Below are 72,089 nucleotides of genomic sequence, written 5' to 3'. Positions count from 1 at the left end.
TGGAGACCGCTGTTGGAAGCGAAAGAATACTCGCTGGTCAAGTAACAAAAATGGCGCTTTGCGAAACGAACAGTCTCGATTGACGAGTTAAATGAGAAATGTACAATTTATAACGAAAGATTTTCGAGAGAATAACAAACGGCAAAGAAGTGATATTAACTCCATAAAAGACCATCTGTCATTATTTTGCTTTGTTGAATGTGGAACTTACGTAAAAAGGACGTCAACAGTTTGTGTACGGGCTTGACATTTACGCTAAAGGGAGACAATTTAAGGGGAGGTAACTCTTGTATAACAATAGTTCCGTCAACGTGTTACTGCAGTGAAATATCAAGTGTTAGGTTCACTGCAATGAAAATATCACTTTACACTTCAGAAAAACCAGTCTTTCACACTGAAGTCTATAATAAAACCAGATGAGATTGATCTTTCTTCAGCTATGCTTATTAAATATTCGTTACTGAAGCAAAGTAACTCAATCTACATCATAAATTAATTATTAAAGACTGAAAGCAAAAGTTTTAAAACTTTAAAATGTTATAGAATAAGTTACACAACATCAGTTTATTTTGTTTTTAAAACACATACAAGAAATGGATGGCCTTAAACGAAATTTACCAATACGGTGCACTGCCCTACTTATCACCACACACGCACAGTATGAACAAAATATGTATTCAAGGAACTCTGGAATATGTGGCAGAACGAAACACTGACTTGTCACTCGTAACCCGTCTCCTGTATCCTGTCACTTGTACCTAACAGAGGCGACACCCAACTCATCCTTCCTCCCTCGTCGTCCGTCTTCTCTTCCGGGCTCCTCTCCTCGCTTGTATTGTCTGTTTCACTAGGCAGCAAGGGCATTGTTTCACAGACCACGTCACAGACGTCGGGGAGAGAGGCCGCATCTCCACTTCTTTGTTGAAGCTGACGTACCCAGTGATGGGGAACATTTTCATACAGAACATCTTCTTCATCACTGTCAATGGATGAAATGTCCATATTGACCCTAAAATCAAAATCAGCTGTACAGTACAATATTTTGCATTTAACTCACTCACTCACTCACTCACTCACTCACTCACTCACTCACTCGCTCGCCCACTCGCTCGCTCGCTCACCCACCCACCCTTCCATCCACTCACTCACTCACTCACTCACTCACTCACTCACTCACTCACTAACCCACTCACTCACCCGCCCATCCACCAACCCACCCACTCACCCACCCACCCACCCACAGACCCACCCACTCACTCACTCACTCACTCACTCACTCACTCACTCACTCACTCACTCACTCACTCACTCACTCACTCACTCACTCACTCACCTGTGCTTATTATTAAGCCGGTTCCAGCATGTCTCACACTGGATGTGTACTGGCTCGATGGGGCGAGTCAAGGTCTGTTCACATTGCAAGGCATCCAGGAGAATGCTGTGTATGAATATATACTGCTCCTGAAAATACATCACACAAACTCAAACTTTCGAAATTTAAACGTGTCTCTTGAATAAACATACAAAGTGGAAGTGTTGTACTTCAGGAATACAACAAGCATATTGATACCGAACCGATATTAATAGTGTCAGGACAACGTTAAACACATGGTCAACATTTGATAATGTCGTCAATGACAGCAATTTAACCAAAGTCCTTGTCAGTATTAACATTGGAACATTTTTATCCCGTTTGTTTTCTTTTAGAAGTAACGTAATAATATTATTGACTTTATAACGATTGTGGAGACTAAACAGTTATGCTGAATTTCTGCACACTAGGGTCAACATATTTTGAGGAAGAAAAATAGGAAGAAAGACACCGTCTACCGTTGACCTGACCTTGTAGAGGGGCGTCACAGCAATGTTTGCTGCATGCATAACCATTGGTCAACTTCTACCTCTGGTTGTACCAACAGTGTCACAGACGAGAAATCTTGTGTAACGTATGTGGTCAAAAGATTCCCGTGATTTTATTCTTAAGGTGTGATGTGGTTTTTCTTAACGTGAACAAAAACGTGAAACACTCCTGATACCTCTTCCTTGTTTCACAAAGAACATTGCATGCCAATAAAATATCTCGAAGGATTTGTATTCCGAATAACCTCCCTTGATTAGGGATTAATGCTGTTTGTTTGTTGTTTAACGCCGCACTCAGCAATATTCCAGCTATACGACGGCGGATCTGCAGATGCAACGCCAGAAAGGCAGACTATGTCATAAGTTAGCTGGACTTTCAGTCAGACATTTTAGTAATCTTTTAGAAATAAACTAACTTTTGTCTGAACCATTTTCATCCTCTCCCTACGGAAGTGTTGCACACAGTTGTAGACACAGACTCGGCCCTCGCTCCTTGCCTGGTCCAGTAAGTAGTCCAACGCTAAGAAAGTCCCAGTCCGTCCAACACCTGCACTGTATAGGGCAAGCAACACAATGCATACTTTGATAGGCATTTAGAAGTTGGACAAGCAACACAATGAATTCTTTGATAGGCATTTAGAAGTCGGACAAGCAACACAATGAATTCTTTGATAGGCATTTAGAAGTCGGACAAGCAACACAATGAATACTTTGATAGGCATTTAGAAGTTGGACAAGCAACACAATGAATTCTTTGATAGGCATTTAGAAGTCGGACAAGCAACACAATGAATTCTTTGATAGGCGTTTAGAAGTTGGGGGAGCATGAATACATGACACTTTTTAATGGAAAGCAACTTATTTTATTCTTTGTGCGACATTTCAGAGCTCATTCTTGCTTCACCTTTCACCTGATGAAGGAACAAGATGTAGCTCTGAAACGTCTTACAAAGAATAAAATAAGTTGCTTTTAATTAAAACGTGTCATATATTCAACACAATCAATTGCTTCAGCAAAAACGAACCTGCATATTCGTCAAATCCATTACTGTGTGAAAAGTGTGGATCGTACATATTGATAACAAACGTCAATGCCATATTTCATTTGATAGAAGAACTATTCCAAATATATTAATTCAAGAACCTTGAATCATTGCAAGTTACCAATTCTGACGACAGATGTGAGCATATGCTGCCGCTACACAAGTTAAGGGCAATGCCATCGTTAACGATTACGTTGTGTTTGTCTACTAATAAGATACATACGTTTTTTTATTGTACGCGAAATAGATATTTGGAATAAGTATCTGTTACCCTCAGTGAACCACTAATGGCCCTGACAGTGGTAGTGCCGTGTCCTTCACTACATTGTGGAAGTGTAATAGTGCTGTAGTGTCACTGGGAACCCCGTGGTCGGGCCACTGGGTGAAGTGGAACTGCTTGATCATTCTTGTCTCTGTACCTTCCTGTAATGACATAAAACAGCAACGTTTCAACCGGTGCGGAGAGCTCACTTGCATTATATTGCTAGGGGCGGGTCCATGGGTTGTAGGTATAATTTGTACTATATGGCTAGTGAGTGGAGGGTGTAGCTATCCCGCCTACTATGGGACCAGGGTGTGGAGGGTGTAGCTATTCCGCCTACTATAGGACCACGGAGTGGAGGGTGTAGCGATCCCGCCTTCTATAGGACCACGGGGTGGAGGGTGTAGCTATCCCACCTACTATAGGACCAGGGGGTGGAGGGTGTTGCTATCCCGCCTAATATAGGACCAGGGGGTGGAGGGTGTAGCTACCCCGCCTACTATAGGACCAGGGGGTGGATGGTGTAGCTATCCCGCCTACTAGAGGACCAATGGGTGGAGGGTGTAGCTATCCCGCCTACTATAGGACCAGGGGGTGGAGGGTGTAGCTTTCCCGCCTACTGTAGGACCAGGGGGTGGAGGGTGTAGCTATCCCGCCTACTATAGGACCAGGGGGTGGAGAGCGTAGATAACCCAACGACTACATCGCCAGGGTGTAGAGTTTGTAGGTAACCCACTTTCTATATGGCCAGTGGATGGTGTAGGTAACCAAACGAGTATATGGCCAGGGATTGGAGGTTGAATCTGCCCGACCTACTATATGGCAGATGGTCAGAATCGGAGGGTGTAGGTCACCTGTCATCCAGATTGCCAGGGATCGGATGGTGGAGGTCAGCTACCTCCCAAAGGCCACGGAGCGGAGGGTGTGGGTCACCTAACTTCCAGATGGCCGGGTGTCCAGGGAGCCCAGAAAATAGGTCATCTACCCTCCATATGTCCAGGAACCTTCCAAAAGGTCACCTACGTTCACACAGGCCATGGGGCGGAGGGTGTAGGTTACCTAACTTCCAGATAGCCAGCGGGTGTTTCAGGTCACCTACATTCCATATGAACAGGAAGCGCTGGGTGTAGGTCACCTAACTTCTAGGTGTCCAGGGAGCGGAGGGTGTGGGTCACCTAACTTCTAGGTGTTCAGGGAGCGGAGGGTGTAGGTCAACTACCTTCTAGCTGTTCAGGGAGCGGAGGGTGTAGGTCACCTACCTTCTAGGTGTTCAGGGAGCGGAGGGTGTGGGTCACCTACATTGTACCTTCTAGCTGTTCAGGGAGCGGAGGGTGTAGGTCAACTAACTTCTAGCTGTTCAGGGAGCGGAGGGTGTAGGTCACCTAACTTCTAGGTGTTCAGGGAGCGGAGGGTGTGGGTCACCTAACTTCTAGGTGTTCAGGGAGCGGAGGGTGTAGGTCACCTAACTTCTAGGTGTTCAGGGAGCGGAAGGTGTAGGTCAACTAACTTCTAGGTGTTCAGGGAGCGGAAGGTGTAGGTCACCTTACTTCTAGGTGTTCAGGGAGCGGAGGGTGTAGGTCAACTAACTTCTAGGTGTTCAAGGAGCGGAGGGTGTAGGTCACCTAACTTCTAGGTGTTTAGGGAGCGGAGGGTGTAGGTCACCTTACTTCTAGGTGTTCAGGGAGCGGAGGGTGTAGGTCACCTAACTTCTAGGTGTTCAGGGAGCGGAGGGTGTAGGTCACCTACCTTCTAGGTGTTCAGGGAGCGGAGGGTGTAGGTCACCTACCTTCTAGCTGTTCAGGGAGCGGAGGGTGTAGGTCACCTACCTTCTAGCTGTTCAGGGAGCGGAGGGTGTAGGTCACCTACCTTCTAGCTGTTCAGGGAGCGGAGGGTGTAGGTCACCTAACTTCTAGGTGTTCAGGGAGCGGAAGGTGTAGGTCACCTTACTTCTAGGTGTTCAGGGAGCGGAGGGTGTAGGTCAACTAACTTCTAGGTGTTCAGGGAGCGGAGGGTGTGGGTCACCTACCTTCTAGCTGTTCAGGGAGCGGAGGGTGTAGGTCACCTAACTTCTAGGTGTTCAAGGAGCGGAGGGTGTAGGTCACTTAACTTCTAGGTGTTCAGGGAGCGGAAGGTGTAGGTCACCTTACTTCTAGGTGTTCAGGGAGCGGAGGGTGTAGGTCACCTTACTTCTAGGTGTTCAGGGAGCGGAGGGTGTAGGTCACCTAACTTCCAGATCGCCATTGAGCGGAGGGTGTAGGTCACCTACATTGTACCTTCTAGGTGTTCACGGGGCGGAGGGTGTAGGTCAACTACCTTCTAGCTGTTCAGGGAGCGGAGGGTGTAGGTCACCTACATTGTACCTTCTAGGTGTTCAGGTAGCGGAGGGTGTAGGTCACCTACCTTCCAGATCGCCATTGAGCGGAGGGTGTAGGTCGCCTAACTTCAAGGTGTTCAGGGAGCGGAGGGTGTAGGTCACCTAACTTCCAGATGGCCAGCGGGTGTTTCAGGTCACCTACCTTCCATATGAACAGGAAGCGCTGGGTGTAGGTCACCTACCTTCCAGATCGCCATTGAGCGGAGGGTGTAGGTCTCGTAGACCTCCTCTTTCGCGCACTGAACACTTATACTGCCGTACATCGTGGACTCAGAGCTGCAGAATGGCCAGTACATGTAGCACTTCAACTGAGAGAATGCATGATATATATATACATAGGGTTATTAATGTAGTAGTACTATTATTTGCTCATAATACTTAATGTGATGATATCATGGTGTGTAAAGATGTTTGTATCGGCAGTCCAAAATATATTTGTACATGAACGTCGTCGATATCATCACTTCATGGTTGGAGACGTCTTGATTATTATTTTTTTGCCAGAAGCTGACATAATGTATTCTGACCTTCCCCGACTCCATGAGGTTAGTAACCATGACAATCTTGGCGGTGTTCAGTTGCCATATCATCCTCCAGAAGTCGTTCTTTGTGTGTTCCAAGGGCCCTGTAGAAAGGTTTTCAAGGCTATCTATAGCAAAAACGTTGCATGTCATTCCATGGCATTTGATTGGTTAACCAAGAGATCTGTCCTGTCCTTATGTTTTAATTCACCAAAAAATAATTAAATCACGGCCACTGGCGGACTTTTGATTCTTGATTGGCTGATAATAGAATGGGCGGGGCTTGTGTTGCATTATTGCGCTAAATGATGTCACCGATTTCGTACTTTTGATTTTTTGTGTTAATGGTGAAATAAGCAGTCTGTCAAGTTATTATTGTTGACGTATTTATTCATATGAATTGACTTTAATAAGTTTTAGCGTTTAGAGTTTGGAGTTTAACACGTTTATACGAGGCCATAAACGCAAGAAATATTGAAATGAATTCGTAACTATATCCATATTAAAGCGAAAATAAAAATTCCCGTAATGATGAGTTCGTTGTTGTGTTCCGATTGACATGAGTATTGGCATAGTCATATTAAACTAAGAAGCCATTTGAATGTCGACTTAGTAGGATAGACACGAGTATCTTTTGGTAGTATTATTTATTATATGCGTGGAGATGAGGAAGAAAGTAGTTTACCAAACCCATGAAAGTCTCCACGTACCTTGGGTTGCAACATAGCGGGTCTGGTCCATGTATCCCTGTAGGGGAGAGAGTCTCCATGAGTAACTGTGTAACTCCCAATACATTATTAAGCGACTTGGTTGAGCTGTGAGCATTATTCCAGAAATATCAGACCGCCTCCGTGGTCTAGTGGTAGAGCGTCCGCCCGGAGAGCGGAAGGTCCGGGGTTCGGTCCCCGACCGCGTCATACCAAAAGATGTTAAAAGATGGTACTTGTTGTTACCCTGTCTGGCGCTCGGCATTAAGGGGCTAAAACAAGGACTTGTCGGCTCGGAGTCAGTACACTGTGTCTGAGTGGGGTATTCATGTTAAAAATGATTTAATCCCTTAATGAGTTATGCCGAGCGCCAGACAGGGTAACAACAAGTACCATCTTTTAACGTTTGTTTGGTATGACGAGTTCGGGGATCGAACCCCGTACCTTCCGCTCTCCGGTCGGACGCTCTACCACTAGACCACGGAGGCGGTCTCACCACTGTAACTGTGTAGTGTAGTGTAGTGATGCCGGTCACAGACGAGTACATCCTTGGAGAAACCCCCGAGCTCGCTGTGATGCTTCCCAACCAAGTAACATTATTAGGACGAGTCTGAGGTTCGAATCCAAATACTCAACTCCAAATACTAGAACTACACTAAATACGAGAACCACAGTAAATACAAGAAACACTCTAAATACAAGAACCACAGTAAAAAAAGAAGCATCACTAGAAATACAAGAACCACAGTAAATACAAGAACCACACTAAATACGAGAACAACACTAAATACAAGAACCACAGTAAATACAAGAAAGACACTAAATACGAGAACCACACTAAATACAAGAACCACAGTAAATACAAGAAACACAGTAAATACAAGAACCACACTAAATACAAGAACTGCACTAAATACGAGAACCACACTAAATACAAGAACCACAGTAAATACAAGAAAACCACTAAATACGAGAACAACACTAAATAAAAGAACCACAGTAAATACTAGAAACACACTAAAAACGAGAACCACTCTAAATACAAGAACCACAGTAAATACAAGAAACACTCAATACGAGAACCACACTAAATACAAGGACCGCACTAAATACGAGAACCACACTAAATACAAGAACCACAGTAAATACAAGAAACACACTAAATACGAGAACAACACTAAATACAAGAACCACAGTAAATACTAGAAACACACTAAATACGAGAACAACACTAAATACAAGAACCACAGTAAATACTAGAAACACACTAAATACGAGAACCACAGGATACAAGAACCACAGTAAATACGAGAAACACACTAAATACGAGAACCACACTAAATACAAGAACCACAGTAAATACAAGAAACACACTAAATACGAGAACAACACTAAATACAAGAACCACAGTAAATACTAGAAACACACTAAATACGAGAACCACACTAAATAAAAGAACCAAAGTAAATACAAGAAAACCACTAAATACGAGAACAACACTAAATAAAAGAACCACAGTAAATACAAGAAACACACTAAAAACGAGAAACACACTAAATACAAGAAACACACTAAATACCAGAACCACACTAAATACTAGAACAACAGTAAATACAAGAACCACAGTAAATACAAGAACCACAGTAATTACAAGAACCACGGTAAATACAAGAACCACACCAAATACGAGAACCAAACTAAATACGAGAACCACAGTAAATACAAGAACCACACTAAATACAAGAACCACAGTAAATACAAGAACCACGGTAATAAAAGAACCACACTAAATACGAGAACCACACTAAATACAAGGACCGCACTAAATACGAGAACCACACTAAATACAAGAACCACAGTAAATACAAGAAACATATTAAATACGAGAACAACACTAAATACAAGAACCACACTGAATACGAGAAACATACTAAATACAGGAACCACAGGATACAAGAACCCCAGTAAATACAAGAACCACACTAAATACAAGAAACACACTAAATACAAGAACCACACTAAATACAAGAAACACAGTAAATACGAGAACCACACTAAATACAAGAACCATAGTAAATACCAGAACCACAGTAAATACAAGAACCACAGTAAATACCAGAACCACGGTTAATACAAGGACCACAGTAAATACCAGAACCACGGTAAATACAAGAACCACAGTAAATACAAGAACCACACTAAATACGAGAACCAAAGTAAATACGAGAACCACACTAAATACAAGAACCACAGTAAATACAAGAAACACCGTATATACGAGAACCACACTAAATACAAGAACCACAGTAAATACAAGAACCACAGTAAATACAAGAACCACGGTAAATACAAGAACCACGGTAAATACAAGAACCACACTAAATACGAGAACCACGGTAAATACAAGAACCACACTAAATACGAGAACCACGGTAAATACAAGAAACACAGTAAATACAAGAACCACAGTAAATACAAGAACCACGGTAAATACAAGAACCACGGTAAATACGAGAACCACAGTAAATACAACAACCACACTAAATACGAGAACCACAGTAAATACAAGAACCATAATAAATACGAGAACCATACTTAATACAAGAACCACACAAAATCTAATAAGAACCAACCTAAATTGTTCATAACTTACATCTATGTAAGAGGCGTTGATGTAGTCGCTGTCATCTTCATTTTCAATCTCAAGGGGCACTCGTGTAGCATCAACTGTAAATACCAAAAATCACATCTTATGCTGTTTTTGTGGCAGGATTGAACTGTTTCTCTGCAATAACAGTAGCAGTTGGTCGGACACACGTGTGAAATAACCAAATGGGACATGCATTTTATCAGATATCTATCCGCCATGTCTGTTTGATGCTACTGTTAAGGAACACGTGACATGGAGAATATTTCGAAAATAGGGTGATAAGGCTGACCAACATCAGAGAAAAGTCCTCCGTGTGAATCTCTATGTTTTAGATAAGATTAAACCTCGAAATTGAATGTGAAATTGAAAACGTCAACGCCAGAGACAACCAGTCTCGATTATCCACCAAAACAGACTCAATTTGGCGCAGAGGTGAGGTGAGGTGAAATGGGGTTTAACGTCGCGTCCAAGATTATTGCACTTATATAGTGACGTGCATGTACGTGTGTGTGTTTGTGTGGCTGCTTGTACTAGTCCGGACTGATGCCGATTTATAGCTCACTGAGATACCATGCCGCAGTTTAACATGAATACCCCACTCAGACACAGTATACTGACTCCGAGCCGACCAGTCCTTGCTTTAGCCCCTTAATGACGAGCGCCAGACAGGGTAACAACAAGTACCATCTTTTAACGTCTTTTGGTATGACGCGGCCGGGGATCGAACCCCTGGCCTTCCGCTCTCCGGGCGGACGCTCTACCACTAGACCACGGAGGCGGTCCGATTTGGCGCAGAAGCCCAAACAGTGAACATTATAATTATGAATCGCTGAAAAAATGGTGATAACACCTTGGCCCACTTGCACAAAGCGATCTTAGCGCTAAGATGATTGTAACTCCCATACTTTAACATAGTCTTAAGATAATCTTAGCGCTAAGATGGCTTTGTGCAAGTGGCCCCTGGTGTTCGCGAAAAGGATCAGCAATTCATAGATATCCATAAACTCCAATTTCGAACATTTACTCAAAGTAGAAGTTCCATAACGAACCGCAAAATTTTACCTATCTAAGATTAATTAAAGTAAGTATAAATTTCTTTTGTAAAATGACTCCAAATAAAGAGTACAGCAGGATATATAATTACATACATGGCAGGATATCTTTGTATCTGTTCTTCCCTTCGTTTTCGTCCAAAGTGGCACAATTTACTGGTTTTATATAAGAAGGCAGTTTCTAAAACAGAAACATAATAGCTTGTATGCGAGTGGTGTTTAAAGCCGCAGAGAGCATGGAGTAACTACTTGGATATTGACAAGGCAAATATGGTCGGGGTTTGAGACACAGAATCTGCCAAGTCACACAACACTCCCCTATCTATATATCAGGGAGTCCATGTGCAGGGATGTACCTTAAGGTCCTGGGTGCCGTTGTACAAACCAACCTTAACGCTACGACTGTCGTAAGTCTGTGTTATGGTATGGAAGTTACGATCACCTTAGCGCTAAGATCGCTTCGCACAACGGCACCCGGGTGTGTGGTTCGAATCTCACATCCATCCTATGTTAAGACCCCTCGCTGATAAACATATTTGCACCAAGGACGTAAGCCTCCAAATTTTAGCAGCGTTAACCACAGACCACCCACTCGCCATATAGCATCACATTATTTATTTATCGTACGGTTGAGTGAGTGTGTGAGTTGGATTTAACGCCGCTTTTAACAATATTCCAGTTATATCACGGCGTGTCAGCTTAACGTGGGAGGAAAGCCCGAAGTGATGCAGGTCTCAGACGTTTACCACTTCGGTGAAACCCACGAGCTGGTGTGGTGCTGACAAACCTAGAAACATAATCAGGGCGAACCGGGATTCGAACCAACAATAATAGGTTTCTGGCGTGCCCAAGGGACGCAAAACTGCGGCAATTAGACGACTGGGCCACCCGTGCCCCCCGTACGTTTGATGATGTATTCAGAGCCTTGAAGTATACCTACTTTAAACTCTCCCTCCATGACCTCCTTCGACGTGTCCCCGTTCAGCTCATCACACATGTCCCCGCCTAGTGTATAGACTGGAAGATGGACATATGATTATTATGTGCGGAATGCACACTTAGGTTGCATGTATACATTCGTTTGCAGAATTTTCGTCTTATCCTAATGTTAAGTCTCGTTATGTGTCTTACATTTCCGGTCACGAAGACACGCAGATTAACATGTATGTAACTTCGAAAACAGTAAAATCCCATAACATGCAGTAAAATCCCAATAACATGACACCTGTCATCTCCCCGGGGCAAGGGCGTTAACTGACTATTAAAGTACAGCTTATACCCTTGCCGAACTAGGCTGGAATTCAGGAGTTACATTTTGGCTGCATTAACGAGTCTATGCATGGTCCAATCAAAATCGCGTAACGAACTAGTCACATGTTTCGTAAACAACATAGATTTCAACATGCAGATTTCGGTCGACTGCAGGATTTGCAAAGCATGAGTACTGTCGACTGGGTGTCGACAGATATTTTGCAAACCTTTTCATGTTTTTAATCAAGGTGCTCGAGTGATCTGATGCACTTCGCGGGGTAAGACCCGTTTTATTACAATATAGATATTGTTTATCGATCAGATCGTCTTAATTGGGCGCCGCCATTTTGTTTGAGGCCAATGCAAGTGATATGAGAGGGGAATCTGATTGGTCAAAAGGAGGGACGTAGAAGGAACTCGTAATAGACACTGGTGGCGCTGCGATCGAGCCTGGAAATTCCAGCCTAGTTCGGCAAGGGTGGAAACTGGACTTGCCTCAGGAGGATGGACACTTGTAACACTGTCCTGTCCAGATATGAGGCCAAGGAAGTCGATGTAGTGGTATACCATGATGAAACTTCACATGAAATAGGCATAGTTCTGAATTACCTTCCACATGCACATACAGGAAACTACGTTTATAACGAACACGCTTATAACGAACTGACGGATATAACGAACTTACCTTTTGTCCCGACTTTTTGCTGTAGTTATGCTGTATATATGCTTGTGACGAACTACGGTTATTACGAACTAAAATTTGTGGTCACTTTGAGTTCGTTATAACCGTAGTTTACTGTATTGTGTTCAATTGGACCTCGAACATGGTGGGAAATTAAATTTTGTACAAATAACTTTATTAAATACATTTTATCCCTTTGTTGACAAGATCCTTTGATTGGGTCAAAATAAGGTATAAGGAACTCTCAAAAGTCATACTAACACCACATCGATTAGTTTAGATCGATTTTCTATTGGCTATATTCTTACCCGAACACGATGTGTAAGTTGGATTAGGAGTTCCTTTTTGGTTCTGCTGTCTTCCTTTGCGTCGCCTTTGTTTGAAAATAAAAGGTACATGGTATTCTTATGCATGTCGTGAAATCCGCAAGATGGGCGTGGATGATAAATAAACAAGACAACGTAAGGCTCGATCCCTTCTTCGTTGCGGGGCGGGTACTGTTGAACGTGACACGCATAGGGCTGACGATAAAAGTTCCATAAATGGTTTCAGGGACCAACATGGAACGACATACCCTTAATAACATGGTCCCCACTTTACGTCGCCTTGACGGTAAACGGTCATTCGTCACCACTCGCCCCTTTCCGTAACCTGCAAGAAGACTCATCCCCCTATCGATGAATGTAATGCGCGAGAATACGACAAACCAATCAGAATGCGCGTATGATTTCAAGTTCTATGTCAAAGAATCCGTCGGAAATAATTTTTGATTTTACATATGTCTTGCATCTAAAAATATACCAATGACCCAGTTAAATGTGTTCAATCATACTGTATAACTCCGCATGTCCAGATGTGCTTTAAATTGCATCTGAAATATATAAAATATATGGGGAAATATATGTGAACCATAACGCAACGAGTTGACAATTGTTTTAGGTATGCCCGTTTACTCTAAGACGGAACCCGGTCGCAAAAATGGCCATGAGAGGGAAACGAGTCGCTATTCGGCTTGTCCCGGAATAACACGAGTTGGTCACGAATGAGTAAACGGAAAAGCATGCAGTGAGGCTTTTATTAATGTTATTCTGCTTATGGGCGTGGTATTCTCTAATTGGAGTATCGGTGTATACACGAATACAATGAACCGCGCACCTTCTGTACACGATGACAACGAGGATGAGGATGGGGATGGCGACAAGTACAACATACGTGGCTTCAGCGCTGGCTCCTGTGTCTGAAACAAACGTGTTCATGATATACCAGTTGAAGGTCATGATCAAGTCACAGAATACATGCACAAATATATCCCGTATATATTGGCCTCTCGCTAACATCTGTGGCTGTCTGCTGGTCATTTAAACAGTGATTCAGTATCTAAATATATTGACTCAAAAGCTTTGGAAGACAATGGCAAAATAAATGTGTGTGTATCTGCGTATGTGTGTGTCTGCGTTTGTGTATGTCTACCTGTGCATGTCTGCGTTTGTCTGTGTATGTGTATCTGAGCTTGTGTGTATGTGCGCGTATGTGTCTCTCTCTCTGTATGTGTGTCTATGTCCGTGTGTATGTGTATGTCTGCGTGTGTATGTGTGTGTCTGCGTCTAATTGTATGTGCGAGTCTGTGTGTCTGCGTCTGTGTATGTATTTCTGTGTGCGTATCTGCGTGTGTGTCTGCGTCTAATTGTATGTGTGAGTCTGCGTCTGTCTATGTATGTGTGTGTGTGTGTGTCTGCGTCTGTGTATATATGTATGTGTATGTCTTCATCTTTGTGTATGGGTGCGTATTTGTGTGTGTGTGTGTGTGTGTGTGTGTGTGTGTGTGTGTGTGCTTGCGTCATGTGTATTTGTGTGTCTGCGTCTGTCTCTGTAGGTGTATTTCTGCATCTGTGTGTATGTGTGTATCTGCGTTTGTGTGTATGTGTGCGTATGTGTGTGTGCGTCTGTGTGAGTATGTGTGTGTCTGCGTCTGCGTATGTGTGTACATGTGTCTGCGTGTTTGTTACATTGTATATGCAAGTAATGCTATTAAATGTAAATCGTTTGGGCAATCGCATTTAGTTTGAACATATTCTTTTGCACATCTTCCGGAGGCCAGGGAGCTAACTGACTATAAAAGTCAAGTTCCTATCCTTGCCGAACTAGGCTTGATTTTCGTGAACTTCGTGACTCGATCGGCTATTACGAGTTCTGTCCCTTCTATGTCCCTCCTATTGACCAATCCGATTCCACATCTCATATCACTTCAAACAAAATGGCGGCTCCCAGTCAAGACGCTCTAATCGATAGTCAAGATCTATATTGTAACTAAACGAGTCCTACCTCGCAAAAAAGCGTCAAATTACTTGAGAACCTTGATTATACACGTAAAAAGATTTGGAAAATATCGATCGTAGCGTCACCAGTGGCTATTACGAGTTATGTCCATTCTATGTCTCTCCTAATGTCAATCAAATTCCACCTCTCGTTTCACATGCATTTGCTTCAAACAAAATGGCGGCGCCCAGTCAAGGCGATCTGATCAGTAATCAAAACCTATATTGTGATCAAACGGGTTTTACTTCGCGAAGTGCATCAAATCTCGTGAGCACTTTGATTAAAAACATGAAAATATTTGGAAAGTATCTGTTTACGACGAGTTGGCGTCACACAAGGATCACTGGGCTGTTGTGTATGTAGCGGCCATAAAATATCCGAGTCCTGTGATGGGATTCGAACCACGGACCTTCTGATCAGAGGTCGGACGCCTTGTCCACATGACCAAAGAGGTTAACCCAATCAGCAAGCTGACAAGGTAAGGATGTCATCTGTGGGACGACTCCACGCCCTGCTACATGTACAACAATGTCATATGAATTAAATTATAAATTTGGGACGCTGGCAGTCTTTCTAATCATCGAACTGCCAGTCAATGTCTTGAGTCTGTTTGCGGCATACCAAAGACATCATTACAGGTATGTCCACAAGAAGGACGAAGGCCAAATGAAACCCTCCAGACCCTCTAGACCCTCTTGACCCTCTAGACCATCTTGACCCTCAAGACCCTCTAGACCCTCCAGACCCTCTAGACCCTCCAGACCCTCTTGACCCTCTAGGCCCTCAAGACCCTCTGGAACTGTACAAAGTGCAAACTAGTTTACACTCTGTTCTGTTGAAAAAAGCAAATTATACACTTAGGGGAACATGAAATATAAATGTAAATACAAAGTATTAAAGAACGAAGATAACATCCTGTGACGGAACGTTTGTGTCTGAAACCACTACCTTCAGTTTACACGTGCCTCACACCGTAGCGCCAAACACATCAGTAGATGTCATTCCTGATTTTGACACTATAAAGGAAGGCCCATTAATCTCTGCGGACCATTATTTCTGTCAATTATTGATTAACTTTGCACTTCCCTGATAGGCGTGGTCGTGTCTGGTGACGTCGAAATGAACCTCAAGCCAATGTCAACCTGAGATCTCAGGTGTCACTATGACTGACCGAACCCCACTCCATATTGTGCAAAGAAGGTACCATCTGTACCATCGGGTCAACATACTGACACCCTATGTTGTCACCTTTGCAAGGCGTTTTCTGGACGAGAACGCCCTCGATCACCGTGCACTGATCGCCAATGCCCACCTCCAGCAGCACAACATCCATAGAATGCCTGGAACATTATAGGGAGACGTGTACGTCAACGTCATAGGCCGCCGACCACGATGGCTTACCTGGGCCAGGCGCTGCAAGAGGAGTGGGACAGACTCCCACAAATCGCTATTGGGAGGCTCATAAGCAGTATGCTCGTCGAGTGAATGGATGTTAGACAAATCGTGGCGGTATTTCGCACTACTGATCCAGAAACGTCAACTTTGAAATTACCCAAATTCTCCCTATCGCGGGCGTTCATAACATCTACTTTCATACATCACTACAGGTTGTAATGTGTTCCCAATTTGTTCATTATTATCATGGAACTGTTACTAAGAAAACTATATATGGTACCATTCTGGAAATTCTAAGTTATTTCTGAGTATTCTCTACCCTTTTGAAGAGTATATTTAAGGAATCTTTGCTAATGGATGGGTATACAAACAGTGAGATGACTACACCAAGCGATCCTCCATGTTTCGTCATAAACAGTAGTTAGTAAAACGAATTGGAGTTGTATGAAACGCGATCCAAACGTTTCTACCATAACTATCATAATACGAACCCACACATTTCCATCAACGTGAACAACTGTATTCACAAGTACCTGCTATGCCACCAACAACTTAAATTATGTCTAACTGACACCCGCCCATAATAGAATGATACATCCCTGTTACGCGACCATAACTGTCACAATACATCCCTGTAACACAACTAAAACTCTCACAATACATCCCTGTAACCCGACTATAACTCTCACAATACATCCCTGTAACCTGACCCCAACTGTCACAATACATACCTGAAACCCGACTATAACTCTCACAATACATCCCTTTAACCCGACTGTGACTGTCATAATACATCCCTGTAACCCGACTGTGACTGTCATAATACATCCCTGTAACCCGACTATTACTCTCACAATACATCCCTGTAACCTGACCCCAACTGTCACAATACATACCTGAAACCCGACTATAACTCTCACAATACATCCCTTTAACCCGACTGTGACTCTCACAATACATCCCTTTAACCCGACTGTGACTGTCATAATACATCCCTGTAACCCGACTGTGACTCTCACAATACATCCCTGTAACCCGACTATTACTCTCACAATACATCCCTGTAACCCGACCGTTACTCTCACAATACATCCCTGTAACCCGAGACCGCCTCCGTGGTCTTGTGGTAGAGCGTCCGCCCGGAGAGCGGAAGGTCCAGGGTTCGATCCCGGGCCGCGTCATACAAAAAGACGTTAAAAGATTGTACTTGTTGTTACCCTGTCTGGCGCTCGGCATTAAGGGTCTAAAACAAGGACTGGTCGGCTCGGAGTCAGTATACTGTGTCTGAGTGGGGTATTCATGTTAAACTGCGGCATGGTATTTCAGTGAGCTAGCACTATAAATCGGCATCAGTCCGGACTAGTACAAGCAGACACACACACACATACACGTGCATGCACGTCGCTATATAAGTGCAATAATCTTGGACGCGACGTTAAACCCCATTTCACCTCACCTCACCTGTAACCCGACTGTGACTGTCACAATACATCCCTGTAACCCGACTATTACTCTCACAATACATCCCTGTAACCCGACTATTACTCTCACAATACATCCCTGTAACCCGACTATTACTCTCACAATACATCCCTGTAACCCGACTATTACTCTCACAATACATCCCTGTAACCCGACTATTACTCTCACAATACATCCCTGTAACCCGACTATTACTCTCACAATACATCCCTGTAACCCGACTATTACTCTCACAATACATCCCTGTAACCCGACTATTACTCTCACAATACATCCCTGTAACCCGACTATTACTCTCACAATACATCCCTGTAACCCGACTATTACTCTCACAATACATCCCTGTAACCCGACTGTGACTGTCACAATACATCCCTGTAACCCGACTATTACTCTCACAATACATCCCTGTAACCCGACTGTGACTGTCACAATACATCCCTGTACCCCGACTATTACTCTCACAATACATCCCTGTAACCCGACTGTGACTGTCACAATACATCCCTGTAACCCGACTATTACTCTCACAATACATCCCTGTAACCCGACTATTACTCTCACAATACATCCCTGTAACCCGACTGTGACTGTCACAATACATCCCTGTAACCCGACTGTGACTGTCACAATACATCCCTGTAACCCGACTATTACTCTCACAATACATCCCTGTAACCCGACTATTACTCTCACAATACATCCCTGTAACCCGACTGTGACTGTCACAATACATCCCTGTACCCCGACTATTACTCTCACAATACATCCCTGTAACCCGACTGTGACTGTCACAATACATCCCTGTAACCCGACTATTACTCCCACAATACATCCCTGTAACCCGACTATTACTCTCACAATACATCCCTGTAACCCGACTGTGACTCTCACAATACATCCCTGTAACCCGACTATTTCTCTCACAATACATCCCTGTAACCCGACTATTACTCTCACAATACATCCCTGTAACCCGACTGTGACTGTCACAATACATCCCTGTAACCCGACTATTACTCTCACAATACATCCCTGTAACCCGACTATTACTCTCACAATACATCCCTGTAACCCGACTGTGACTGTCACAATACATCCCTGTAACCCGACTATTTCTCTCACAATACATCCCTGTAACCCGACTATTACTCTCACAATACATCCCTGTAACCCGACTGTGACTGTCACAATACATCCCTGTACCCCGACTATTACTCTCACAATACATCCCAGTAACCCGACCATAACTGTCACAATACATCCCTGTAACCCGATCATAACTGGCACAATACGTCCCTGTGAAACGAATATAACTTTCACAATACACCCATGTGAACCGACCATAACTGTCACAATACATCCCTGTAACCCGACTGTGACTGTCACAATACATCCCTGTAACCCGACCATAACTGTCACAATACATCCCTGTAACCCGACCCCAACTGTCACAATACATCCCTGTAACCCGACTATTACTCTCACAATACATCCCTGTAACCCGACTGTGACTGTCACAATACATCCCTGTAACCCGACCATAACTGTCACAATACATCCCTGTAACCCGACCATAACTGTCACAATACATCCCTGTAACCCGACTATTACTCTCACAATACATCCCTGTAACCCGACTGTGACTCTCACAATACATCCCTGTAACCCGACTGTGACTCTCACAATACATCCCTGTAACCCGACTGTGACTCTCACAATACATCCCTGTAGCCCGACTGTGACTGTCACAATACATCCCTGTTACCCGACTATTACTCTCACAATACATCCCTGTAACCCGACTATTACTCTCACAATACATCCCTGTAACCCGAGCATAACTGTAACAATACATCCCTGTAACCCGACCATAACTGGCACAATACGTCCCTGTGAAACGAATATAACTGTCACAATACACCCATGTGAACCGACCATAACTGTCACAATACATCCCTGTAACCCGACTATTACTCTCACAATACATCCCAGTAACCCGACCATAACTGTCACAATACATCCCTGTAACCCGATCATCACTTTCACAATACCTCCCTGTGAAACGCCTATAACTGCCACAATACACCCATGTGAACCGACCATAACTGTCACAATACATCCCTGTAACCCGACTTTACCTCTCACAATACATCCCAGTAACCCGACCATAACTGTCACAATACATCCCTGTAACCCGACCATAACTTGCACAATACGTCCCTGTGAAACGCCTATAACTGTCACAATACACCCATGTGAACCGACCATAACTGTCACAATACATCCCTGTAACCCGACTATTACTCTTACAATACATCCCTGTAACCCGACCATAACTTTCACAATACATTCCTGTAACCCGACCACAACTGGCACAATACATCCCTGTGAAACGCCTATAACTGGCACAATACACCCATGTGAACCGGTTATTACTGTCACAATACATCCCTGTAACCCGACTTTATCTCTCACAATACATCCCTGTAACCCGACCATAACTGTCCCAATACATCCCTGTAACACAACTAAAACTCTCACAATACATACCTGAAACCCGACTATAACTGTCACAATACATCCCTGTAACCCGACCATAACGGTCACAATACATCCCTGTAACCCGACTTTACCTCTCACAATACATCCCTGTAACCCGACTTTACCTCTCACAATACATCCCTGTAACCGGCCATAACTGTCACAATACATCCCTGTAACCCGACTGTGACTGTCACAATACATCCCTGTAACCGGCCATAACTGTAACAATACATCCCTGTAACCGGCCATAACTGTCATAATACATCCCTGTAACCGGCCATAACTGTCACAACTCACCCGGCTCTCATCACATTCACACTATGCACCTCTGTCACAATACGTCCCCGTAACGCCCTCCTCAACAACTCCTTGTAACTTGCCAGGTATTAGTCACAATAACACCCTGTACCCACCGACACCCGTCACAAAACGTCCCCGTAACACCCTCCTCAACAACTCCTTGTAACTCGCCAGGTATTAGTCACAATAACACCCTGTACCCACCGACACCCGTCACAATACGTCCCCGTAACACCCTCCTCAACAACTCCTTGTAACTCGCCAGGTATTAGTCACAATAACACCCTGTACCCACCGACACCCGTCACAATACGTCCCCGTAACGCCCTCCTCAACAACTCCTTGTAACTCGCCAGGTATTAGTCACAATAACACCTTGTACCTACCGACACCCGTCAAAATATGTCCCCGTAACGCCCTCCTCAACAACTCCTTGTAACTCGCCAGGTATTAGTCACAATAACACCCTGTACCCACCGACACCCGTCACAAAACGTCCCCTTAACGCCCTCCTCAACAACTCCTTGTAACTCGCCAGGTATTAGTCACAATAACACCTTGTACCTACCGACACCCGTCAAAATATGTCCCCGTAACGCCCTCCTCAACAACTCCTTGTAACTCGCCAGGTATTAGTCACAATAACACCTTGTACCTACCGACACCCGTCAAAATATGTCCCCGTAACGCCCTCCTCAACAACTCCTTGTAACTCGCCAGGTATTAGTCACAATAACACCTTGTACCTACCGACACCCGTCAAAATATGTCCCCGTAACGCCCTCCTCAACAACTCCTTGTAACTCGCCAGGTATTAGTCACAATAACACCTTGTACCTACCGACACCCGTCAAAATATGTCCCCGTAACGCCCTCCTCAACAACTCCTTGTAACTCGCCAGGTATTAGTCACAATAACACCTTGTACCTACCGACACCCGTCAAAATATGTCCCCGTAACGCCCTCCTCAACAACTCCTTGTAACTCGCCAGGTATTAGTCACAATAACACCTTGTACCTACCGACACCCGTCAAAATATGTCCCCGTAACGCCCTCCTCAACAACTCCTTGTAACTCGCCAGGTATTAGTCACAATAACACCTTGTACCTACCGACACCCGTCAAAATATGTCCCCGTAACGCCCTCCTCAACAACTCCTTGTAACTCGCCAGGTATTAGTCACAATAACACCTTGTACCCACCGACACCCGTCACAATGCGCCCCACCCGCCAACCACTCTCGAAGGTAACCCCCAAGTGAACCGCCTGATGCCGTCACACTTGTTGTGAATCTGTAGCTCATTCATCGTTATAGAAACAGCAGTAAGTATACGTATGATGCACAGACGTGTACTACCAACCACAATAAGCTAAAACGGATATCATTCATATTAGCGATTACTACGAAAGCCCGTTAGGACCATATTGGTATTTTGTATTGGTAAGAGACTTTTAAAAGCCGTGGGGCGAGAATAAAGTCGTCATTATGAAAACAAAACTCGTAATTACGAGAATAGAGTCGTCTTTATGAAAACAAAACACGTAATTACGAGAATAAAGTCGTCATTATGAAAACAAAAGTCGTAAATACGATTTTTCTCTCGTAAGGTAACATCACACTTGTCCCCTGTGTAACCTGGCTCACAGCTGCCACACTCCCCCGTGTCTTTATCACATCCATCTCTACAGTTGGGGGGACAGGTAACATCACACTTGTCCCCTGTGTAACCTGGCTCACAGCTGCCACACTCCCCCGTGTCTTTATCACATCCATCTCTACAGTTGGGGGGACAGGTAACATCACACTTGTCCCCCATGTAACCTGGCTCACAGCTGTCACACTCCCCAGTGATCCTATTACATCCATCTGTACAGTTGGAGGAACAAGGTGTTCTACAGTGTGGACCGTAATACCGGGGATTCTGACACGGTCCTGTACAATCATCACCATAACGTTCTAACCCGGAATCCCAACGGATTAGTCCATGTAGACATTATGTTGATATGACCCTCTTCAATCAGTGTCCGTATTCCAAAGTAAAGACAGAGAAACATAAAATAATCCCTATCGTATTTCTAGTATCACAACTGTCACAACCCCCTCTCTTTGTGACACCAGCAAATGCACAACATAACTACTTTCGAAGTGTTTATTCCAATGTGGGATTGAAATGAATAAAATAATATGTGTACAACTTACCTGTCAAGATGCACCCACCGTCATGATTACATCCTTCCCTACAGGTGGTAGGACAGGAGATAATACAGTTCTTCCCATTGTTCCCTGGTTTACAACCCTCACACTTTCCGATCCCCTTATCACATCCATCGCTACAGCTTGAGGGACAGGTGTCATTACAGTTCTTCCCTCTGTAACCCGACACGCAGCTGACACACTCCCTCGTGTCTTTGGTACATCCATCTTTACAGTTGGGGGGACAGGTAACATCACACTTGTCCCCTGTGTTACCTGGTTCACAGCTACCACACTCCCCCGTGTCTTTATCACATTCATCGCTACAGTTGGGGGGACAGGTAACATCACACTTGTCCCCTGTGTAACCTGGCTCACAGCTGCCACACTCCCCCGTGTCTTTATCACATCCATCTCTACAGTTGGGGGGACAGGTAACATCACACTTGTCCCCCATGTAACCTGGCTCACAGCTGTCACACTCCCCAGTGATCCTATTACATCCATCTGTACAGTTGGAGGAACAAGGTGTTCTACAGTGTGGACCGTAATACCGGGGATTCTGACACGGTCCTGTACAATCATCACCATAACGTTCTAACCCGGAATCCCAACGGATTAGTCCATGTAGACATTATGTTGATATGACCCTCTTCAATCAGTGTCCGTATTCCAAAGTAAAGACAGAGAAACATAAAATAATCCCTATCGTATTTCTAGTATCACAACTGTCACAACCCCCTCTCTTTGTGACACCAGCAAATGCACAACATAACTACTTTCGAAGTGTTTATTCCAATGTGGGATTGAAATGAATAAAATAATATGTGTACAACTTACCTGTCAAGATGCACCCACCGTCATGATTACATCCTTCCCTACAGGTGGTAGGACAGGAGATAATACAGTTCTTCCCATTGTTCCCTGGTTTACAACCCTCACACTTTCCGATCCCCTTATCACATCCATCGCTACAGCTTGAGGGACAGGTGTCATTACAGTTCTTCCCTCTGTAACCCGACACGCAGCTGACACACTCCCTCGTGTCTTTGGTACATCCATCTTTACAGTTGGGGGGACAGGTAACATCACACTTGTCCCCTGTGTTACCTGGTTCACAGCTACCACACTCCCCCGTGTCTTTATCACATTCATCGCTACAGTTGGGGGGACAGGTAACATCACACTTGTCCCCTGTGTAACCTGGCTCACAGCTGCCACACTCCCCCGTGATCCTATTACATCCATCTCTACAGTTGGGGGGGCAGGTGTCATTACAGTTCTTTCCTCTGTAACCCGGCTCACAGCTGTCACACTCCCCCGTGCCTTTATCACATCCATCTCTACAGTTGGGGGGACAGGTAACATCACACTTGTCCCCTGTGTAACCTGGCTCACAGCTGCCACACTCCCCCGTGATCCGATTACATTCATCTGTACAGCTCGAGGAACAAGGTTTTGTACAGTTTTGACCGTAATACCGGGGATTCTGACACGGTCCTGTACAACCATCACCATAACGTTCACACTGTGTACAGGCTGTAGGACAGTTCATACCACAGTTATCTCCCTTCTTGCCGGCCACACATCCCTCTGTACACACAACACGGGTGTTGTCCATCTGACAGCGAGAGTTGAGACAGGTGTCTGGACAGTCATGTTCACACTGTTTACCATAGAACCTGGAGTCCCGACACCGACACTCTCCAGATGACGTCACACTGACACAGCGTGGTGAGCACACACCGTCAACACAGGTCACGTTGTTACCGTCACAGTTGCTGCATGGTGTGCTTTCTGGGGATGCTGTGATATAAATTGGTAGAACAATCATAGAAACACACATACATTGTTAAAAATGATATAACACATTTCTTAATACAACAAAATACATGCAAAGTAGTTTGTTATCGCCCTTTGGACAATGCACACTTTCTACACTTATTAAATCTGTTGTTCCTGATATCTTACTAAATGTTAAAGATAAACAGAGCGATTACTCCGGGGAAAAGAAAATATACACTTGAAAATTTGATTAAATCTAAAACTGACAAACGTTACTTGGCTGAACACAGCCACTTGCTGTAACATAATCATTGATGCGATGCAAGCAGTATGGCCTCTGATACCCGTATCAAATACATCACCATCGAATAACCATTTCTTGTTTGTATAATTATTTCCACCCTAAAACCCAGATGAGCGTACACTTGCTTTTGCTGGCCAGCTAATTTCAAGTACAGTAAGGCGGTCGGGTAGCCGAGTGGTTAAAGCGTTCGCTCGTCACGCCGAAGACCCGGGTTCGAATCCCGACATGGGTACAATGTGTGAAGCCCATTTCTGGTGTCCCCCGCCGTGATATTGCTGGAATATTGCTAAAAGCGGCGTAAAACCATATTCACTCACTCACTCAAGTACAGTATATTACGTCATTAAATCTTACTGCATGGGATCCTTGGACCAATCAGGATGATTACAGAGGACAAGGTAGAGAGCCACGTGACCTGCATTCTATCCCCATGGATTATAAACAATACAGGGATGTTCCATGTACAGCCTTGTCTCCACAGCAGCTCATACCCTGTATGCTGGAGAGGGGATGGGTACAGGCGCCAGGTTACCTGCAACAGAGTCACACAGTCAAGTGTATCGGTGCTTTCTTATGGGAAACCTAATACCGATTTGGGCGGTGTTTATAGATTGTCGATGGGTCCATAGCTAAGAAAACGTATCATCTTATCTGCTTGTGTCAAGTCTGTATCATAATAAATAGACTAATAGTTCTCTCAAATCCGCTTAATGTGGGAGGAAAGCCCGAAGTGATGCAGATCTCAGACGTTTACCACTTCGGTGAAACCCACGAGCACGGGTGTGGTGCTGACAAACCTGGAAACATAATCGGGGAGAATCGTGATTCGAACCCACAATCATAGATTTCTGGCGTGTTCAAGGGACGCAACTCTGCATAGCGAATCGCGGGGCCTAAGAGGACTGGGCCACCCGTGCCCCCGCGGTGTGTATGTAGTGTCTTTGAAGGCTGGTCAAAAGTTCAAACAAAACCAACAAATGTGAAAGTGTTTTCGAACCCACATTGTCGCACAGAAGCCTTTGCAAGTCAAGAGGTGTGGGAAGAGGCATTGTCATGAAGTAGTAGAACTCCAGCAATCAGCATCTCTCGTAGATTTTCTTTAATATAATTTCTCAGGCGATGAGGCAAATCAGCATAGTAGGCACCGGTAATCGTCTTTTAACTTTCTAAGTAATCAACAAGGATCACACACTTTGCATCCCAGAATACAGTGGCCATAACCTCCTTCACTGATCTTGAAGACTTTAGTTTCTTTGGGGCCGGAGAAGTAGGATGGTGCTCTTTCATAGATTGACATTTTGACTCGGGATCAAATTGGTAAACCCATGATTCATCGCCCGTTACTAATTCTTTGACAAAATCCTCCTCAATAAGCTCTAAATTGTCTCTCGTAATGTCAGTTCCTTTTGCCTCAAGATCAGAATTTTGAAACTGTGTCACCCAACGAGTAGATATCTTATTCACATGTAAATGTTCATGAATATTAGTTTTCAGTGGATCCATGGTTTAGACCTGTGTCTTCCTCAAGTTCAGCAATGGTAATACGTCTATCTGACAGTATATGTTTACTATCTCCTTGATTGAATCTTTATGGATGGAGTGAGTGAGTGAGTTGGGTTTAACGCCGCTTTTAACAGTATTCCAGTTATATCACGGCGTGTCAGCTTAATGTGGGAGGAAAGCCCGAAGTGATGCAGGTCTCAGACGTTTACCACTTCGGTGAAACCCACGAGCACGGGTCTTTATGGATGGAAGTTGAGGGACGTCCAGACCTGGGGTCATCATCAAGGCTTGTTCTCCCAGCCTTAAACATTACGTTCAACAGTTGGATAGCTAGGACCCTTGTCCTCATACACTTGTGACATGCGGTCATGAATTTCTTAGGTAGTACTATTCTCTAAAGTCAAAAACGTGACTGCTCGGTACTCGTTCTTTTCCATTTCTGCGTCCAACTGGAGCCCTACCACGTTCAACTTGCTGTCACTAATATAGAAACGGCCACAAGAGACCAAATACACTTGCAATGAACTACTCAAACAATGTACTACCTTAACTAGCGCACCTTGGTTATGGCCCATAATAAAGTTTGTTTAACTTTTTGACGAGCCCTCGTATGGGGATCGAACCCTGGCCGGCTTGACGAGCGAACACTCTACCGAGGGGCTACTCAAACAAGGAAGTACCTTTACCATAGCACGTACACGTCATTGCAATGATACAAGTATTAACCACAGCAAAGCATTCAAACATCCCCATGTTAAGCAGGGAACAGAAATGGGTTAGTCATACAAGGAAAATTCAAATATCCTTCCGCCTCATACAAACGCGTGTAGGACATATCATCACAATAGAGCTACCCCGGCTAGGATTTCCGAGCATTATGTAATTAGTTATAAAATGCATATTCTCGTTAAGTGCGAGCAACAAGGCAACATTTAAAATATTTTTAGCGTGAACTATAAAATTTAGATACAACCGTTTATTCATGTTTATCTGAGTTTTGTCCGTCTGCTTTGGGGAACGACGTTATAATATGGATACACTTTCTGAATTTCTATTGTACTCCGCAGTAGTTTTATTCTCATAAAACCAACGACAACCCGTTACCCGCAGTTTTCCTTCAATAAGACTCGCGTCTATGTTTATGAAGTGACCGCCTCCGTGGTCTAGTGGTAGAGCGTCCGCCAGGAGAGCGGAAGGTACGGGGCTCGATCCTCGGCCGTGTCATACCAAAAGACGTTTTAAGATGGTACTTGTTGTCACCATTCCTGGCGTTCGGCATTAAGGGGCTAAAACAAGGACTGTCGGATCGGAGTCAGTATACTGATTTGGTTGATGTATGTCATCGTATCCCAACTGCGTGGATCGATCCTCATGGTGTCAATCACTGGATTGTTTGCTACAAACTCGATTATTTACAGACCGCCGTCATATAGCTGGAATATTGGCGTGTGGCGTTAAACGACAAAGAAACACAACATGAGTCCCATAGAAGGACATGTCAAAAGATATAGCCGAGGCAGAAGGCGACCTCTTAAACACTTAAAGCAACACCCGGCCGCGTTATATCAAAAGGTGTTAAAAGATGTACTTGGCTAAAACAAGGACTGGTCGGCTCGGGGTCAGTATATTGTGTCTGAGTGGGGTATTCATGTTAAACTGCGGCATGGTATCTCATGGCTAGCACTATAAATCGGCATCAGTCCGGACTAGTACAAGCAGCCACAAACACACACACGTGCATGCACGTCGCTATATAAGTGCAATAATCTTGGACATTATGAAGTGTGTCGGCATTGACACTGACTGTCACCACCTTGACAGCATATGTTCAGACGGTGGCATATCTCAAATCGAGAAAAATCATTTGGCTTCTGTTGTTTCATGCTGAAAGCAGAGGCTTTTGACACCGACTTGTCACAAGCACGTGTTTATGTTTGTTTGTTTGTGTTTGCCACACTCATCAATATTCCAGCTATATGACGTCGGTCTGTAATTAATTGAATCTGGAGCAGACAATCCAGCGATTGACATCATGAGCATCGATCCGCGTAATTGGGATACGATGACATGCATCAACCAAGTCAGCGAGCCTGACCACCCGATCCCGTTAGTCGACAAGCATAGTCGCCTTTTACGGCAAGCATGGGTTGCTGAAGACCTTTCACGGGTTTACGAGTATATGAATTGCTAACGTGACAATATAATAAAGCCATGAGCAAATATCCATGTATGAAACAAAGATGGAGCACTACCTTCATCAGCTTCAGCACTAGAGACGTGAACTACGAGTACCTTGTGGCTGCTTCATTTGTAACAGAGCCAGCGTTTCACCTTCCGTGCATACATACCCGAGGACTAGTCATCTTTGTCCAAAATACATTTAGCGGTAATAATAGTTTCCCCTTCTGCATTTGACAGCATTATGATGCGGAAATAGTGACCATGCATTAGCTTGACGAACAGAAGTTTGTGTTGTAAAGGTTTTCACATCTTTTATGTTGCTGAGAGTGCATCCTTTATTGGGCATGAAATGAGCTACTTCCCTGTAACGAAGGTGTCAAAGACTTTAGAAACCGATTACCATTGCAAAGGGATTCAGTGGCAGAAAAGGTTCCCTGTATCTCATGTTTGTAGTGAGAGCCGAAAGCTGAGGATCGGGTTGTCAGAATGTGTGTCCTGGTTGATGGTGGCCCTCGTAGCCCGCGCCTTATGTAGCTACACACAATGTGTGTCCTGGTTGATGGTGTCTCATCGTAACCCGCGCCTTATGTAGCTACACACAATGTGTGTCCTGGTTGACGGTGTCTCATCGTAACCCGCGCCTTATGTAGCTACACACAATGTGTGTCCTGGTTGACGGTGTCATATCGTAACCAGCGCCTTATGTAGCTACACACAATGTGTGTCCTGGTTGACGGTGTCATATCGTAACCCGCGCCTTATGTAGCTTCACACAATGTGTGTCCTGGTTGACGGTGTCATATCGTAACCCGCGCCTTATGTAGCTTCACACAATGTGTGTCCTGGTTGATGTTGTCTCATCGTAACCCGCGCCTTATGTAGCTACACACAATGTGTGTCCTGGTTGACGGTGTCTCATCGTAACCCGCGCCTTATGTAGCTACACACAATGTGTGTCCTGGTTGACGGTGTCTCTTCGGAGCCCGCGCCTTATGTAGCTACATACAATGTGTGTCCTAGCTGACGGTGTCTCATCGTAACCCGCGCCTTATGTAGCTACACACAATGTGTGTCCTGGTTGACGGTGTCTCATCGTAACCCGCGCCTTATGTAGCTACACACAATGTGTGTCCTGGTTGACGGTGTCTCATCGTAACCCGCGCCTTATGTAGCTACACACAATGTGTGTCCTGGTTGACGGTGTCTCATCGTAACCCACGCCTTATGTAGCTACATACAATGTGTGTCCTAGCTGACGGTGTCTCATCGTAACCCGCGCCTTATGTAGCTACACACAATGTGTGTCCTGGTTGACGGTGTCTCATCGTAACCCGCGCCTTATGTAGCTACACACAATGTGTGCTCTGGTTGACGGTGTCTCATCGTAACCCGCGCCTTATGTAGCTACACACAATGTGTGCTCTGGTTGACGGTGTCTCGTCGTAACCCGCGCCTTATGTAGCTACACACAATGTGTGCTCTGGTTGACGGTGTCTCGTCGTAACCCGCGCCTTATGTAGCTACACACAATGTGTGTCCTAGCTGACGGTGTCTCATCGTAACCCACGCCTTATGTAGCTACACACAATGTGTGTCCTAGCTGACGGTGTCTCATCGTAACCCACGCCTTATGTAGCTACACACAATGTGTGTCCTGGTTGACGGTGCCCATCGTAACCCGCGCCTTATGTAGCTACACACAATGTGTGCTCTGGTTGACGGTGCCCATCGTAACCGAAATCTTATGTAGCTACACACAATGTGTGCTCTGGTTGACGGTGTCTCATCGTAACCCGCGCCTTATGTAGCTACACACAATGTGTGTCCTGGTTGAAGGTGTCTCATCTTAGCCTGCGCCTTATGTAGCTACACACAATGTGTGTCCTAGCTGACGGTGCCCATCGTAACCCGCGCCTTATGTAGCTACACACAATGTGTGCTCTGGTTGACGGTGCCCATCGTAACCCGAAACCTTATGTAGCTACACACAATGTGTGCTCTGGTTGACGGTGTTTCATCGTAGCCCGCACCTGATGTAGCTACACACAATGTGTGTCCTGGTTGAAGGTGCCTCATCGTCACTCGCACTCTCTGTAGCTACACACAATGTGTGTCCTAGCTGACGGTGTCTCGTCTGAACCCGCACCTTATATAGCTACACACAATGTGTGTCCTAGTTAACGGTGTCTCGTCTGAACCCGTATCTTATGTAGCTACACACAATGTGTGTCTCATTGTAACCCGCACCCTATGTAGCTACACACAATGTGTGTCTGCTTACGGTCTTGTCAGCTTTCAATGTCGCTGAAGGTTCACTCATTTATTAAGACGTCACAACAGTTGCTTCTCTTTGTGAAAATCAGTCACAATACCGGAAGGTTTCAAAAGTAACCTAAAGGGACCTAAATTTACAATCAAGTTACAGAAAAGGGTATCATCAGTCGGATCTTCTTAATCTTCTTAATAGGATATTATATTATAATAACATTAAAACATAGTCGTTTTTATCATTCCATACACTTTTACTGCCTCATAACTGGTTATTCGTCGTAATTAACATAGTATTACTTCCCTAGAATTGTCAAATAATGATGTGAATATAGATAATAATTAATTATGTGCCGGGTTGTTGAATATGATGGTTCCCTGTTCACATTTGAATACAGTATTTAATCTCTCTCTTTGTTGTTCGCTCATTTGGGCCATATTTCCTTCCCTATCTATTTTCAGATTTTTTATTCGATTTTGACTTTGTAAGCATCCTTCCTTTTTCCGCTTTGCAACAAAACATTTATTATGTCCCTTTCATAAAACCCCCACAAAAAACAACAACAAAAACCAAAAAAAAAGAAGAAAAAAAAGAACTTTGATGCGAGGCATCAACACATCAGCAACAAATTATCATGTCTTTATAAAAGTGACAAACAAATTAAATGTACAATAAAATATTTAAAAGTACTTAAAAGTATATGAACAATACTGATTACAATTAATTCCCTGTTTTACATATAACACCAGGTGTTTGAGAACGATACCTTACATGCCTCACACGCTGAATTTGATACAGCGAGGGAGGGAACGTGTATCCCTGTCGTCGACCCCGTTCGATTCGCTGTGTGGAGGTGAGTCAATTTGGCGTGTCTGAAGTTTAAGATTGTGGGTTCGAATCCCAGATTCGCCCTGATTATGATTCTTGGTTCCTAAAGAGTTTCGCAAAAGTGGTATATACCTGAGGCCTGCATCCCTTCGGAACCCGGGTTCGATTCCCCACATGGGTACAGTGTGTGAAGCCCATTTATGGTGTCCCCCGCCTTGATATTGCTGGAATATTGCTAAAAGCGGCGCTTTGAAGTATTGGGCATTAACCACGGACAAAAAATTCATGAATGTCTGAGGGGAAGAGCCGAAAATAAAAGTCTGAACCAATGGTGAAGAAGCCTTTGGAGCTAGGGGAGTTGGCTGTTTGTCAAATGTTATTCCCATGTATTTGACAAGTACATGAACACCAGGAACAGCAGATAGACACTTGTATGTTTGGGACTTCGTGTAGTACGTATCTCCAATGGAGCCATACTGGGTAGAGGAGAGACAACACTATTCACAAGATCACCAATTTCAAGTTTAACAATGAATCACAAGATTACAAATTTCAAGTTTTATTATGAATTCAACATCACAGTTTTGGAGCCACAGAATTAAGATATTGGACATAATTTATTTTAGGGTCAACTGTCAAAATTAGTACCACAAATTTAATGGTCACATCAGAAATGATAGTTTCAGTGTGAGTTATGTCTTGATCTTTTCGGGGTCCTTTTTATACCATGTTGATGTAATGTTCTGCAAATTCTGCATCAGTGGAGCTTTCTTCAAAGACAACTGCATTTGAATTCTTGCCATTCTCGTCACTATCGCTATCCATATTGAAGCGATTTTCAATAAACAACGAGCTCGCCAAAACAGTCAGCCAAACTAAAACCAACCACGTCGGGCGAGAGAAGCCCGTGCTACAACGAAAATTTAACACAATAACAGGATAAGCCACCAGTAAGATCCTGACTGTAATATAAACCTATTATTGATATACTAATCATATTTCAACCAGAAACGTGGAAATATAACGATATCTGACCCCATACAACAAAAACGGCGAGAGCTACTGACAACACGTGCTCGTCGGACCTCGCCGACAATCTGAAACGGTCTTCCTTCTTCGGGAATGACGTTCTATGTGGAGTGACGTCCCTTGGATTAACATGTCTGGCTTGACAACATGATCTGCTGTCTGAGGTCAACTAAAGACTTGTAAAGTAGAAGGGCCTTAATGTAGTAGGACAGAATGAAAGGGTATGGGTAAAAATACAACTTCAGCGCAAGGTCAAGTCATCTGGTTGTGAATGCCACCGAATCCCACTGTGAATGTCTTTGAATCCCTCTGTAAATGTCATTGATTTTCCCAGTCTGTGAATGTCACTGAATCTCTCTGTATGTGAATGTCATTAAATGTCTGTCTGTGAGTGTCACTAAATCTATCTGCCTGTAAATGTCAGCGAATCCCTCTGTAAATGCCACTGAATCCCTCTGTCTGTTAATGTCACTGAATCCCTTTGTAAATATCAGGGAATCCCTCTGTCTGTGAATGTTCCTGAATCCCTATGTCTGTAAATGTCACTGATTATCCCCCTGTAAATGTCAGGGAATCCCTCTGTCTGTGAATGTTCCTGAATCAATATGTCTGTAAATGCCACTGAATCCCTCTGTAAATGTCATGGAATCCCTCTGTCTGTACCTGCCAATACATCCATGTACCCGTGAAATCATTGAATCTCTGTCTGTTAATGTCACTGAATCCCTCTGAATCCATCTCTGTGTACATGGCATTGACTCCTTATATCTGTAAATTCATTGAATCTCTGTCTGTAGACGTCACTGAATCCCACTGTCTGTGAATGTTACTGAATCAATATGTCTGTAAATGACGCTGAATCCCTCTGTAAATGTAATTGAATCCCTATACCTGTAAATTCATTGAATATCTATCTGTGAATTTGACGGAATCCCTCTCTCTGTACATGCCAGTGAATCCCTCTATCAGACTATTCATTGAATCTGTTTGTGAGAGGGCAACCGATGTTGACAAATGTCTCTTGCGATTGGCATTAGGGGAATATCCATCGACTTTATACAACATGCAAACAGTGTGACTGTTGACAGTTGAAATGCTATGATTATGGCAAGATCCGTCCACTTCAACTGTTGGCGTCGATTCGGCTTCATTGCATTAATGCTTCATAATGGCAGCGATGGGATATCGTTGCATTTACGACATATTAATCAAATTTCAAATTTCAAAGGTAAAGAGCAAAATATGAAAAACGCAATACCAACTTCTTACAACATTAAGGATTTATTTCAATATTGAAATTGAAAGTAGAACCAATAATATGAGCTTCCACGTGATAAAATACATTAATGGTATCATTCATCCAAAGCCATCCACTTGTCGTGATAGTTATCCAATTTCTACTTTCCAGTTTATAAACTGTCTGATAGGGCTGCATAAAAATGAATTGGTCATGTATCTGAGACATATATAAAGTATATTGTGTTGAACCTCAAGTATGGTTGAGCGGTAGATGGACACTGATTTATATCTCTACGTGACATGTGTTTCTCTAAATAGGACAAACCGATACAAACACCATGCTTGGTCAACTGGAAATCAGGAGAAACTAGATGATCTTATTTATATCCATCAATCTGTCTTGCTCCCTTCAAAACCGTTTCCCTGAAAAGAAATAACATACATTTATAACATGGCTCCTTTGTCTTTCAGGATGCTCCAACTAACTGAAATGTTAGTTAAACACCACTTGGCAATGACGGAACTTCTTTTCTTTCCTATCATTACTCTATGCATGCATTTATGATTTGGTAGCTTTTCGTTCAACGAAAAGAACAGATGGAAACGAAATTACTATTATCTTGATGACGGCTATGCTTGATCATAATAGACCCAGCAACATGGGTAAGTAATGTTTCGGTGATTGATAAATGTGCTCGAGTAGGTACAAAATGAATAGTATAAGTTCCTGGGTCATGCATTTCAGACCCCGAGTCGGCAAAGAGGGGTGCACGTGCGAAAGGGTTCCTGAATATCATTCAAAATAACTTTAACAAGAAAATGTTTTTTAAGCGTTTTAGGTGCTGAATTTGCGCACATGGTTTTAATAGGTTAGAGCACTTGGACCATGGACCATAATGACAAATCTGACTCTAACTAACCCTTTTAAGGATTAGACACCAGGGCCCACTTGCACAAAGCGATCTTAGCGCTAAGATGATCGTAACTCCCATACTTTAGCATAGGCTTACAATAGTCTTAGCGCTAAGATCGCTTTGTGCAAGTGGGCCCAGGTCCTCGTGCTTTAACCAATACATAGTGCAAGACATCATAGGAGCATAAGCAAGTTGATGTGAGTTTAACTGCAAAGTTAAACTGAAGTGTTATTTGTCCTGTAAAGGGTCCAACCATCCTCTCCTTAGTAACTTAAGGTCAGCCTTATCCGCACAATTTGGATGAAGACGACTGAATCTTGTAGACACAGCAAATACCTAGTTGGTAGCACGTGTATACCCAGATCTGTTTCTGCAGTAACACTGACAAAACTGATGAGAAGTTGATGTTCTAATGCTGAACACATGACAGTCCACCGGATCTCTCCAATGACGAATACTGTTCAACCACGTACAGATAAGTTACAACCGAGAAGAAATTCTTCGAACAAATATTTAAGCGTCAGTACGGCTAAAGGTTAAACCATCCACAGATATCTTGTAACCGCGTTTAGCGAGAATCGGTGGAAGGCCCGCTACTAATATCTTAATGTCTACCAACTGAAACCCAGTATCAGGCATCGGGGCTCATCTCCCATCTCGCTGTGCAGCACGTTTCCAGCGGCATCACAACAACCTGTCATAAAGCCTGACTCCTGGGCCCACTTGCACAAAGCGACCTTAGCGCTACAACTATTGTAAGCCCATGTTAAAGCATGGGAGTTACGATCATCTTAGCGCTAAGATCGCTTTGTGCAAGTGGGCCCTGATCTAGCAGCATCTGAAGACAAACAGTTGTGTGGACCTATTCTGAACAGGGTTCTCATGGGGTATAAGTTGGTACCATTCAGCTTACCAGATCTCTTCCTCGCACATATAATGACCCTCAGGTACAGCCATTCCATTGAATCGTGAGTGGAGACTGAGAGAGTAGGCGCCCATGTTCTCAAAGTAGAACCAGTCCCCGATCTGGAGCTCGGGGAGAGGCCCTTCCTTCAGGACACAGTCACTGCCGTCACATGTCGGACCCCACAGGCTGGAGGTGAAGGTCACGTCACTAGCGGGTACCTGACATAACCATATACATATTAGAGTCAAATTCACACTGAGCGAGTGATTGGTTTTAACGCAGTTTTGAGAACTTTAAACAGGATTTAAGTTATTGCATAGCGTGTCGGAATGGACAGCTCGAATTGACCGTTTTTTGGAGGTTTATCAGTTTGGAGAAAGCCATGATCACAGGTACATCTGGGATTCAAACCCACAATCACCGGATTCACTGGTTACGGGTTTCTGTCACAAAAGGTCCTATGGCATTTAATTCTGCCAATTGAAACTATGGTCATCCTCAAATTAGAAAAGCATTTTACAAAAATGGCGGAAAAGAAAATTCGCTTCCACGGTAATAACCCCTTCACATTGCACAGGTCAGTTAGTGTCGAAATAGATTCATTTTTCTCTGAGGCCAAAATGGTTATACCAATGATCAAATTATTTTCTGAGCAGATATTTGTAAAAGTCATTATAAAATAGAACGCTTCTGAATAATCGCAATAATCGTTAGGTGCATGTAATATTTGGGTACACTGCCTCCCATTAATTGTGAAATTATTTAAACAGACAAAACGTGCGATCTCGGGCATAGTCGCAGAATGAAATTCCTTAGAAAATACAATTGAATATATTTATCTTAGATAAAACTTTCTTATCGTTTACATTTATCCAAATGACATATTTTGGTATTACTTTATAATTTATAGTTATGCAATGGGAATTATTATTAATCTGGTTTTATTGGTTTTGTACATAAAGTGTTCACCTTGACTAATGTAGGTATCATGCAAGTGTCTTCTGAGAGAACGAAGCTTAACGATCCATAGACACCGTCATTTATATAATACATATATGTTGGGGTGACGTCACGGGGCTTCTCCGGGTCCAAAGTCTTCACTGAGAATACAATAAATATATACCAGTCGTGTAAACATGTCAATTCAATTGCTGTGTTTTTGCAATTACTCTTTGGCATCAATTAAGGGATATTTTTGAATAATCACCGAACAAATTATTAAATTCATCAAATTGAAATATACTGATGATCAAAAGAAAGTACGCCGAGAATTTGTTTTTGAGAGATCAATAGTTTACGTTCAATGAAGGTGAGAAAGGTGATTGTGTTGTTCAACAGAACGTAACAAATAGAAAATCATCACAAGTTGCTGTATTTGGGGGATGCAGCACGAGTAAAATGACGTTGAGAAGACAACTTGCAATGCACGTGAAGTCAGTGAGTGAGTTGGGTTTAACGCTGATTTTAACATAATTCCAGTTATATCATTGCGTGTCAGCTTTATGTGAGAGTAAAGCCCAAAGTGATGCAGGCTTCAGACGTTTACCACTTTGGTGAAACCCATGAGCACGCGTATGGTGCTGACAAACCTAAAACATAACCTCTGCAAACCGGGATTCGAAATCGGAGGCACGCAACTCTGCACAGCGAATTGAGGCGCCTTAGACGACCGTGCCATTTCTGCTCCCAATGCACGTGAAGCATGATATTCGTGTACATAAGGGTATAAAAACGGTGGCATGGCAACCGAACGTTGTTAGTCAACAGTAAAATACCCGAGAACATAGCAAGGCTAACTGCTGAACAACGAGAGAAAGCAAGTGGTATGGTGTCGTCTGAGGCAAGTTACGCGCACGTCGCAAAAGTGAGGGAGTTTGGTTTTACGCCGCTTTTAGCAATATTCCAGCACTATCACGGCAGGGGACACCAGAAATGGGCTTCACACATTGTACCCATGTCGGGATCGAACCCGGGTCTTCGGCGTGACGAGCTAACACTTTAACCACTAGGCTACCCGACCGCCTTTCACGTCGCAAGAATCATGCAAACGAAGATCCCCAAGTTGATGTAGCATTACAGGGTGACTGGCAGAACTGCAGACAGGACACGAAGTGGAAGACCCCGTCTCACAACCATGGAGGACCGCTATCCCCGCACCTTGCACCTATGTCACAGATTCCTCACTGTGACGTCATCTGCATTGAACGTTTCATCAGTCATCACACCATACGTCGCCAACTTCGAGAGTCTGGTATCAAGACCTATCGACCATTCAGAGAAATGTAGCTGGCGAAGCAACATCGACTTCGGCGCTTACTTTGGGCACGCCAAGTTCAATGTTGGCAATGTCGTAAGTGGCAACGTGTGTTAGTTTCTGATGACAGAAGGTTCCAGCTGTTCAGAGCCGACGGGAGAACACATTCTTACTGAAATGGCGGGGAAAGAATGGTTTATATTCTTGAAACTGTGCCGTATGGCGGTAGCAGTGTGATGACTTGGAGAAGGATATGTGGCCGACGGACTGGCGGACTGGTCGTCATTGATGGAAGTCTTAATGCCCAACGTGACCTCGTGTTAGCCTCGTCATATTACCGTTCTTGCAGCTCAACCCCAGGATTTTGTTCCAACAGCATAATACACGATCTCAAACAGCTCGTGTTGTACAGTTTCTGGACACGAACAACGTCAATCCTCGCCATGGCTGACCATTTCATCAACCATACCGGCAAACGAACTCTGTCCAACGTCGTTCTCACAGCTGTTTATTTACACGTGGAAGCCAAACACATTGTTGACTCATTGCCATTCATTTTGCTACAGTAATGATCATGTTCACTCACATGTCATCCTGAGTGTTATCTGCGAAATCGCCCATTTTACCCTAGTGCCGTGTGGGATCTGATGTTGTCAGCTGATGATCAATATTGTGTTCCTAAGCTTTTGTAATACATTTGCATCAACATGTGGTTTGTAACTTATTTATCAGTTTGAAAATAGTATCGGCATACTTTCTTATGATTGTCACAATATGTACTATAAATGATTGCACTGATCTATGCTGGCTTCGTTCACCACGGGGGCGGTTGGGTAGCCGGTTAACGTTTTCGCTCGTCACGCCGAAGACCCGGGTTCGATTCTCGGCAAAAGTACAATGTGTGAAGCCTATTTCTTATGCCCCCCGCCGTGATATTGCTGGAATATTCCTAAAAGCGGCGTAAAACCACACTCTATCACTCGTTCACCACGTTACCTCACAACAACGAGAAAGCGTATTTGTGCATGCGTTGTGCTGCAGATCTCACTCGAGGGAAGTCTGGGCCAGCAAGGCCCCAAAACACCTGCTTGTCATAAGAGCTGAGGTTCGGGTCATAACAATGTGGAACCTTATTTCAAGGAGTCATGTTCATGTGAGCCTCCGATTTGCTTGTAAGAATCGATGTTTTACAGGCCACTGTGGTATAATTTTAACAGTCACTCACGCTCATTTAGATCTCTTTCCCCAACGACGGCCGTGCACTTTCTCTTTGCAATCACACTTGTCACTAAGGTGAAAGGCGATGCTGCAAAGAACCGCCCCGGTTCTGCCATGACCTTGACATTGGAGCTCACGGGAAAGAACTCGTCTAGAGATCTATTCAAGGCGGTGGCAACCTGGAAATAAAATAGCTATCAGTGAACTCATTCTTTCGCGCGTGCGTGCGTGCGTGCGTGCGTGCGTGCATGCATACCAGTTATTTTTTTGTGATTGGGACGTGGCAACTGTGTCAGCCCCCTATCACATGTCCACCCAAGTTCCATTTCCTACTTGGGTAGGATGCGCCCCTCCTTTCCCAAACTCCTGAATCCACCTAATTTATTACGCCATCTGGACCAGGACAGACAAGATGTTGTACCTTTTCAAAAGATACTGGTGCTCCTCTGTGTCCGTAGATACCTCCGCCAACGTCAAGAGTATGAAGAGTGAATCCCATCTTCGCTGCAATCCCAAACACACTGCTGGCTCTCTGTAGTGACGTGGCGAACACTTCCGGGTCCTTTACTCCGCTGCCCACGTGGAAACTGGTGGTGAGGGTGACACATAGGAAAGCAGAGACAATGTCATGTATTAACCAGCGCGGATACCGAATAATGGCAACGATGTTTAGCAAGATGGGGATCAGTTTAATCATGATGTAACGTTTGGAGCAGAAACATCGAACCAGGTTCTTCATAAAGGAGACCGCCTCCCTGGTCTAGTATTAGAGCGTCCGCCCGGAGAGCGGCAGCTTCGGGGTTCGATCCCCGGCCGCGTCATACCAAAAGACGTTAAAAGATGGTACTTGTTGTTACCCTGTCTGGCGCTCGGCATAAAGGGGCTAAAACAAGGACTGGTCGGCTCGGAGTCAGTATACTGTGTCTGAGTGGGGTATTCATGTTAAACTGAGGCATGGTATCTCAGTGAGCTAGCACTATAAATCGGCATCAGTCCGGACTGGTACAAGCAGCCACACACACACATACACGTGCATGCACGTCGCTATATAAGTGCAATAATCTTGGACGCGACGTTAAACCCAATTTCACCTCACCTCTTCATAAAGGACATAGATGACAACACGAGTTGCTGTCATATACTATTTTACAACGCGAGAGAAATCGTTTTAAAACGAGTTGTAAGATAATTGGTGTATGTCAGGCACGAGTGTAGTAATCTTGGTGATATACGCAAACTAAAATCTGGAAATTGATCTCAGGAATGTTTGATACAACTCTCAAATTGTACGCTTAAGGAGGTTAATGACTCGTTTTTCACACGAGAGCCCATCAGAAGAAAGTAGTGGTGGAGTGATTTGGTCGGAAAAGTAAGTTTCAAATCATAGCCCAGAAAAAACAATATTCGTTTATTAGAAAATGCTCACTTCTCATGATGTTTATCTTTTTCTCCGATATGACACCTCACCATGCAAAAAAGTTTTAGCCTCGCCAATCAGCGCTTAGGCTTCGAAATTCTCTGTACGAATGAGTGTCAAAATCAGACCAGCATAAACGAAGTTAAGCGGCCAGTTCCGAATGTAAATAATACAGGCCGCTCCATCATGTTCATGAGACTTTATACACCCTGTCGTTGCTAAAGCGTCATGGCATGTACACACAGAGTACCATCGGAGGCATATTGACGTTATGTGTATGTTTTCTTTTGTTAAAATTGAAATTTCCGAATCGAAGTGGTAATAAAACGAAACCGAATTGGTATAGAAAGGTGGCAAATAATTAACTCAATAACAGACACATGCTTAGTTTGAGTGGTCCAAGATCGCTTAAGATACGCCTGACGCGACCTTCTATGGATGGATACCAAAAGACGTTAAAAGATGGTACTTGTTGTAACCCTGTCTGGCGCTCGGCAATAAAGGGCTGAAACAAGGAGTGGTCAGTGAGCTAGCACTATAAATCGGCATCAGTCCGGACTAGAACAAGAGCGAGCGCGCGCACGCACGCACGCACACACACACGCGCCGCTATATAAGTGCAATAATCTTGGACGCGACGTTAAACCCCATTTCACCTCATCTTTTATGGAGGGGTTGTCCTATCTTCACACAATGATGAGATAAAGATATGTGTTTAATGAAAGTGGACAGGAAGGAATCAAGCGACTGACCTTACTCCTACAACGTCAAGATCAAGGTTTTTAGCTGTCCGCAGTAGGTCGCTGACGTCACCAGGGTGGCAGCCAAACTTGGCTGAGAGGTCGTACATAACTTTATTGCCAGCTGGGGGGACAATCCGAATTAGGAGTCTGGAAACATATGGAGACATATAATATTTAGATCACAGGGGTTTGTAATTTTTCTGTCCTGTATCCAAAGTAGAATAAACATGAAAAGGGATGACATTCTTGCCGATGTAAGAGACGTTGTGACATTGCACTAAAGCTGATGTATACATGTACGTATATCCTTGAATTGCAGGCAGTGATCGTCAGCAGGCAGTATATATATACCAATGCTTATATGGAGTAAATATAAATGGTCAATGCAAGAGAATAACCAGCCCAGATAATCTACCGAAACAGATTCCACTTGGCGTGAGCTTTACGCCACTTTTAGCAATATTCCAGCAATATCACGACGGGGGACACCAGAATGAGTTCACACATTGTACCCATGTCGGGAATCGAACCCGGGTCTTGAGCGTGACGAGCGAATGCTTTAACCACTAGGCTAACCACCGCCCCTCCACTTGGCGTAAAGGGCGAATAGCTGTGGAAATTATATGAATGGACCGAGGAGAGAGGACCTCATGGCATAAGCACGACATCATCGTGATGTGACAGTTCTGCGACTGATGTCTGAGCACATGAATCAGACATTTTAAGGAGCAGTCATAGCAAAGTATTTTTTATGTTTAGAAAATTGCCAAGAACTACTTTCAACACTATTTTGACTCCAAACCTAAGAGATCAGCATGTCATGTCTTGTCAACTTAAAACTAATCAACTCCGAGAATCCGAACCAAACATGTGTTCACTACAGGAGACACAAATAGTACTCTTCAGTACCAATATCAGGTATACCCGGTGGCTGTGAGCTTTCAATAGTATACATCTGTTATAATCTCATTAAGATCAGATCTTATTTCTCGCTATCCCTAAACAAAGATCTGAAGACATACCATTACGGGTCACGTCAGAACGACCTTTCATCCAACCAATCAGAGCGTCGTTTACCAGATCATGAAAGTGACAGTCGGAATGTGTTTTCTAATCATGCATCCTCGAAATATTTGACAGAGAGTATTCCGAACGACAGTTATGGGCTTTATGTCTGTATTCATACAATATAGACCATCTATGAGCCATTCCAGGATGTTCTTTTTATTAGTTTAAAAAATTATAATCGAGAATACGTCAAAATATGTTTCGAAGCGTGGTCGCCAGTTTGAAACTAGTGTCGTAAGGCTCGAGAAAACTGCCTTCTGATTGGCTAATGTCGATTTCATTGGCCGGTCAAAGTTCGCGAAAGGTCGTTCTGACGTTACCCGTAATGGGATGTCCTCAGATCTTTGTTTAGCGGTAGCGAAATGTAAGATCTGTTTTAATGAGATTGACATCTGTGATAAAAGACCGGGTAGCACAATGGCTAAGCGTTTGTTTTATTGTCACAGTAATTGTGATTTGTTATTCAGCACGGTCAAAAATAGCTTATGGTATAGCACAAAATCACATGCCTCCCCTTTCGGGAAATTTAAATAATGTAATCATCAACTTACGCCATTAGTCTCAGACGTACGTATCCGAGATTTACTTTAAACCCTTAAACCATAAAAAATCATATAGAATTTAAAATTACTATGACGAATCACCACTTTATACCCTGTCACTGGTTATAACGTAGTTCACTTTCACTCTTTCATATTTATCCGGACCGCCTCCGTGGTCTAATGGTAGAGCGTCCGCCCGGAGAGCGGAAGGTCCGGGGTTCGATCCCCAGCCGCGTCATACCAAATATGGTACTTGTTGTTACCCTGTCTGGCGCTCGGCATAAAGGGGCTAAAACAAGGATTGGTCGGCTCGGAGTCAGTATACTGTGTCTGAGTGGGGTATTCATGTTAAACTGTGGCATGGTATCTCAGTGTGCTAGCACTATAAATCGGCATCAGTCCGGACTAGTACAAGCAGCCACACACACACATACACGTGCATGCCATCGCTATATAAGTGTAATAATCTTGGACGCGACGTTAAACCCCATTTCACCTCATATTTATCAACTAACACATGCAATGTATGGGAGTGTATGGGAGTACATCTTGCTGCTGTTGCTTGTGTCCAAATAGATCTGGAAGCAGTTTCCTGCTTTTGACTACTGATTCAGATGTATATATGGTTACCGTGCATGTGGATACGTTGACTTGACCTTATAGAGTTCAGCCTCGTTGTCAAAGGTCATAAGATCTATGTTATTCCTTGCCGCATACTCAAGATGGGAAGTCTGCTTGCATGGGTTGGCATACACAACTCGGCCCGGGGCCACGCCCATCTGTAACACAGTCTCTATCTCGCACTGCAAATATAGAGATTAGACCATTGTAAGGAACGGATATAAAATAATAAAGTCCACGTTAGACCAATATCTTCTTTATATCAGTTTCAGACATAGTCCTGTCAGTGTCCCATGACAGTTCTTCAGTGTAACTGACAATGACATACTTATGATGACGTCATAAGTTACAACTGTGACGTCATAATGTATTTACACACTCCAGCGACGACAACCAAGTAATTTAACAATTGTATTAATATATCCTGGTAAGAACGAGCCGGGAAAATCAGTTTGGATCACTCGAAACGTGAAATGGTAAAATATTAAGGCTTAGAGATATTATGAAAATTTGAAACATTTTCAACATTTCTAAAAATAGTCATTTTTCCTCTTGCAGGTTTGTGATTTCTGCCATGATAAATAGTGTTTAAAGAGCGCCGGGTGGCAAAACCGATCAGTTAATAATTAGTACAAGATAGTACCTTGCTTGCACAGTCGAACCCCGCTCCAAGCTGGGACAGAACTCGTAGAAATATTGGATCAGCATTACACTTGACAGCTGCAGTGAATGGGGAACGTGCAAAGATAAATTATACAGTCAAGGTTCTCCCAACTACAAATACGAATCGTAAATGAATGCATTATTGATGATAAATATTAAGCATTTTATGTTACCTCTCAGGTATATACGAGTGTATCACTGCCTTGTGGTTGCCCGATTTAGAAAACTCCTTATAAGGACACAGATATTTCCCTTTTGAGTTGTGTGCACAATACATTCAAACTTTATTTAGTGATACAAAGGTATATTCGCGAATTTATCCAGCAAATAATGCTGATGTATTTGCGATCACTACTGTACAGCTTACATTCAACTTAATGCAAAGCTCGCATGCTATTTATAGCCCTAATGTATAGATTGGAGAGTCAATATGACGCAATTCAATGTCACACCACTTTGACATATTAAAAACTTGAACAAAATACATTGCCATGTGTCATCAACTATTTGTACTATTCAGAGCTTATGAAAAGCATGTGTTTATGATTCAATATGAAATAGTGATGATACCAGGTGTTCATGGAAAGGTGAGCTTATCCAGCCCCGCCTTTAGACCCCGTCACAAACACACGCAAAGGCAAGTTTATCCTTGACCTAAAAAAACCGGGAACATAAATTATGGTACGAGTCAAAATAGGGAATTGTATAGGTCATCATTGTGGTCATTCAAGGGTCAAATTTTGAAATGTCCTTTGCACGTCCACCACATGTTTACCAAATAAAACGGTTTTGAAAGCTTTGTTGGGGCCTTGAATGTTTTAAGTTTAATAAAAGCAACTTTTGAATCAGAGTATGACGCTCTGTGAAATGATCGATTGTACCTCAAACGTTTTGAATTGTAGACACCAAAGGCTGGAGCTGCTGGGATATGGCTCGACATGAAGGGAAAGTTGACTATTGTCATACAGTTTCACATTTCTTCTGGATTTTTATTTTGTCACTCTGAATCTTTATTCATAGATCCAAATATGAAACAGATGAGGCGGTTTCACTGGTCTCTATTATTTCTAGCTAAGGTGCCTAAGTCAATTGAAGGAAATTGGCTATTTGACCGTTATTGGATGAAATCGGATCATATATATATATATACCTGAACTTAACTTAAACTTCTTGGCTAAACACGATAAAAGGGAAATGTGTTTTCCGAGGTAAATGTGAATCTTATTAGTTTTGGGAAGGACCTGCTTGTAAATGAATATATGACGCCATTGTTGCCAGATCTACAGGAAACAACTGGTCCATCTAGAGCTATTCACATCACACAAAGCATTCACGGGCTTTTGCTCTTAGGATGGTGGATAAGTGCTCCAGATATAAGTTATACATATTACAATAAAAACTTGAATGTATCAAGAATTGAGGCAACTCCCCTACAAAGTAGGCTACAAAGTATCTTTTCAACAATAACTAAAACCTGCACTGCTGGTATTGAGCTGGCATTGAAATGAAAAACAAACAGAAATAATAGAAACTGTTTGTCGCTCTTGGCGTGGCTCCCCGTTCATGCTAAGGCTACTGGTGTATCTGGTCTAAATCCCATATGCAGGTCGCCGTCATAAAATCTATATTGCTGGTTACAACAACCATTCACTCTGAATGGATATATCAAGAACTAATCCCTCACCGTAGAACGGCGTCACCCGTGGCAGCAGTCTCCGCCAACGTTGGTAGTTGTTTACAAGGTCACCGAGATCGACAATGTAGAAAGCATCGTCACAACCCTGCAACACGTGGAACTGATAAACACGTGCTCTAGTATGAGACACAGTGAAGGGGTTCTCCTTTGGTATAACGTGTCTTTGTGCTTCGATCATGTCACACATTCTGACCATCCGATCCTCATGGTCATCTGGCGGCTGTCCCGGAGAGATATAGAATCTAAATGTACGGGTAATTCAAGATCCAATCATATAGTAGCAGTCGAAGGAGGAATAGATTGTTGGACGACTGTGACCTTTGGAGGCAAGTACAAACAGTTATAACAAACAGATACGAGGGGCGTAGTCACTGGGGGCTAAGTCTTGGCTGTACAGTTAAATCTCCCTCCCAACAGCCCAGACTTTGCCCACAGTGACTATTTCCTGTTCCGGCAAATGAAATCTGCCCTACGTGGAAGACGCTTCAAGGATGACGAGGACATAAAGGCTGCCACAGAGGCGTGGTTAGAGGGCCAATCTGCAGATTTCTATAAAAGTGGTATTAAAAGCTTGAAGGACAAATGGAATAAGTGTATTGAGGTGAATGGAGATTATATTGAAAAATAAAAGTTCAAAAGATATTCTGCGACTTGGTCTTATATTGAAGTTGCAAAACTTATTGAAAGCCCCTCGTATCATTGAACATTTTGTGATACAGATAATGTACTGAAAAATAGATTTCATCAATCTCGTGAAAATCCATATGTACAGGAAAAGGTTAAAAAACAGAGGATACATTATGCAACAACATAGTTGTACATCATTACAGATGGGTGAGCAAACGCAATAATGCTTGGTAAATATTATTAGGTAATACTTTCCGGTTTGTCCCCCAAAAGTATGTTGTGCCTGTTGTACATGAGGATGTCACAAGAGAAGTGAGTGAGTATGGTTTTACGCCGCTTTTAGCAATATTCCAGCAATATAACGGCGGGGACACCAGAAATGGGCTTCACACATTGTACCCATGTCGGGAATCGAACCCGGGTCTTCCGCATGACGAGCGAACGCTTTAACCACTAGGCTACCCGACCGTCCCCCTGTCACAAGAGGAAGTGACATAAAGATGTAAACGTATAAAGTACATGTGCATTGTATTTATATTTTAGTTGAGATCGTAAAGTGAATGTGGGTTCCTTGGCGAGATGAGAATGAAATCCAGGTGAACACTAATCCACGGACTGTTTATAATGTAGCGATGTGAGAAGGCATCAGTGGGTGGATTCGGCGCCTTATTATTGTCCATTATTATTAATTGAAAATAAGAAGCTAGGAATCATGAAAAATTGTGGGGATATGTTTTGAAGTGAAGACTACGATTTCATAAAAATATCCCTGAAAGTAATCATGATCCCAAACTTTCTTTGTTCAGTGTACTATTTAATGATATCACGTAACTTAACTGAGCTTTTGTTGTTCTGTTACCTTTTGATCCGCAGACCTGGCAATATCGGCAATTATGTCCAACTTGGAGCGACAAGGATGCGCTACATGGATCTGTTGTCCATCCATCAGGAACTGGCTGTGCATCCGGTCACACGAAGAATCTGAAATACGCCAACTGTTACGTCTCACGCCCATAACTCATAAGAAAGGCAACAGCATGCACTGTACACAAGCATATTATCAGTGTGGCAGGACAAAGTGAACGCACGTTGATGCATAACAGTGTCCATTCCAGCTTCGTCTGGCAAATGAGTGAGTGAGTGAGTGAGTGAGTGAGTGAGTGAGTGAGTGAGTGAGTGAGTGAGTGAGTGCACCTAATAAAGTTAAGATATATGTAATGCACTATGGGTAAGATGGCCTGGGATTCTGAATAAACTGAATCTGAATAATTGTCTGTACCATACCGAATTTGGCAGATTTCTCCACAGAGGTATTTACATCATTTCGGACTTTCCTCCCACATGGCGCATCGGGAAATGACCCAAAAGCTGCTCAAATTGGCATTCAATCACTCCTGGCAATGTAAGTGCATGTTTAAAAGTATACATGTATACAGGTAACACTCTGTGTCTCCACAACCTACGCGGCTTCCCCCCATCCTTAAGGTGTAAGGCCAACTGGACATACTCAATCAACACAACTCAACATGATTTGATATATTCAATGCAGCTTGAGCATAGACAGAAAAACAATACCACAGTTCTAAACCAGTACCACATGTAGAATGACTAATAATACAATTATTATACAATATCTATCTCTGTTGAATCACCATTTGTACAAACTTAACCCGTGAAGATACGGGGTAGAATAGGTCTTCCGCAACCCATGCTTGCCGTAAAAGGCGACTATGCTTGTCGTAAGAGGCGACTAACGGGATCGGGTGGTCAGGCCCGCTAACTTGATTGATGCATGTCAGTGATGCCAATGGCGTGGATCGATGCTCAGGATGTCAATCACTGGAATGTCTGGTCCAGACTCGATTATTTACAGACCGCCGTCATATAGATGGAATACTGCTGAGTGCCGCGTGAAACAACAAACAAATTGTACAAACTTAACGTCAACGGCACGAAACAACTGAAAACTAGCGTAGCATTTAAAAAGGCAGGTTTGGTGCACATCCGGTTTTTTTGGCAGATTGGAGGTGTGTCATACAATACTCACAGAAAGTATGCCTGTTCTGTTACTCTTCCGCTTACATGGTTTAGGGGCATACAGATAGCTATGTTCTGTGGGTTGTACCCGATACATACAGAGGTAGATATATGTAGTTTTTATATGGAAATATACACGGATTCTAAAAATAATTATGTTGTCACGTTAATCTGGATTGCTAAAAGCACGGCAAATACCAATCGTTCTTGTGAGCAATTATCTGCGCGTTTTGATTTGGTGGAACATTGTTGTCATTCACCCTTTGTACAAAGTGTGTATGTTCAGAATGATTGTTAGTCGTTTGGACGTCTAGCCTGGTTGCTTTATATATTTTTCATGAAATTTGGCGATTGACTTTTGGGATAAACAATTGGTCGAAGGATTTAAACTTACCGAAAGTGTTCGCCGATGTAAAACAGCTTGTCATCATTGGTCAAGAAATTGGTTATCAGCATGATATTTAAAGACTGTATCTGTGACAGACATCTTCGATACTATCAATCTGTAACTATCTGGTAACCTTCAGTATCAATTTGACCACACTGTTAACACTGATCACCTCCCTTGTATTTATTAAAACGTTGTCTCCGACATCAACATGATGGAAGGAATTTACGTTGTTTGTATGACAAAGGTGCGGTTTCCGGTTATCTAATTTGCATACTCATATCATTGGGGTATGACATACATGGTTTAATGTCATAGGCTTGTGTTACGGATACACATTTCAAATGATAAACGTCACTTTTCTATTATCAAAAATACCCATAGTAAAGTGACGTCGAAATGACTTAAGGTGTCAGGAACATAACAATGCCTAAATGCATAAATATCTACGAAATACAAAAATACTTGAGCGGTTATTAGACAAGAAGAATAGCATATTCCGATAAACAGAGTCGACTACACGATAGCATAGCATAGCATTTTCCCAGGTATCAACGCAATGTGAGCTACAGTTCATAGAGCCATATTCCCGAACGGAATATACAATACATGCAGGTACGTTCACACATAAGGGCAAATCTAGAGGGAATCCGCGCACCCCCATTTCAGTGTTAACCTGTCATGTGGTTTTGTTAACACGGGAAGTGTGTGCCTTTAAAATCACAGATACGCCCTTTGGTGCAAACTGTTTTACAATTGCCCAAATAATCAGATACAGGAAAAACATACTTAAGATCATGGTATGAAATGGTAATGCAGAAGTTTACTCTGTTTCTTGTTCAAATTTAGACATATCGGGATATCATGAAATCAGTCTGGTGAAAAAACATTTTATTGACACCAGCTCCCCTCTTTCCGGTGTAACATGAGGTTTGTTGTATTATTTTCGTACACAAACCAGAACTTCAGTAAGCATGTGAGATCCTACCTTATACCAGCTGTTCTCTCCAGTGACACTGGCATAAAACGTAAACATATTCTAATTCGTCGTGATGTTGCGCGAATGATAATATTTATGGGAATATTCAATGAATGGTACGATTTAATTACTGAATATAAATTTATAATAATCAGATCGTGACCAGGCCATTTGAGTAGTATAGGTAATGGGGGTTCTACCGCAACTCCACTGAGGCCAGATTTATATACCTATACTGCTACTACAGAGGGAACTTTTTATGTGTAAACGCTGATGCGATTCAACGATCGTCATGAGATTAAACTAAATTGTAATGAAAATATTCTCTATAATTTTTATTCATACGTATACCATTATTTTTAACAAAGTGATACTCAACAGTTCTTCGTTCATTTTACTGGGAGACCAGACTATAAACTCTTCTTGGTAATTGGAAAGAAACAATTGATGACCGTATTTGGTTGGTTTGACATCACTGATATAATATATACCTTGTGGTAATTCTCTCCATTTGATAATTTTGTCCCTGAGCATAAATATTTCGATAGCTTTTTCGAGTTCTTCCTTTGTTGGTTTGTAATTCTCCATTATTATATATTTACGTAAGCATTCTTCTAAATGTGATCTAATGATAGTAAGCAATCATTTTTAATCTCCAACCAGTTCTTTGGTTTTGGCACGGAATAATTGACGCGCTTGTTGTCTCCCCTGTTCTATGAACTTTTTTTTCTCGTCTTCGTTAATACCACTGGTCTTACGAGAATTGGATCGAATCTCTTGCTTCATTACATTGTATTTGGTGAGTTCTGACAGCACTAAACGAAACTCTTCCTCGAATATCTTACAATCCATCATTGCTGTTGAAATATGATCCTCAATGCTGTTCAACTTTGCTTCGGCGAGTATCCGAATATTATCATGTTTTAATGCTTTCTTTTGCAACCTACAAGAAATGAATTTTATCATTATTCCTGCCAGTCCTGAGACTCCGGCGGCCATTTCCATGCCAAGTACGATAGGCGCGGCGAATATAGTTGATAATAAATCGACACCGGCTACACTTTTTTACAGCCGGACGACTAAATAACATATGACCTGGGTTTTCTGGCAGGGGAGAGACTAACACACTTTTTCGTTTTGATGGGATATAAGCCCCGAGTACGATCCCACTATTTATTATCTTAGTTAAATTATGTACCTTACCCATCATCACATACGGTGGGGTAATGACGATTTTCAGCGGCCACTCGATGTTTGCTTCGACCATAGTCCATTTATTATCATCGTTGTGAGTAAGATTATACGAAGTGTTTTTATGGAGTCTACAAACGTCGACATCGGTTAAATCTCCTAGATTACCCGTGAGTGTAACTTCTTTCCGCTTGTATACATTATCTTGTAAGTGTAAAGCGTATAACTTACCATCGGTACCGGGTTTACCGAATCCTTCTGTGTCTCCGAGATCGGAAAGCGCAATTGTATTACATTGTCTGAGCGTTCCAGGGCCTGATGAATCAACCATTATTTATAATATGGAGTGTTACACTCAAGTATCCTATATGTACAGGTTCATGTTTTACATCTAATACAGACATTTTGAGGTATGAAATAATACCACGCTTTAATTTTTTATATTGTAATGATGAGAAATATTCCGCTCTACCGCTATTGTATTTTTCATCTTTGACTGGAACACATCTGAGTAGAGTTGAAGGACTTTCTAGTTGAATATAATCCGTCGTGCTTATTTGATCAAGATGGATGCACAACTCTTTATAGGGAACTCAATCGGGTAATTTAACCCCCCAAATGTTGTCTCGATTAATGTTAGTTCTCCTCTAAATCCAAGTGTAATTCCTAAGTTCAGGAAAAGCTTTACACCCTTTTCTCCAGCGTTCAAAATCAGCATCCCATTCGACTCATTTTGTGTGAGACTAATTCCATTAGGCTTAAAAATTTCATCATTGAGTGAGCATACACTGTAATACCCATCAGGTATAATAATGTATTTGTCAATAACATCGTTTTCACCTAATATATATATATCTCATTATTACCTCTTGCAGCACTTATATTGGTCCAACGTGGGTAATACGTTACATCGCAGAGAGCGACTTCAAGTTGTCCATCCGATAGTATGAAGCAGTTCAATAGACTGATCATTTGTTATGTGTAACATACATATTAAATATACAATAATACTATATCATTACTTAAATATGAAATCAACTTATATTACTAATCAGTCGATTTTAGTAAGTGCATCTGGTGCTAATTTTGTTGTTGAATTCCCTGATATCGTTGAAAAGTACAGGGTCACGGCAACTAGCGATAAAATGGTGCACGATTGGTTCCACAATCCGATGCAATTTTGGCAGAATCAGTTAAAATTTGCCATATGGTGTGCAACAACAGGATGTGGTGTATCTCATTATGCCCGAGGATTTGAACTAAATAAGTCTGTTTTATCATTTTACGTGTACTATTTTCGGAGCAATCAAGAAGTTATAACCGAATCCGATACTATAAACACATCATTAGATACATCAATTCAGAGGATACAGAAAACTTTAGAACGCTGGACTAATAGAGGTTCGGGTTGGGGTGTGGATAAAATCGATAGTTTATATTTAGATATAGCAAATTATATGCCCTTCAAAGGTGGATCTTATATAGATTTACCCCCGTATTATAAAAAGAAAAAAGCCATAATTAATGTAAAAAATAAAGGCGATGACTGTTTAAGAATGATGATAAGATCTGCATTGTTCCCCGTAGATTCTAAAATTGCAAATAGACCTTCTAGCTATCTTCAAAACGATTGACTAAATCTCGATGGTATAGACGAACCTACACCAATATCACAAATTGATAAGGTGGAAAAGCAAAATAATTTAGCCATAAATGTTTTCGGACATTCTAAAGGAATTGTTGTACACAGGATAAGCTCCGGTCCAGAAAATATTCCTAGAATCAATTCATTTCTGATCGAAAAAGATGGAAAATATCATTATACATGGATAAAGAGTTTAAGCAGACTATTATACGATCAAACAACCCATAAGGAAAAGAAATATTTCTGCGAAAGATGCCTACATGGGTACAGCAGACAAGATCTATTAGAAGCGCATAAAGAAGACTGCAGAGGTGTTGGACAGAATGCTATCAGGATCGATATGCCTAAGGAGGGGAAAAATATATTGAAATTTGAACATTATTGTAATCAAATGCCAGTACCGTACGTAATTTACGCCGACTTCGAAGCGCTTATGAAACCTATAGAAAATACCGACCGAAGCAATCAAGATAGTTTTACGTATTAAACTCAAGAACATATTCCTTGTGGGTTTGGATATATAGTTGTAAGGTATGATGGGAAACAAACCCGCCCGTGATTTACAGAGGTCCTGATGCAGCGGGAAAATTCCTAGAATATCTACAAAATGAAGAGAGAATAATCAGGGAAAATTTATCGCGTAAGAAACCCATGTGTATGACGAGGGATGATTGGAGGGCCTATAAGAAGTCAACGAGTTGTCATGTTTGTAATGAACCCCTGAATGGGGATTCCGTAAGAGATCATTGCCACGTCACGGGTAATTATCGCAGAGCCGCGCATAACGAGTGTAACTTGAAACTAAAAATGAATTCTCAAACAATACCCATCCCCGTTGTGTTTCATAACCTTAGAGGATATGATTCACATCTCATTATGCAAGCTATCTCAAAGACCGACGGCGGTTTAACGTGCATTCCTAATAATATGGAAAAATATATATCGTTCTCGTCGACTAATACTATACATTATACGGACAAGGATGGGAAAGCCAGAATAAAGCAAAGTAATGGACTTAGATTCATAGACTCCGTACAGTTTCTGTTATCTTCCCTGGACAATTTAGCTAATGCGAACAATCCCGATAACTTTGCAATAACAAATCAATATACCGATCGGTGCCGTCATTTGTTGCTGAGAAAAGGTGTATATCCTTACGAATATATGGATGATTGGTCTAGATTCGACGAAACTAAATTACCACCTCTTGAATCATTCTATAGTAACTTAACAGAATCTAAAATAACCGATGCCGATTATGAACACTCTCTGACGGTGTGGGATAAATTAGGGTGTAAGAATTTAGGTGATTATCACGATCTGTACTTAAAAATCGATGTACTGTTACTCGCCGATATATTCGAGATATTTAGAAAGACATGTTTAAAACAATACGGCTTGGATCCGGCATGGTACTATTCCTATCGTGGGATGCATTGTTGAAGAAGACCGGTGTAGAACTAAAATTACTCACCGATTACGATATGCACTTGTTTATTGAGAAAGGATTAAGAGGTGGTATATCGATGGTAGCAAAAAGGTATTCTAAGGCTAATAATAAATTAGTGGAAGGATATGATCCGAGTAAACCAGACACGCATATATTATATCTCGACGACAACAATTTGTACGGATGGGCTATGAGTCAACCTTTACCCACGGGTGGTTTTGAGTGGGTCGAAGTAAATGATATCCATAATATCAATGTGAATAAAGGGTACATACAAGAAGTTGACTTGGAATATCCAAATTCGTTACATAAAGATCATAACAGTTATCCGCTAGGTCCCGAAAGATTAATGGGGAATAAAGATTGGACGTCGGAATATCAACACTCCTTGATGGGCAATACAAGGTAAGCTAACGTAGAAAAACTCGTACCAAATTTGATGGATAGACAAAATATATAGTTCACTACAGAAACCTCCAGTTATATCTATCGTTAGGTATGAAACTAAAGAAAATACACAGAGTTCTAAAGTTTGATCAAAGCCCTTGGATGGAGCCCTATATAAGGCTGAACACAGATTTAAGAAAGATAGCTACCAGCGATTTTGAAAAGAATCTATATAAGCTCATGAATAACTCAGTATTTGGTAAAACTATGGAGAATCTAAGGAAGCGTGTTGATGTTAAATTAATCAGATCTAATGAGGAAGAAAGACTCAGGAAACTTATAGCCAGTCCGGCTTTTAACAGAAGTAAGATATTCGATAACGACTTAGCCCCGTTGCATATGCAGAAAAGTAATATAAAATTCAACAGACCGGTGTACGTTGGTATGAGTATTCTTGACTTGTCAAAACACTTAATGTATGACTTTTATTACAACAAACTTAAGAAGCAATACGGCGATAGATGCGAGGTGTTATATACCGACACAGATTCTTTATTGATGGAAATACAAACCGAGGATGTGTATAAAGATATGGCAGAACAAATAGATATGTACGACACGAGCGATTACCCAAAAGATAATCCACTGCACAGCGTAGTAAATAAAAAGGTGTTAGGTAAGATGAAGGATGAATGTGCTGGAACCCCTATAGCAGAGTATGTCGGATTAAGACCTAAGATGTATTCTATAAAGAAGTCTGATAATGGAGAGATAAGAAAAGCTAAGGGTGTTAAGAAGTATGGGGTAAAAAAGCATATCAAACACGAACAGTATAAAGAAGCATTATTCAATGGTAGAACATTCAAACACAAGATGAACTCTTTAAGAAGTTACAATCATAGAATATATGGATTAAGAATGAACAAGACATCATTATCTCCCTTAGATACAAAGAGATGGATTGATAAGGATGGTGTAACTACCTATGCTTATGGTTATTTAGGGCGGTAATACTGTATCGTTGGGAACTATGAGCAACTCGTCTCGTACAAATGCCCTGCCCGGTCCATCTTTAAGATAATAAAGAATAGGCTCTCCTTCTTTCATAACCAGTCAACTAATGTTATATGTCTTAAGAGACCAAATCGGATCGGTTGTGCGACGTAGGCCTCCTTCGAGTTCACCGGGCTGGTATAGATATCTTACCCTTACTCTATCCAGAAGTTTTTGTTCTTTGCCTCTCCTCGTTGCTGAAGATTCGGAAATCACGGATTTCATTTTAATCGCATCGGATGGTTTCTTTCACGATTAATCTCGTTACTTCATTATTCAGCGCTGATACAACAGCTGATAATCGTGTCACCCATTTGGTTGATCTCAATCGTTCCGATTTCATTTCGATCACATACTGATAGCTAAACAAACGTTCCGCTAATGTCCTGTTAAATCTTTCAACGATAGCTTGACTACGGTGGGCCTCTTTTTCACCACGCCTGATTTCGACATCGTGCGTTGTTAACAGTTTAGTTACCGATCCCATAAACTCACGACCAGGATCTACTTGAAATAGCGTAGGCCATTTTAGTGGTCCGCGTTTATATATATGACTCAGTGCATTAGCTACTTCTGTTGAATCTTTCGAGGTTAATGGCTCAGCCTCCTTGTAGTGCCTAGCCACATCCACTACGGTTAAAGCGTATTTATACGTTTTGCGTCTTACCTTATCATGGGGAAGAAACAAGAGGTCAGCCTGATGAACTTCATTCGTTGTAATATCAAACTTCTTCCTCGGTATATAACGCGGTTCTGGTAAGTATATTTGCCATATCGCTTGTTTCTTTAACCAATCCTTGGCCACATCTTGGCCGCGGTGGCTAATTTTTTTATTGCTCCTATACCTTTCCAATATCCTCGTGGGCTATAGTCAATTTTATCCATTATTAATTAATATTGATATTTCTTTTAATACGAATTATGACTATCGTTAAATCGCATCATCATTTACACATAAAAAAATCCCCCTGTAGTGGTAGTATAAGTATATAAATCTGGCTCTAGTAGAGTTGCGGCAGAACCCCCATTACCTATACTACTATTTGTGATAATTCCAATTCGTATTGGAACGGAATAGATATGATGACGTTGGTTTAGTAACGGAGACGATATGGTCACAGTGGTAAAGTAAAGGAGAAGATATGATCACAATGGTACAGGGATGGAGAAGATATGATCACAATGGTACAGGGATGGAGACGATATGATCACAGTGGTAGAGTAAAGGAGAAGATATGATAGCAATGGTATAGTAACAGAGAAGAATGATGTAGTGATGGAGAATATATGATCACAATGGATAGGGATTTAGAAGATATGATCACAATGGTACAGGGATGGAGAAGATATGATCACAATGGTACAGGGATGGAGAATATATGATCACAATGGCATAGGGATTTAGAAGATATGATCACAATGGTACAGGGATGGAGAAGATATGATCACAATGGTACAGGGATGGAGAAGATATGATCACAATGGTACAGGGATGGAGAAGATATGATCACGATGGAAAAGTAAAGGAGAAGATATGATAGCAATGGTATAGTAACAGAGGAGAATGATGTAGTGATGGAGAATATATGATCACAATGGCATAGGGATTTAGAAGATATGATCACAATGGCATAGGGATTTGGAAGATATGATCACAATGGTACAGGGATGGAGAAGATATGATCACAATGGTACAGGGATGGAGAAGATATGATCACAATGGTACAGGGATGGAGAAGATGTGATCACGATGGGAAAGTAAAGGAGAAGATATGATAGCAATGGTATAGTAACAGAGAAGAATGATGTAGTGATGGAGAATATATGATCACAATGGCATAGGGATTTAGAAGATATGATCACAATGGTAAAGTAAAGGAGAAGATATGATAGCAATGGTACAGGGATGGAGAAGATATGATCACGATGGAAAAGTAAAGGAGAAGATATGATAGCAATGGTATAGTAACAGAGAAGAATGGTACAGGGATGGAGAAGATATGATCACAATGGTACAGGGATGGAGAAGATATGATCACAATGGCATAGGGATTTGGAAGATATGATCACAATGGTACAGGGATGGAGAAGATATGATCACAATGGTACAGGGATGGAGAAGATATGATCACAATGGTACAGGGATGGAGAAAATATGATCACAATGGCATAGGGATGGAGAAGATATGATCACAATGGTACAGGGATGGAGAAGATATGATCACAATAGTACAGGGATGGAGAAGATATGATCACAATCGTACAGGGATGGAGAAGATATGATCACGATGGAAAAGTAAAGGAGAAGATATGATAGCAATGGTATAGGGATTTAGAAGATATGATCACAATGGTAAAGTAAAGGAGAAGATATGATCACAATGGTACAGGGATGGAGAAGATATGATCACAATGGTACAGGGATGGAGAAGGAATGACCTCAATGGCATAGGAAGGGAGAAAATGTGATCACAATGGCATAGAGGTGTAGAAGATGTGATCACAGTTGGGAAGAATTGAAGCTATATGATCACAATGGGATAGTAATGATGAAGATATGATACAAATGGTACAGGAACGGAGAAGATTTGATCACAGTGGTTTACTAACGGAGAAGATGGGATCACACTGATATAGGGATGGATGCTATATGATCAAAATGGTATGGGAACGGAAACTATGTGATCACAATTGCTATGATTGTGTTTAAGATGAGTCACCTTAATTTGCATTTTAACAAACCTCTTCTGTGTGTAGGTTGTGATATAATATAGTTGTTTTTGCATTCATGAACTATCCAGTGGAACGATAATCTAATATTGTAATACACAAGCATGTTTGCTAAACAGTCATCATCAATATCATGTCATACATTAAAAGAGATAAAAAATATTAATTGAAAATAGTCACAACAAAACAAATGTATATCGTGTGCTATCCGGATGATAAGGTTTGCATTAATTTCATGATATAAGTTAGTTAATAATATTTGTTTTATTCTACACCAACACGATTTCATCCATTTTGTTCAATTACAAGAACGTGATTTAGAACGTCGACTTGTAAATTAACGTGTTAATTCCACAACGTGTGGCTGCCACGTTGGTCATATACTCTTAGAATAAAGTAGGGGAACATTAAATATAAATGTTAATACCGAGTAGTAGAACAAAGATAAGTATGGCGATCCTACAGTTTGCACGTGCCTCACGTGGTAGCGCCACACACGTGCGTTGGGTGTCATTCCTGATATTGACACTTTAAAGGAAGGTCAATTAATTTTTGTGGATCATTATTTCTGTCAATCTTATCGATCCTGCTTTCATACAGTTGTGATTTTCTTGATTTCATTCATTGTTTGTGTATGAGGTGAGGTGAGGTGAAATGGGGTCGCGTCAAAGATTATTGCACTTATATAGCGACGAGCCTGCACGTGTGTGTGTGTGGCTGCTTGTTCTAGACCGGACTGATGACAATTTATAGTGCTAGCACACTGAGATACCATGCCGCAGTTTAACATGAATACCCTACTCAGACAGAGCATACTGACACCGAGCCGACCAGTCCTTGTTTTAGCCCCTTAATGCCGAGCGCCAGACAGGGTAACAACAAGTACCATCTTTTTACGTCTTTTGGTATGACGCGGCCGGGATCGAACCCCGGACCGTCCGCTCTCCGGGCGGACGCTCTACCACTAGACCACGGAGGCGGTCCTGTTTGTGTATGAACTGTCGATGGGTCATCTGCAACGGGCGGACCGTCTACGGCCTATTGGTTGGAAACGGACAGAAGCCAGCGTGCAGTGGCCAATACGTTCAATGTTTTACAGTCTGTGTTTAGCAGATTATAAACAAGTACCAACAAACCCAAAAAGTTGAGAATCGACCCCGTTCAGAGCGTCCCTTGTCAACGACAAGAGTACAGGATCTATTGATTCGAAACGACGACTAACGGGTCAAGTTTTCAGATGAGTCCCGATTCACAATTCTTATCCTTGATAGGCGTGGTCGTGTCTGGCGACGTCGAAATGAACCTCAAGCCAATGCCAGACCTAATGACAGATTTGGCGGTGGATCGTGTTGAAATGGCATCACTATGATTGCCCGATCCCTACTTCATATCGTACAAGACGAAATTACTGGAGAGTACAATCGGGACAACTTACTGACAACCTTTGTTTTCCCGTTCACAAGACTTGTGGGTCGACTTTTGTCTTTCAGGACGACAACGCCCGTGCTCACCGTGCTCGAATCGTCAATACTTACTTCCAGCAGCACAACATCCATAAAATTGCCCTGGCCAGCAACTAACCCAGCCCTTTCCCCCATTGAACATGTCTAGATAGGGAGACGGGTACGTCAACGTCATTGGACGCTGACCACTTTGGCTGAACATGGCCAGTCGCTGCAAGAGGAGTTGGACATCTCTCAAATCGCCATTGGGAGACAAATACGCAGTATGCCTCATCGAGTGAAAGGATGTTTGACAAATCGTGGATGTATTACGCACTACTGATTCAAAAACGTCAACCTTGAACTTTCCCAACTATCCAATATCGTTGGCGGTCATAGCATATACTGTCATACTTCACTTCTGGTCGTTATGTGTTCCCAATTCGTTCATTATTATCCTGCAGTAAGTAACTAATATTTCTTACATCTTTGGAGGGGGCACGAGTGGTCCAGTCGTCTAAGGCGCCGCTATTCGCTGTGCAGAGTTGCGTCCCTTGAGCACGCTAGAAACCAATGATTGTGGGTTCGAATCCCCAATTATGTTTGAAGGTTTGTCAGCACCGTGCTCGTGGGTTTCACCGAAGAGGTAAACGTCTGAGACCCGCATCACTTCGGGCTTTCCTCTCACATTAAGCTGACACGCCGTGATATAAGTGGAATACTGTTTAAAGCGACGTTAAACCCAACTCACTCACTCACTCACTATGTGGTGATTATAGACCACTTCCGTGTTAGAATTGGTCCCCAGCAACGTGTGCTGGTCGTAAGAGGCGAGTTAATGGATTGGGATCGGTGACTTGGTTGACGGTGTGGACCGTTCGCGCAATATCAATAACTGCTTTATCTGGTCCAGAATCGAATATTTACTGGCCACCGTCTTGTAGCTGCTATTGCTTTGAGTGCAAACAACAAACACACAAACAAAACACCAGGAAGCTACCACGTGGTCAGAGAATCGTCCGTCATTACATAACCAATATATACCTAATTATAATTGTTCTAAAGAAGATCTTTGCATGTCCAAAATAACACAAACTTTCAAAGCGTACAATGGTCAGTGTTCAATACTTACAAATAAATGCGACTGGTTCCAGTGTTTCGTGAAACAAACATTGGGTCCTGTTTTAAAGCAATACATAGAACAAAACATATTTGAAATGCCAGATGTAGACATATCATTACATATCATCATAAACGAAATTGCTTAGGTGATTCATTCATCACTTTATCTAAAGCATTATTCAGACCTCGTAGATGCATTACATGTGACGACCCGTGAAGATTCGGGGTTAGAATAAGTCTTCAGCAACCCATGCTTGCGGTCAAAAGCGATTATGTGTGTCGTAAGAGGCGACTAACGGGATGGGTGGTCAGGCTCGCTGACTTGGTTGATGCATGTCATCGTATCCCAATTGCGGGTATCGCTGCTCATGATGTCAATCACTGGATTGTCTGGTCGAGACCCAATTATTTACAGACCGCCGTCATAAAGCTGGAATATTGCTGAGTGCGGCGTTTACCAACAAACAAACAAACATTACATGTCACAATGAATTTTCAAAATACTCCCTATGTACTATGTTAAAGGACCGCCTCCGCGGAGAGCGGAAGTTCCTGGGTTCGATCCCCGTATGGGGCATACAATAAGACATTAAAAGATGGTACTTGTTGTTACCCGTAACGGCTAAAACATGGACTGGTCGGCTCGGAGTCACTGTATTGTGTCTTAGTGAGATATTCATGTTAAACTGCGGCATGGTATCTCAGTGGGCTAGCAATATTAAATCGGCATCAGTCCGGACTAGTACAAGGAGACACACACACACGTACATGCACGTCGCTATATATAAGTGCAATAATCTTGGACGCGACGTTAAACCCCATTTTACCTCACATTGTGTTAAGGATTTAATACATTCGCCAAATGAAAGGTATATGCATGTATATGTGTCATGTGACTGTGTTTCTCATACATATCTCCCTAGTCTGATTTCTCCCTCTTGCTGTCGGGGGCGGTCGGGTAGCCTAGTGGTTTTAAAGCGTCCGCTCGTCACGCCGAAGGCCCGGGTTCGATCCCCGACATTTGTGGAATATTTCTAACAGCGGCGTAAAACCAAACTCACTCACTCACTCTCTTACTGATCTCAGTTTCCCTGCTGGAGTGAGTGAGTGAGTGAGTATGGTTTTACGCCGCTTTTTGTAATATTCCAGCAATATTACGGCGGGGGACACCAGAAATGGGCTTCACACATTGTACCCATGTCGCGAATCGAACCCGGGTCTTCGGCATGACGAGCGAACGCTTTAACCACCAGGCTACCCGACCGCCCCCCCCCCCCCTACCGCCCCCCCCCCCCCTACCCCCCCCCCCCCCCCTACCCCCCCCCCTACTGGAAGTATGATGGCCGAGAATGTTTGTTTGTTTGTTTGTTTGTTGTTTAACGCCTCTCTCAGAAATATTCCAGCTATATGACGGCGGTCTGTAAATAAACCATCAACCAAGTCAGCGAGCCTGACCACCCGATCCCGTTAGTCGCCTCTTACGACAAGCATAGTCGCCTTTTACGGCAAGCATGGGTTGCGGAAGACCTTTTCCATCACGGATCTTCAGGGGTCTGGCCGAGAGTGACGTCCCCTTCATCAACATGGACGTGAGTTTGCGAACAGCTCAATAATACTTCGTATTTTTGATATTTATATGCAAATTTGAGACTGAAACCTGGTGACGTACACATTGTGAAGTAACGAACCACGGTATCGATCGAGGTGTACAGGGCCAGGACCCGGTCGTTCTCCCACCCGAGGGGCACCCGGCAAATCAAGCTCAACAATGTCACTTACTCACCGTACACATCAGGATCGGGTATACCACTCAGATGCCTTTTGTGATCATTTCTACTGAAGATCCGGGTACCGTGCTCATTTGCCATTATTAACATTCTAGAAAACGAACTAGATTTCACTAATTTGATACCGGCAGAAAACATTTTTCAAGTTGTACGTGACGTCATCAGTATTGACAAGTCCTTTGTGTCAACCACGGGGCACTTTTCCCGTGCACCAGGTTTATGTTGGCTCGGGGGACACCCTGTGCCAGCCGGTGTTGTATCAAATTTGCTACTTTGCTCTGGCGATATAGAAGCTAACCCGGGCCCACCTGCTCTCGAAGAGGTTCAAAACACTATCCACGAAGAGATTCGCCTCGTCACATCTGAGCTTCGTACTGTCAAGACGGGTATTAGTAATTAAATTATTTCAGTCAAGTCGGACGTCCAGACACTATCAGCCAAGTGTGGACAGATTGAAAGTCAACTAGCCACTACTCAGTCGGACTTAACGCTCTCCAACAGACAAACGTTATCATGTATGACGACATAGATGCGCTGACAGAAAAGGTCGAAACGATACAGAACAAGATGTCAGATGAACTTGATAGGATGGAGTCGTTGAGTCGTTGAGACAACGTTTTTTTCTACGGAGTGCCAGAATCGCCAGAAGAGACACGCTTATTATGTAAAGAAAATATAATAGTACTTCTCAATGACAGCGTAAAGACTTTTTTTAAACGTGGGAAAAATCTGACGTTATCAGTGCTCACCGCCTAGGAATCCAGTGTGACAATCCGAGTAAACCACGACCCTTAATAGCGAAATATCGGGAGTCTGATGATAAAGTCGAGACTGTAAAAGCAAGGCCTGTATTGAAGGAGGGCGGTTATGGCGTCTCCAACGATCTCACCTTCCGCCAACGTGACCGTCTGAAGGAACTCGAGAGGAGGGGACTGAAAGGGTATTTCAAGCAAGGAAAGCTGATAACAGTACGAAACCAACATGAGACGGAACAGGAACCCGGCCCATCGGAGACGGGATTATTGACCTCCAGGCGCCCGTTCGTACGCGCCAGTCGTCGAATTGATGGACGGCGAACCGACAGCACTGTAACCAGCTTGGACAGCGGCCAAGGCCTTTTTTCCACAGGAGCTATGTCCAGACGACACCGGTGCAATTGACAACACAAGCTCATGTCGTGAAATTCACAACACCGTAAAAGAATCCACATTTCTTCGTCTATAAATTATAACATAAATGGACTCTCTTGCAAACTTTCAGATCTTGACTTTCTAAATTATTTACAAACATTTGAAATTGTATGTCTAGTTGAAACGTTTTTGTCTAACGAATTACCAAATAGTTGGTTACCTGGATATGTTAGTTTTTATTCACCTGCCATCAAAATATATAAATACGGTCGATGTTGTGGTGTTGTCTGTGTCTGTATTAAGCAAGCTATTGGTGGTTTTTGCACCGTTATGCAAACCAACTTAGATAATGTTGTTTGTATCAGGCTATCAAAACATATTTTTAAAATTTATTTTGACATTGTTCTAGCTAGACTTTAACCCAGACAGCATACAGAACAGAGGTGATCCTTTTCCCGAGGATACCAGTCCACCATTTGAGGATAGAACTTCACACGATACCAGTATTAACAGTGAGTGAGTGAGTGAGTTGGGTTTAACGCTGATTTTAACAATATTCCAGTTATATCGCGGCTTGTCAGCTTAATGTGGGAGGTCTCAGACGTTTACCAATTCGGTGAAACCCAAGAGCACGGGTATGGTGCTGACAAACCTAGAAACATAATCGGGGCGAACCGGGATTCGAACCCACAATCATGGTTTCTGGCGTGCCCAAGGGACGCAATTTTGCACAGCGAATCGCAGCGCCTTAGACGACTGGGCCACCCGTGCTCCCTAGCATTAACAGATTCGGCCCCACGCTGTTACACTTCTGTGATGTGTTTGACTTCTGTAGGGTGACACTAATGGTGAATATACGTACGTCAGTAGCCAGGGCAGCAGTGTTAACGATTACTTCATCTGCTCGATGGATTTTTTTCACACATTTCTATGTTGAATGTTGATGAAAGATTAGACTCTGATCATTTTCCTCTGGAACTCAGTTATAAATATGGCGATGACACAGAAGGCCAGCAGCGGGGAATTAGTAATGTACATTATAATAAGTACATTTGGAATGATAACTTCAGTGTTCATTATAATTAGATAGATTACGATCTACTAAGTTATTAGATCGTCTGTTGTTATATGTTGATGAAAATGAAGATAAAGCTCTGAATGGTTTTGTAAAAATAATTTTAGAATCAGCTGATTGTATGAAAAATTGTGTGTCAAATATCCACAATACACTCGATGTAAATATATTAAATGGTGAATGTAGATCTGCTAAACGTGGTTACGTTTATTATGAATTGTATGTACGGATGTACATACATCAGCCTGAGACAATGAAATAACAACATAAGCAAATATAAAATAGAATCTAATAAATGTGTACAATCTGTTACATGTACTCTTTGAATTTATAAAATATATATAGATATCACTTTCAATAATAAGTATCACTTCTATTACATCCATCTAGTACTGCACGTATCTGCACAATACATCAATAGACACGGATACAATATATAGGTGTAAGATAGGTAAACCTGCGCGCTTAATACCGGTGAACAATACACCCCGCAAACCATGCCTAGACAAATCTGCATAATAAAGATATGGATATGCAGAAAACTATATACATATACAAGTGATTTTTTGTGGTAAAATAATGTATAAAAATATATAGTACAACAGCCACTCCTATCAAACATACAACACTCATACACTTGCACTTACCAAGATACATCAATCACTCATATCAAACATACAACACTCCCGAGGCAAGAGAGTTGTTAACTGACTATAAAAGTCCAGTTTCCACCCTTGCCGAACTAGGCTGGTATTATGGAGTTACATTTTGGCTGTGCTAACGAGTCTATGCATAGTCCAATCAAAATCGCGCAACGAAATGGAAATCCGGTTCGTAAACTGTCGTGCTGATTTCGATCGATTTCAGGATTTGCAAAGCATAAGCACCGCCAAATCGTTGTTAACAGATATTTTCCAAATCTGTTCATGATTTTAATCAAGGTGCTCACGTGATTTGATGCACTTTGCGATGTAAGACCCGTTTTAACACAATATAGATCTTGATTATCGATCAGATCGTCTTGACTGGGCGCCGCCATTTAGTTTGAATCAAATGCAAGTGATACGAGAGGTGGAATCTGATTGGTCAATGGGAGAGGTTTAGAAGGGACATAACTCGTAATAACCACTGGTGGCGCTCCGATCGAGCCAAGGAATTCCAGCCTAGTTCGGCAAGGGCGGAAACTGGACTTTTAAAGTCAGTTAACTCTCTTGCCTCGGGAAGATGACAACACTCATACACCTGCACTTACCAAGATACATCAATCACCCGTAACAAACATACAGACACAAATTACTTTCCATAGCTGTGCAGAGGGATTTAACATTTGATAATTAGTTTATATATCCTATTTCTAATCGCAATAATTAGAAATCATCCATATATACAACATCATAAAATACTTTATTATGAGGAACACAACGTTTCGGAGTATATGCTTACTCCTTCATCAGGTGAATGAATGCAATGAGGCAGAGAGCATATATATGTACATGTAAGAACAACAAAATTAATAAGATAACAACTGGAAACTAACAAGGGAAGACAACAGATAAGTGGCGCTGATAGGTGATTAGCAATAGACAATGGAAGCCAACACTTTACAGTAATTAGCGCTGATAGTTATGGCGACTGGAAGTCTATCAGCGCTAATTATCTGATGGCTTCCCTTGTTAAGTTGGTAACACAAATGGATCTTTTGTAACTCCGTCCACATTGATCTGGCGATACATGGTCTACGTTGAAGTTCAAGAGAAATATCAAGTCTTACGTTTCCGAGACCCAAACCATTATCCATGACCCCACATTTCTCCACGCAAATGATAATCATGGAAGTTGCATCTATGTGTCCGATCCTGGATTCAGAAATGTATCAATTTTGAAAATGCATATTTTTACGGAGATTTTATGTGTGGATTGTTGAAATGTGTGTGTGTATTGGCAACAAAGAAAAAAACACTGAGAGAGAAGATGCCACGACTAACACAAAATATGTGGTGATGTGAAATGCTGCTCACGTTCACGTCGCGTTCAAGATTATTGCACGAGCATGCACGCGTGTGTGGCTACTTGTACAAGTCCGGACTTAAGCCGGTTCTAATACCAGCCCACTGAGATACCATTCCGCAGTTTAAAGTGGGCTTCGACACATTATACAGACACCGTGCCAACCAGTCCTTTGATCCCTCAATGTCGGGTGCCAGGCAGGTAACAGGAAGCACAATCTTCTAACGTCTTTTGGTATGACGCGGCCATGGAATCGAAACTGGCAGAACTCTATCCACTAGACCACGGAGGGTGTCCATAACACGAACGCGATATGTTTTAAGAGGAAGTTTGTTTTAGTCAGGTTGCACAACGTTTTTTTTGGTTACCAGGGCAACAGTTCACGGAATAAGCAAACCGTCTGAGAAAACGTCACAGGAGCAACCAATGGCCGTCCTCGGACAGGTACAACTGGCGACAACTACTGTGCAGGATCGCTACATTCACGCCCAGTACTCGGTTCCAGACTAGCTTCATGGTGGATAGGTGAGGTGAGGTGAGGTGAAATTGGGTTTAACGTCGCGTCCAAGATTATTGCACTTATATAGCGACGTGCATGCGTGTGGCTGCTTGTACTAGTCCGGACTGATGCCGATTTATAGTGCTAGCTCACTGAGATACCATGCCGCAGTTTAACATGAATACCCCACTCAGACACAGTATACTGACTCCGAGCCGACCAGTCCTTGTTTTAGCCCCTTAATGCCGAGCGCCAGACAGGGTAACAACAAGTACAATCTTTTAACGTCTTTTTGTATGACGCGGCCCGGGATCGAACCCTGGACCTTCCGCTCTCCGGGCGGACGCTCTACCACAAGACCACGGAGGCGGTCCTCATGGTGGATAGAACACAGGAATGTTTATGTCCAGACCATAAGGAACAGAATACGAGTTTACAACACCAGAGATCAAAGGCCAGTGAGGAGACTCATCTTGCCACCCTGCCATAGACAAGTACGATGAGGAAGAAGAAGAAGAAGAAGAAGGAGGAAAAGAAGAGAAGTAGGGGGAGAAGAGTTAGCTTTTAACAGTATTCCAGTTATATCACGGCGTGTCAGCTTAATGTGAGAGGAAAGCCCGAAGTGGTGCAGGTCTCAGACGTTTACCACTAAACGGGTATGGTGCTGACAAACCTAGAAACATAATCGGGGCGAACCGGGATTCGAACCCACAATCATGGTTTCTGGCGTGCCCAAGGGACGCAACTCTGCACAGCAAATTGCAGCGCCTTATACGACTGGGCCACCCATGTCCCCTCTGAGTACAAGAGGTTCTGTTAAAGAAAGAAGAATGTATATGATGCTGAACTCTTGATGATCTTTAGCTGACACCGTTATATCATCAAGAGTTTAGCATCATATACATTCTTCTCCCTTTAATCTATCTATCTGTCTGTCTGTCTGTCTGTCTGCCTGCCTGCCTGCCTGCCTGCCTGCCTGAACTATCTATTTACCTATCTAAATTTGTTCAATATAAATCCGAGTTTAGTTGTGTACAGTCCATATCAAAATCCAGGGCGGTTGTTGCTTATAAAGTTTTGTAGCAACTGTAACATAGGCTCCTGGATTTGTATTTCCCGTATTTCCCTACAGCACTATCAATATTATCTCCTAATAATACAGACCCGTGAAGATTCCGGGGTAGAATAGGTCTTCCGCAACCCATGCTTGCCGTAAAAGGCGACTATGCTTGTCGTAAAAGGCGACTAACGGGATCGGGTGGTCAGGCTCGCTGACTTGGTTGATACATGTCATCGATCCCAATTGTTTTGATCGATGCTCATGATATTAATCACTGGATTGTCTGGTCCAGACTCGATTATTTACAGACCGCCGTCATATAGCTGGGATATTGCTGAGTGCGGCGTTAAACAACAAACCAACCTAATAATACACGATACTGGCATGTATGACCTGACCCAGTGAACACACATATCTAGTTACAATATCATCATGAGTCGAAATGACGAAGTAGTCATCAATGCTGCGCTCGGAATGAGATACATATGTCAGATTGACTGTTGTGACAGATTTACATCTTCCATCGACAATATGGATGCCAAGAATCTTACTCACGTCTAGTTAATGTAAGCCATAGTTGTTTATGACTTCATGTAAAGATTGAGGAGATATGAGAAGTTATCAGTTAAACGCTCCACATGAAAACAATTCGCATGAATCGCCATAATCATGAAGAATGTCAGTAAGTTGCGGTTTGAACGTGTCAGCTCCGATCTCTTCTGTTTGCATGTCTGGTGAATCATGGGGCGGCTGAAATTAACGCAAGTGGAAGATGTAAGGGAGACAACTCATTCTTCACCCTGAACAGCAGAGCATTATCGGACAGTATACTCTCTCGAGGAAGGAGGATATTTTATGTTTAAAACAAAGTTATATGGCTGTTTGTTCTTTTGTGTCATGTGATCTCGTGTTGATTGCCTCCAATAAAAAACATACTGGCTAACATACCCTCAAATAGTTTTCAACTAATTTTATCCCGAATTTTAACAGGAAATCATACTTGGATAGACAAAAGGCAACCATTCGTTTTCATAAAGGTGAAATCAAAATACAAAACTATAAAACTGATTTCTCCAAAGAAATATAACAATCGCGTTCATATCAGAAGTAAAATTAAACAAACAATAAGAAAAACCAAGATATTTAGGCATTTTCTTCCTGAAGGACAAGAACACGACTGTTACATCAGGCAGATCAACTTTATAATTTTTCTTCTCCTTTGCCAATGCTGACGTTGACAGAAGACGAAGGAGAAGCAGAAGAAAAGGCAGAAGCAGAAGAAAAAGGCAGAAGCAGAAGAAAAGGCAGAAGCAGAAGAAAAAGGCAGAAGTAGAAGAAAAGGCAGAAGTAGAAGAAAAGGCAGAAGTAGAAGAAAAAGGCAGAAGCAGAAGAAAAGGCAGAAGCAGAAGAAAAGGCAGAAGTAGAAGAAAAAGGCAGAAGTAGAAGAAAAGGCAGAAGCAGAAGAAAAGGCAGAAGCAGAAGAAAAGGCAGAAGTAGAAGAAAAAGGCAGAAGTAGAAGAAAAGGCAGAAGTAGAAGAAAAGGCAGAAGCAGAAGAAGCAGAAGAAAAAGGCAGAAGTAGAAGAAAAGGCAGAAGCAGAAGAAAAAGGCAGAAGTAGAAGAAAAGGCAGAAGCAGAAGAAAAGGCAGAAGCAGAAGAAGCAGAAGAAAAAGGCAGAAGTAGAAGAAAAGGCAGAAGTAGAAGAAAAGGCAGAAAAGGCAGAAGTAGAAGAAAAGGCAGAAGTAGAAGAAGCAGAAGAAAAAGGCAGAAGTAGAAGAAAAGGCAGAAGCAGAAGAAAAAGGCAGAAGCAGAAGAAAAGGCAGAAGCAGAAGAAAAGGCAGAAGTAGAAGAAAAAGGCAGAAGTAGAAGAAAAGACAGAAGCAGAAGAAAAGGCAGAAGTAGAAGAAAAGGCAGAAGCAGAAGAAAAAGGCAGAAGTAGAAGAAAAGGCAGAAGCAGAAGAAAAAGGCAGAAGCAGAAGAAAAGGCAGAAGCAGAAGAAAAGGCAGAAGTAGAAGAAAAAGGCAGAAGTAGAAGAAAAGGCAGAAGCAGAAGAAAAGGCAGAAGCAGAAGAAAAGGCAGAAGTAGAAGAAAAAGGCAGAAGTAGAAGAAAAGGCAGAAGTAGAAGAAAAGGCAGAAGTAGAAGAAGCAGAAGAAAAAGGCAGAAGTAGAAGAAAAGGCAGAAGCAGAAGAAGCAGAAGAAAAGGGCAGAAGTAGAAGAAAAGGCAGAAGCAGAAGAAAAAGGCAGAAGTAGAAGAAAAGGCAGAAGCAGAAGAAAAAGGCAGAAGAAGAAGAGGACGAAGAAGCAGACGAAGGAGAAGAAGGAGGAGGGGGAGAAGCAGAAGAAAAAGAAGCAGACGAAGAAGAAGAAGAAATATAATTCATTCTTGTGTGGATCGTCTACTCGTGTTGATACAACACGAGGTGCATCTGAAATATACTGGGCAGCCATGTCTACTATTCCACTATTCTAATCTTCAGTTGAAGCAGCTCCCGCCGCCCTCAAATCCCCGGTGGAACGTTCGGTAACTAATGTGGGACATTTCAAGGACTTCCCTCGAATATCACTGCTCGCGCGGACCTCCATCTCAGCATATGTTCCTATAATAAAGTGTAAACTGGACGATTTTCAATATTCTTTCAACAAAAAGGTTGTACGGACTTTGCGGGACACCATTAAAACGCCGTTGTTGGCTGTAAGTACACGCTGAATAAGGCAACAGTCCATAAAACTGAATACTGTTCTCCTCTACAGAGACACTGCAACCATGCAATGTAGCAGGTGCACCATGCACAGGCGGATCCAGAAAGGGGCGGGTCCAGGGGGTAAGGCCACGTAATCTCCGGTCACAAACATGAGCAGTTCCTCTCGTGTCGTCGCCTGTAGTAATCGGCGGTAATCAGTACGCGCATGGACTAGACACATGGGCATATAATTAAGCACCACCCACGTTTTCGAATATGTGCTACATCAACAAATGACTGGTGTTACTCATTGTTGTAAACACGGCACAAGAGTAGTAAACGGACAAACAGAACACCTGTCACTAGGCTCACTACCATCACACAAACAGTGACGATGACACTTAGTCTGGCAATTGGTACCGCCTTATTGGCGTTCATCTTCTCCCGGGGCAAGGGGGATAACTGACTATGGCGTATGATATTGAATTATAGTTTAGCTGGACTAAAGAGTCTATGCATTGTCCAATCAAACCATCTTCCCGAGGCAAGGGACTTACATTACTATAAAGGTCCATAGTCAGTTAACGCCCTTGCCTCGGGAAGATGACTCAAAATCGCGTGACAAAATCGACATCCGGTTCGTAAACGGCCGTGCAGATTTCGGTCGATTGCAGGATTTGCAAAGGTGTGTCTGCCGTCAACAGATATTTTCCAAATCTTTTTTATGTTTTTAATAACGTTGCTCACGTGATTTGATGCACTTTGCTAAGTAAGACCCGTTTTATTGAAATATAGATCTTGATTATCGATCAGATCGTCATGACTGGTTGGTTGGTTTGTTGTTTAACGCCGCACTCAGCAATATTCCAGCTATATCACGGCGGTCTGTACATAATCGAGGCTGGACCAGACAATCCAGTGATTAATATCATGAGCATCGATCCACGCAATTGGGATCGATGACATGCATCAACCGAGTC

At 42.6% G+C, this 72,089-nt stretch overlaps 4 protein-coding genes across 4 annotated transcripts; 1 reads left to right on the top strand and 3 right to left on the bottom strand.

Annotated features, from left to right (window-relative positions):
* Positions 1-288: 288 nt before the first annotated feature.
* Positions 289-2,539, bottom strand: LOC125382092. The gene is made up of 3 exons (XM_048400096.1): positions 2,277-2,539; positions 1,334-1,461; positions 289-1,009 (listed from the first exon to the last, which is right to left on the bottom strand). The coding sequence occupies exons 1-3, from the start codon at positions 2,451-2,453 to the stop codon at positions 721-723; spliced, it is 594 nt and encodes a 197-aa protein (XP_048256053.1). The 5' UTR covers positions 2,454-2,539; the 3' UTR covers positions 289-720.
* Positions 2,540-3,176: 637 nt separating this feature from the next.
* On the bottom strand, positions 3,177-28,606 carry LOC124118373 (cell death abnormality protein 1-like). Its single transcript, XM_048399347.1, has 16 exons — positions 28,524-28,606; positions 25,083-25,260; positions 23,480-24,445; positions 22,646-23,146; positions 22,066-22,312; positions 15,967-16,058; positions 15,401-15,517; positions 13,558-13,639; positions 12,212-12,297; positions 11,410-11,486; positions 10,566-10,650; positions 9,421-9,494; positions 6,771-6,807; positions 6,067-6,164; positions 5,722-5,847; positions 3,177-3,326 (listed from the first exon to the last, which is right to left on the bottom strand). The coding sequence occupies exons 2-16, from the start codon at positions 25,147-25,149 to the stop codon at positions 3,177-3,179; spliced, it is 2,805 nt and encodes a 934-aa protein (XP_048255304.1). The 5' UTR covers positions 25,150-25,260; positions 28,524-28,606.
* Positions 28,607-33,855: 5,249 nt separating this feature from the next.
* On the bottom strand, positions 33,856-62,840 carry LOC124146218 (ornithine decarboxylase-like). Its single transcript, XM_048399249.1, has 11 exons — positions 62,655-62,840; positions 47,307-47,428; positions 45,809-45,905; positions 44,105-44,181; positions 43,471-43,643; positions 41,240-41,377; positions 39,492-39,657; positions 39,078-39,249; positions 36,568-36,698; positions 35,605-35,816; positions 33,856-34,200 (listed from the first exon to the last, which is right to left on the bottom strand). The coding sequence occupies exons 1-11, from the start codon at positions 62,794-62,796 to the stop codon at positions 34,155-34,157; spliced, it is 1,476 nt and encodes a 491-aa protein (XP_048255206.1). The 5' UTR covers positions 62,797-62,840; the 3' UTR covers positions 33,856-34,154.
* A 5,028-nt stretch (positions 62,841-67,868) lies between these two features.
* LOC124146217 (vicilin-like seed storage protein At2g18540) lies at positions 67,869-70,898 on the top strand. Its single transcript, XM_046516406.2, has 4 exons — positions 67,869-67,925; positions 69,671-69,849; positions 70,055-70,270; positions 70,604-70,898. Exons 1-4 carry the CDS (start codon positions 67,869-67,871, stop codon positions 70,896-70,898), a joined length of 747 nt encoding a protein of 248 aa, XP_046372362.2.
* Positions 70,899-72,089: the final 1,191 nt, after the last annotated feature.

The sequence above is a fragment of the Haliotis rufescens genome, unplaced genomic scaffold, assembly GCF_023055435.1.
Source record: "Haliotis rufescens isolate VD_foot unplaced genomic scaffold, xgHalRufe1.0.p SCAF_2, whole genome shotgun sequence".
Taxonomy (NCBI): domain Eukaryota; kingdom Metazoa; phylum Mollusca; class Gastropoda; order Lepetellida; family Haliotidae; genus Haliotis; species Haliotis rufescens.
The sequence above is the reverse complement of the archived record's forward strand: the minus strand, read 5'-3'. Positions and strand labels throughout refer to the sequence as shown.

What these genes read in the sequence shown, in the direction of transcription:
- LOC125382092 (XM_048400096.1), bottom strand. Translation starts at nt 2,453, where the DNA reads ATGCCTATCAAAGTATGCATTGTGTTGCTTGCCCTATACAGTGCAGGT. An exon ending in TGAAAATGGTTCAGACAAAA is followed by an intron (nt 1,462 to 2,276) that starts GTTAGTTTATTT and finishes ATGTATTTTCAG; the next exon opens with GAGCAGTATATATTCATACA. An exon ending in CGGCTTAATAATAAGCACAG is followed by an intron (nt 1,010 to 1,333) that starts GTGAGTGAGTGA and finishes TTTTGATTTTAG; the next exon opens with GGTCAATATGGACATTTCAT.
- LOC124118373 (XM_048399347.1), bottom strand. Translation starts at nt 25,149, where the DNA reads ATGCAGGTCACGTGGCTCTCTACCTTGTCCTCTGTAATCATCCTGATT. An exon ending in TCATGGAGGGAGAGTTTAAA is followed by an intron (nt 10,651 to 11,409) that starts GTAGGTATACTT and finishes TTTCTGTTTTAG; the next exon opens with AAACTGCCTTCTTATATAAA. An exon ending in CCGCTATGTTGCAACCCAAG is followed by an intron (nt 6,165 to 6,770) that starts GTACGTGGAGAC and finishes ACCTTTCTACAG; the next exon opens with GGCCCTTGGAACACACAAAG.
- LOC124146218 (XM_048399249.1), bottom strand. Translation starts at nt 62,796, where the DNA reads ATGTTTTCTGCCGGTATCAAATTAGTGAAATCTAGTTCGTTTTCTAGA. An exon ending in ACCCGATCCTGATGTGTACG is followed by an intron (nt 47,429 to 62,654) that starts GTGAGTAAGTGA and finishes GGCGTATTTCAG; the next exon opens with ATTCTTCGTGTGACCGGATG. An exon ending in CCAGGTCTGCGGATCAAAAG is followed by an intron (nt 45,906 to 47,306) that starts GTAACAGAACAA and finishes CACGTGTTGCAG; the next exon opens with GGTTGTGACGATGCTTTCTA.
- LOC124146217 (XM_046516406.2), top strand. Translation starts at nt 67,869, where the DNA reads ATGAGGAAGAAGAAGAAGAAGAAGAAGGAGGAAAAGAAGAGAAGTAGG. An exon ending in AGAGAAGTAGGGGGAGAAGA is followed by an intron (nt 67,926 to 69,670) that starts GTTAGCTTTTAA and finishes TGACGTTGACAG; the next exon opens with AAGACGAAGGAGAAGCAGAA. An exon ending in AAGCAGAAGAAAAGGCAGAA is followed by an intron (nt 69,850 to 70,054) that starts GTAGAAGAAAAA and finishes GTAGAAGAAAAG; the next exon opens with GCAGAAGCAGAAGAAAAGGC.